Source organism: Haliotis rubra, unplaced genomic scaffold, assembly GCF_003918875.1.
Source record: "Haliotis rubra isolate DU_JTF1 unplaced genomic scaffold, ASM391887v1 Scf75, whole genome shotgun sequence".
NCBI classification, from domain to species: domain Eukaryota; kingdom Metazoa; phylum Mollusca; class Gastropoda; order Lepetellida; family Haliotidae; genus Haliotis; species Haliotis rubra.
This window is the reverse complement of record NW_025767468.1, coordinates 962,876-1,034,964: the sequence shown is the minus strand read 5'-3', so window position 1 is coordinate 1,034,964 and position 72,089 is coordinate 962,876. Positions and strand designations below refer to the sequence as shown.

At 39.8% G+C, this 72,089-nt stretch overlaps 2 protein-coding genes across 2 annotated transcripts; one reads left to right on the top strand and one right to left on the bottom strand.

Annotated features, from left to right (window-relative positions):
- Window positions 1-2,540: 2,540 nt before the first annotated feature.
- Window positions 2,541-11,257, bottom strand: LOC124260075. The gene is made up of 4 exons (XM_046694323.1): window positions 11,173-11,257; window positions 9,098-9,331; window positions 3,168-3,398; window positions 2,541-2,761 (listed from the first exon to the last, which is right to left on the bottom strand). Exons 1-4 carry the CDS (start codon window positions 11,240-11,242, stop codon window positions 2,541-2,543), a joined length of 756 nt encoding a protein of 251 aa, XP_046550279.1. The 5' UTR covers window positions 11,243-11,257.
- Window positions 11,258-20,406: 9,149 nt separating this feature from the next.
- On the top strand, window positions 20,407-44,505 carry LOC124260091 (fucolectin-1-like). The gene is made up of 4 exons (XM_046694340.1): window positions 20,407-20,530; window positions 40,196-40,429; window positions 41,200-41,457; window positions 43,908-44,505. The coding sequence occupies exons 1-4, from the start codon at window positions 20,464-20,466 to the stop codon at window positions 44,141-44,143; spliced, it is 795 nt and encodes a 264-aa protein (XP_046550296.1). The 5' UTR covers window positions 20,407-20,463; the 3' UTR covers window positions 44,144-44,505.
- The last annotated feature ends 27,584 nt before the right edge of the window (window positions 44,506-72,089 follow it).

The window sequence follows — 72,089 nt, the reverse complement described above, 5'->3', positions numbered from 1 at the left end:
CGCCGCCATGTATCTGGAATATTGCTGAGTGCGGCATTAACCAACAAACAAACAAACTAACAAACAAACCCAATACATGTCAAATCAGAAGACCTTCGGTAACTGACGAACAAAATACCTGACAAGAAGTCGACATTAGCCAGGAGGAAAGCTTATTTCTAGAATTAGCTTCAAACTGTTGACTTTCATTTCCAGAAAACTCACTTATGAATATAGATTCAATTTTAATGTGGTACTGAGTGTTACCAAATTCGGGATACACCGCAAAATCCTTTTCGTGGGTGCATGAGAGGAAAATATACCACAACTGTCGCTTTCGTGAAGAGGCTAGCGACACTCTGAATGGTTGCACGAACTCTCATTGGTTGTTTAACATGAACCGTAATGGAATGTCCTCAGGTCATCGGGTTAAGCGAGAGATTGACATCCATTTAAGTTTCAAAATTCCAAAATGTTCGTCTTATTTCATGAGCTCTGAAGGCGCAGTTAGGCAGAATGTTCCTTCTGTATCCCATGCTTTAGATTATACATAGGAAGAGTGCTTGCATTTGTTTGAAGAATCCGGCACAGGTTCAACAATCAGCTGAATCTTTGCATCTTCAGGGAACACATATAACACTGATTTACAACATGTGACAGCACCTGTTGGAAAGGTCAGGTGATGCTGTACAGCTTAACCAGTGAGTTACGGTGCTTTCAGTGAATAATTGTTCTTCTTTAACAGAAGCAGCTCGGTTGACAGACAGACAGATATTTTATTCAGTAATAGGCCACTGGCCCCAAATACATTTACTGATATATAGTTTGCATAAAGTTACATGCGTTTTGCAGAAACACTTTTTATTAAATTTCCCATCATTATATAAAAATAGGCATAAATTGTTTATAACATTTTTGTTTGTTGAAGACATTATGTTGACAAAACTGTGTTGTGATAGAAGATGTTTCAAATATTTATCCAGAAATTTATTCCTTATATCTAGGTAAGCTTTACAATAAAGTAAAACATGTATTTCATCTTGAATGAAATTAAGATTAACAGTTTTTTCCAAAAAGGAGAAAATCTAGAATCATAAGGGACATTGTTATATATCTACCGGTCTCAGAACTAAGTTTAAAATTACCACATGTAAATTCAGTCAAACAATTTCTTAAATATGGGGCAATATCTGAACTCAGATAAGTTTCAACGTTTAAGAGGGAATTGAAAAGTATATAATTAGAACACTTGGTGGTATTGTGTAGGGATGAGTACCAATCTTGTGAAAGATTATCAGACAATCTCTGCTTAAAGACAGAAATGAAACCATCAATATCTCCAATATCCTGAGAAATCCAAACAAAGCCAAATCTAAATACAATATTTTAGACATGACATGAGATGCCCATGTTGTGCGTCCAGATTCATCCGAAGACTTGAACATTAGATAAACCTTATGAGGGAATCAACAACTTGGAAGAGTCTCCAAAATTTAACTGCCGTTGACATATAAGTAAGTTGGAGAGGGGATCTGCCCCATTCACAAAGAACCATATTGTTACAAGTATTTTTGACAACTTTTAAGAAATATTTTCATGTTTGTATCTAGATTTGTTCAGTGATTTAACAAAGAATAGGCTTAACCATAGTATGAAATATTTTGAAAAGATCCACACATGACAAATAACCTACTCATTTTTTGTATCTATATAGATAGCCATAAGGGCTTTATTGGCTTGAGAAGCAAGAGTAGTCTTTTTTCCTTACTAGCCTTGGAGTGAGTGAGTTTAGTTTTACGCCGCTTTTAGCAATATTCCAGCAATATCGCGGCGGGGGACACCAGAAATGGGCTTCACACATTGTAGTATAAAACAACTTCCAGCCTTAAATAAAAAATAAACTACTTTTCATACTGTCTAAGGGGTCCACTATTCCTGAAAACAATAACTTTAGTGATATTGACCTTTATACCAGTAAGTTGACAAAAATTCTCAAGACCATGAGACTTCTTCTGAAGCTGGAAAACGAAATCCGTGGCTTACCAAACATCACCCGCAAACATTAGATGAAATACATATACAATGGTTACCAAATTGGTCCATACTTTCCATAAGTTGATTTATAAAGATAATAAACAATTGAGGACTGAGGATACAACCCTGCCTAGTACTTATGTACAATCAAAATAAGTTGAAAGACCATGAGATTTTCTGACACAAGCCGATAACCTTGATACAAGAATGTTATAGAATTTACCACCAAAACCACAATTTTTTTTAGACTTGATTGAAGAATTTTGTGATTAACTGTATCAAAGACCTTTCAAAAATCTACAAACAGACAATAAAACTTTCCTCATGTGGAAAGGTGTGGCTCGTCTAAATGGATATTGTTATTTGAAAAGGTTTCGAGCTTGTATCACACCGAACATTCTGAAGTCGAATCCCTGAATCACCATGATGCAAGTAAAGTGAGGACAAAACATCGGGGAACTCGAAAGGCAATACTCTATTATTTTGCAAGAGATATAAAATGCAGTTTCCGATCGTTCAAATAGACATTAGTTTCTAGAGAAGTAGTTCCATGCTGCATCAGCCACAAGTTCCCCATTATCATTAGACATGAACTTGCAGGAACCATCGATGCCGTGGAAGTTGAAACCAGTACAGCATGGCATGCGATGGCAGACCTCTCCACAGATCTGTGGGCTCCCCGTCTCCTCTCTGGTCGGGGTCCCTGACAGGCGCTTAGAGGGGTGTCCAGAGAACGTCGACCGTGTTCCTATGATGACAATACATTGGGTGTCATTCATAACAAAGACTGATTCAAAACTTACCCTGATCTATTTAAAGAGGGATCGCTCTGGAATCTGGACTATTCGTCTACTCATATACATATGAACACAGATCCAAAATTTGTTATTTGTAAGTTAACAACATATCGTATGGATTTACAGCTTCTTTATTATTTCTTCTGGGCCACTTCTTGCCACTTCATCAGGTGAATGCATACCAAACGTTGTTATGTTACCTTCCAATTCTAAATGCCCATCAACCATCTATTTGTAAGTAAACAAGAGGGATCGTTGTGGACTATTCGACTACCCATGTACGTTTGAACCAGAGAACAAATATTTGAACCTTGTAAGTTGTAAACGTGAGAGAGCGTGTTATTAAAATGAACTTACCCTTGTTACCATAGGCTTCTAGTTCACAGAACTGCATTGCGTCATCTGTTTTCAGGCTGTTCTTCTGGAACCTCAGGTAACGTCCCCTCACCCCCGGAGCACACGTGAGAGTTACCCTTGCCCCAGAAGCCACTGTGCCTGGGTATACGGCGCATACATTAGCAGCAGCGTTGGGGTGAACCGTCGGGTCTTCACAATAAAGCTCGATTGTGAAGTTGTGAAGACGCCATGCTGGAAATGGTACATGGTACACGGTACAGAAACGTATGTCACGCCTTACCAAAGGCAAGGTCTAGTATCACCAACTTACATTATAGTCTGTTTGCAGTGAAAACGTACCGATGAATTTCACTTTAAACAAAATAGTAAATCAAATAAAGTTAAATTAAAATTGCGAATCCTCATAATTTTACCATGCCAATTGAACATTTAAATCTCAGAATTTTATTCATCTTCGGTTAAAAGTTGTTTAACAAACGATCATACATTAAAATCGCTATAATTGGTTTGTATTACAAGGGGATAAGCGCCGTAATTGGAACAGTGAAACAAATGCACGTGCGGGTCGTGATGAGCGTTAACTTAGACCGACCTGTTCTCAGTGTTTCATTTAATGTGCGTACCTCCTTGTAATACAAACCAATAATAGCGATCTGAGTAAGTGAGTGAGTGAGAAATTAAGATTAAACGTCACAGCGGCAATATCTCAGCCATATCGTGACGAGGACAATGTAATTCATATCGATATAAAAAAAACAATAAGAAATTGAGAAAATAAAAACCTGTCATCGAAGGACAGTAAACCTACTAGAATATCACAGCTCTTAATTTAAAACTAGTACGCAATCATAAACATATATCACTATAGACAACAATACAATATAAAACCGGGCTATAGATCACAAACAACTGAAGGCTGATCACCATACTAGGGATCATGGGGACTTACAGTACCTTTGCTACCTGCATGGACCCTAGTTGGATTTACATCATCCTTTCAGCCGCTGGCAATTGTAGGAATAATTTTCCCTTAAAATTAAAAAAACCCCAAAATACTACGTTTTAAAAAGGTTGGTAAGTTTAATTGTACTTTGAAAGTTTTGGGACTTACGTACCCTCTCAGGAGGGCAATAATTTTACAGTACTTTAACGCCCCTTGAGGATATAGCCACTAACAATCTGAGTTACTAATTTAAACTTCCAATCATAAAATATTCATCTATTTACAAATCACTTAACAAATCTAATTCTTTTAAAAATGCAATAATTAAATGAAAACTTATATTATTAAAAAGATCCTTCTTAGATCGTGATTTGAAATAGTTATCCCTTGTGATGGAATATTCAACACAGTCAAGCAAGACATGCTTGACCGTGATTCTTTCATCACAAGGGATGCAAAACGGAGGATCCTCACCTTCCAATAAGTATTCATGAGTATATCTTGTGTGGCCAATACGACATCGTCGCATGATGACCTCTTCAAATCTGGACTGACAACCCAAGTAGGTGTAACCAATGTAGGGTTTTATTGCATGTAATTTTTTTTATACCTACCTGGGTGTCCCACTTCTACTGCATCAGATCACGGATGTAGGTTCCAATGTTAGCTTTGTAATCAGAGTATGGAATAAGAAGTGGTGTCACAGATTTATTGAGTGCTGAATTCCCAGAAATGCCAACGTGGCTGGGTAACCAACAAAAGACGATGTCGCATTGGCCACTAGCAAGATCATTTTACAATTCAATAATTTCTAATAAAAGTGGATGTTTACAAGAAAGATTTTTAATAGCCTGAAGACACGAAAAAGAATCGGACAAGATGATGTATTGTTTATATTTACGGTGTTTATTAATATATTTAAGAGCTGTTAATATGGCGTTAGCTTCTGCTGTGAAAATACAGCTGTTATTTGGTAGTCGTGAAGATATTGTTTTGGATCCAATGACCATCCTTGGACCCATCTATAAATAAGGATTTGTATGTATTATATTTACTTTTTAATTGATTATATTCTTGTTTATATTGTAATTCATTAGTTTCAGACTTCTTAAACTTTGTCTCACAAGTTGTCAAGGAGGAGAAGAAAGAAGACGGTAAGGAGATATATTTTCCAGCTCAATGCCAGCAGCAGAAATGAATGGTTTAATTCGTAGCCCAAGTGGCGGAACAAGAGAAGACTTTTTGTTGTATAAATCCTCATAAAGAAGATTGAAAACACAGTTAAATGCAGGAATAGACTCGTTAGAATAGAGTTTTGTTATATACTGTAATGATAATTTGATACCACGTTGGTTAAGAGATGGCTCATCAGCCTCAACATAGAGACTATCAATAGGAGAGGTTCTAAAGGACCCAAGACAATGTCTTAGGCCTTGGTGGTGGACAGAATCAAGTAGTTTTAGGTTGCTTTTGCAGGCTCCACCATATACGATGGAGCTGTAATCAAGTTTCGAGCGGATCAATGATCCATATAGGTGGAGGAGGGTAGCTTGATCCCCTCCCCAGTTTGAGTTGGAAACAACTTTCAACAAATCAAGGGCCTTCAGGCATTTAGCTTTAAGGGATTTAATATGTGGCAAAAAAGTTAAATGGGAGTCGAACATTAGACCCAAGAACTTGACCTCCTTAACAACTTTGATGGGAGTGCCATTTAAAGTTAGTTCTGGGTCTTTATGCGGCTTAAATTTTCTACAAAAGTGTAGAAAATTAGTTTTGGAAAATTAAAGCCGTTTTCAAGACACCATGTATTTATTTTATTTAAACACAACTGCAATTGCCGTTCAATAGTATGCATATTTTTACCACAACAAGAGAATTAAAATCATCCTCAAAAAGCGATCCATCGATTGAATCGTTTAAAACCTTGGATAAACTGTTGATCTTGATACTAAATAAATTGACAGACAAAATACTGCCTTGAGGGACACCCTGATCCTGATTGTAATGATCAGACAGGGTTGAACCCACTCGGACTTGAAATTGGCTGTCAGTTAAAAATTCGGATATAAATTGAGGTAAACGGCCTCGTAATAAAAAATCATGTAAATCTTTTAAAATGCCATGTTTCCATGTAGTGTTATATGCCTTTTCTAAATCGAAAAAGACTGACACTCGTACTTGAAATTGCTTGTTTCTTAAAAACTGTGATATAAAAAGAGGTAAACGACCCTTCAAACCAAAGTCATGTAAATCCTTCACAATGCCATGCTTCCAGGTCGTATCATAAGCTTCCTAAGATCAAAGAAAATTGATACAGCATGTTGTTTATTTACTATAGCATTTTTAACAAAGGATTCTAAACGTACTAAATGATCAATGGTACTACGATTTTTCCTTAATCCACATTGAATATTTGGAATTACAATGGCATTACGTCACGAGGGAGGAAAATTTCCAGACGTCCATATTTGGTCAAATATATCTAAAAGTGTGATCAGACATGGTTCAGGCAAGTGTTTCAGTAGCTGGTAATGTATATTGTCATCACCCGCTGCAGTGTCATGAGCTTGCTCAAGGGCTGTATGCAACTCATGCAATGAAAATACTTCATTGTAATCTTCACCGTTATTGGAATCAACATTAATTTGTGTCTTTTACTGTTGTTTCTGATATCTTTGAAACTCAGGGACATAAATTACTGAAGATGAATTTTTGGCAAGAGTTTCGCCAATATTTTTTGCAATTTTAGATTTGTCAGTTATCAAATTATCACCATCTTTAAAATGGTGAACAGCAGATTTTGAACCTTTGCCTTTTATTCTCTGAACCATGTTCCATACCTTGGACATGGGCGTGCGTGAATTAATTTTGGAGACATAGTTCCTCCAAGATTGCCGTTTGTTTTGTTTGAAGGTACGACAGGCTTTCGCATTGAGTATTTTAAATTTATTTAAGTTATGGACAGTTGGATGGTGGCGGAAATAATGTTCTGCTTTTCTTGCTTGTCTACAATCCGTATTAAACCATGGTTTTCGTATATGTGGAGTCGTAGAGGACTTTGGTATACATTCATCAGCTATTTCACTTAAAACGTCAGAAAAAGTCAGAATAGGATCAGCTTAACACTGAAACATTCAGGTCGTAGTTTCGATTTACAGAACAATGATAAGCTTTAAACTGATGTAAGGTAAGAAGAATGATTTCCTGAACAATTTGTACACTTTTGAAGGTCATTGGTACAGTCTTCTGTGACATGAGTAGTCTCACTACAGTGGGCACATGTTACGGGCTTTGTACAGGTGTTAACACCGTGTCCATACTTTTGACATCTAAAACATCTCAAAGAATTTGGGATGTAGATGTCAACTGAAATATTTCAGTAATCGTGGCCAATATTCCATTGAGTTGGAAGGACGTTCGTCGTCATCATCATTTTCAAGTTGACGTTTGTTTCGTTTTAGGGGGGTTTTGTAATCCATAGTTAGTGTATAATTTTCATCATCCGAGCTCCCCACCCATCACGGAGTATCACAAGGACAATGCTAAAAGCAAGTGGGTTTCCGACTTGCAGCACCAAGGATACTCGGATGATATACTCCAGCAGACAAACTATAAAATTAATTCTTCCACCAGATTGGCTTAGCGTTACCCAGCACCCACCACGAGGAGGTGGCTCTTCACGGGTGCCAATAGCGATCTGAAACTATGATCGTTTGAAATCAGAAATCTTGATGGTATATTATAGCACAAGCTAGTGGGAAGATTTGAACTAGATTTTTAGATATTCACGTGTTGTTATATTCATACTGTTGGTTCCAGTCGAGTTAATGAAGGTAAACTGCTTTCGGAAGATTAATTAGTATTTCATATCATGAGAATATTTGTGGTGATTCAAATCGCGTGTCTAGGGTGTGATTGACCTCATTGAAGGTGTTGATAGACTTCTCACCGGAGACATCACTGGCTTGAAGGAGACTTCCTAGTTTACTTCAGTCTAAGTATGCTAAATAGTCGCTTTAGGAAACAAGATTTCACGTCCAAGAATGATGGAGGATCTGGTGTAGATTACAAGTGGGCAGATTTCAACATATCAAGGCACTGAAGATAACAGATATAGATGATAGAACAGATACTCCAGAAAACCTGATTATTCTGTTGTTAAAGACATTTTAGCTCGTCTTGCATTTGATGATCTTAACCCTACACCATCCGTGACCAGTATCCCTGGTCAGTTTTGTTTATTTGTTTGTTGTTAAACGCCGCACTCAGCAATACTCTAGCTATAGGGCGGCTGTCAGTAAATAATAAAGTCTGAACCAGACAATCAGGTGATTGACATCACGAGCATGGCTCTACGCAGTTGGGATACGAAGACGTCAGCGACGCTGACCACCTGATCCCGTTAGCTCAGAAACGTAAAAGATGGGATGAAAACGGTGGCAACGTTTAATTTAACGAGGAGCCTATCATATTCCACTGATAAAAAAAAAAAAAAAAATATAAATGACATTCTCTTGAAATGTTTTTTGTTTGAACATCGTTGCGAGTAGTCCAAAAACAACATGAAATCTGAAAACTGTTTAACTGAGGTGACGATCTAAAAACTGACCACAAGTACCCTACCCCCACCAATGAAGATAAAGATCAGGCATTGAAATTTGGATTTAGAACTTACTTGAATTGCCTACAAGTATAAAACAAGCAGACGAAAATTAAATATACAACCCGAAATCTAAGCCATTTCGGAGAAAGATGTAAAACGGTACTTGTTGGTTTCCTGTTCAAGGCCACAATCATCACTATTCCAAATGCAAGATATCGATCTGTAAACAAATGAGTCTGAACCAGAGAATCCGGATCACCATCACTTAAGAAAATCATGGGTAGTTTGAGACCAATTCTAAACCTGGTTGTCTAACTCGGATATACCAGGATCCAACCAGGTGAGCTAAAGTGTACAAGTTGTTCATACAGATCAAATACGCACCATTGAGTGAATCCCTGTTGGTGATCACCACAGATGTTACGTAGTACAACCATAACAGATCCACCTGCCACCATGGAAGCGGATGGATCGGAGTTGACTGCGCATAAACACAGGAACCCAGGTCATAGTTCGTGCTTGTGTTGCCGTCATTGCCTCTTTCTGGACGATCGTAGTCATTCATGTGGGACTGTTTGGAGAACTTGTTCAACGCAATGTTGGCAGCATCGGATTTTACTGAAATATACATAAGGACCATTATTTGATTGGTAAAGCAAAGTGAAACCTTTTGCGAGGTCAGGACAAGCGCAAAGTTCGTAAAAATATCCTGCTCGCAAAATGTTCTCGTTTTACAGTATATATATATATATATATATATTCTTCATAAAAGGAGACTTGACATGGGAAAAAAAATTGAATTTAGGAAAGTATTTGACACAAACCATTTCATGCTGAATCCCAACATGTGGGGGAATGGTTGCCGACGACGAAACGTTTGCAAAAAGTAACGTTGAACAAAAACGTAACGTTACACTCATGTCTGTAGTGAATCGTTAAAACGCACCCTACATGAAATGCACGTGCATCAAGAAATTGTATATCACCCTGAGTTGACTGTACACATGAATGGTACTCCACATGCATTGCTTTAAGCCACTATAGACGACAAGAGAATGAAAAGACTCACAGAAGCTCAACGACACAACGTCATCGGCAGTTTACAAGGACGGGCATCGCAGCATGAGGTGGCAAGGCACTTCAGCGTGTCCAGACAGACCATCTAAATCTCATTGACCCGATACAACAATACTGGGTGTGTTACTGACAGACCCAGGTCAGGTCGACCTAGAGTTACCACCGCCGCCCTGGATTGCTACATCCGGTCGAGACATCTTCGTTCAAACACCATGGCCGCATCATCCACAACAATCCAAATCCTTGGTCTGCGTCGAATCTCCAACCAGACAGTGCGCAATTGGCTATGGGAAGCCAGACTTTTTGACAGAAGACCAGTTCAACGTCACGTCGTTCCCTTCATCAACGTCAACGGTTTATCTTTGGAGCATGACAATGTTTGACCTTACGTTGCACGTGTTTGACAGGACCAACAAAACAATGTTCAGGTGTTACCTTGGCCTTCTCGATCACCGGATTTGTCCAACACTGAACGTCTATGGGATACTCTTGATCGACGCTATCGCTAGCGTAATCCGCCACCTCAGACACTTCAAGAACTGTACACAGCACTTCAGCAAGAGTATCAAAACACTCCTCAAGACAGCATCTTTCTTTCTTCAACTCTGCCAAACTGTTATCAATGCTCATGATGGTCACACCAGATACTGACATTTTACTCTGACCAAGTGGCTTTAATAGCCCTCTGTGGTTTTACCAAACACCACTGGATAATCATGTTTTGGAAATTTGTAAAGTGATGATTTTACTATCATTGAGCAACGATGTCATGTTTGAATCAGGTATATGCACTCAGTAAATTAACTCCAAAACAGCATTTTTTCTTAGTATACACACAATAGTATATATATATATATATATATATATATATATATATATATGTGTTTGCACTTATCTGAGGGCTAATTTACTAATTTGTAAATAGAACGATTACAACATTTCTGCATATAATTCACCTGGCACCACTTGCACAAAGCGTTAAGACTATCTTATTTCAATGTTACGTGATGTTAAGATTGATTTGTGCAATGGGGCATTGAAAATCTCTGAATATGTTCCCGCCGTAAAATAATAAAAATGTTGTTTAACAAACCATCATTAAAATATTGACACAGTTCACTAGTTGTTACGAGGGAGGAGTGCACGGCGGGGAACAGCCAGGTGTGCTATTGATTCATTTACCTGTGCTGAGCCTTTCTCGCACACCTGGCTGTTCCCCTCTCTGCACTCCTCCTTCGTAACAAATAGTGAACGTCAATATTTTAATGATGGTTTAGTTAAACAACTTTTTTCTTATTAAATCATAATTCATGAAATTAAAAATTCACAATGGTAGAACAATTATAAACTATAATATGTCACATATAAAAAAGTATACTTACATAACTCTATCAGTGAAAATATCAATAGGGTTACACTAACAACAGAAGGTGATCCCGACCAGCAAGGCATGGTTAGAACACTATTCTCTCGCCGTCGTATGTCCCCTCCACTGTAGAGTGAGGGGTTATATCGAGGGACAGATCACGTGGTTTGCAGTTCCAAGCATTCTTGTGGTGGTTAGTCTTGCGTTAAGAATCTTTGCCAATTTCATTGTAATATGCTGTACGGATTTGCACATCTTATCACTTGGAATGAATGTGAAATGCACACTGCGGCAAGGATCCTCGTATACGAGATTAGCTTCATAAATAATATATGATGCATTATAATGGAATTTTTACATACTAACAACTATCTATTCTAGTCAGTCACAGTGATTACGCAAACAAACTGCCCCGATTGTCACTAAAATATAAATGAGACGAAACTATGGAGAGACTTGGGTACAACAACGGAACAGAACAGAAGTTTGTTGAATTTCAGGCCGTAAGACAACGGCATATGAAGATCACAGTGATTATACAAATGTAAACATTTTGGTGACAGGGCTGGTAGTCTGAGTATAAGGCATATAAGCTACAAATAATAAATAGAAGTACATAATACTGTCTTTTACACAGAGGACTTACATCTAGATTTTCACATAAATTTTACAGAAATAAATTCATTTACCCAGTGACTTGTACCTGGACATGACAGTGCTACAAAAGGTACAAAGTTTTCGTAATTGACCAACTTTTCATTTTGGAACAATTGACAGAATTTAACAGAGTTTGGTCTTTTGTAAAAGTTAGGTTTAATAAATTGGTTTCACGAATCAACAAAATAGGGACATTCTAAAATTGCATGGTATTCATCGCCGATAGAGGTATTACAGAGAGTACATATACGCTCGTGTAGAGGTACACCATTCCAACGGCCGACCTCAACTGGTAGACGGTGATTAGATGTACGAAAAATGAAGCAATTTAATCCAGCTGTTTTGTGGTAAAATGCTTAAATAATTTAAGGTAATAATGCTTTTAAATCCAAACTGTGTCTTAAGATCCGGTAATTTTTGGCCTTTGAAGAATTCAACATATCTCAGAACCAAGTCTGTATATACTGATCCTCTAGCCTTACTCTGATAATGTTTGTAAGGTATGACAATGAAACATGGTCCTGGTTATACCATATGTACAAAAAACCTGTCTCTGTGAAAATAGACTCAAGAAATTTTATCCATTTATGTGGATGATTTCCCAAGTAATGATCAGCATACAAGATAATTTGTTTTCTTTACCAGTCAGAAGACGTGCCCAAAACGTAACCATTCGTGTATATACAGATATGTACAGCGGTTTTCGTCCCAACTCACCATAGATCATGTATAATGGAGTGGATTTCTTTAAAGGTAAAAATTTTCTAAGAAAGAGTAAATGTACATTTTCTATCTTATTCAGGTTTTCATGACCCCATATTTCACAACCATACAATAGAACTGGTACTACCATAACATCGAAAAGATGTAATTGACATTTTTAAGATAAATTTTTTCTCGACCCTTTCTTAATACGAAGTTATTGCTTAACAAGAGATTTTCGTGCTGTTGAAAACCTATTTGTTTTATAAAATATTACTCCCAAATATTTATACTCATCTACAAATTCTAGACTTGACCCACTCAAAATAAATAATTGTTGAGTGTCTCGCTTAGTTCCACCAATAACCATCACTTTGGTTTTATCAATATTAACTTTAAGTTTCCATGTGGTACAATAATTAATAAAGCTATCTAACATAAGCTGCATATCTTTATGCGTTTTGCTAACTGAGATCGTATCATCAGTGTATAACATCAAAAATAGAACAATGGCAACGTCTGTATATAAGTCAAGTGACGATGAATCTAATGGGATACCAGTACAACTATTTTCTGCTAAGTGGTCTTCAAGGTTATTCAAGTATAAACTAAAAAGAATTGGTGACAAAGTTTCTCCTTGTCTGACACCTGAGTTACAAGAAAAGAAGTCTGACAGTTGACCACTAACTTTCACACATGACTTAATGTCTTTGTACATATTAAGAATTAAACGAAAACATTTTCCACCTACACCATATTTTGTTATCTTTTGCCATAACCCAATTCCCCATATGCAATCAAAGGCTTTTTCAAAGTCAATGAATGTACAAAATAATTTCTGCTTTCTTCATTTGAGAATACTCATCAAACAATGTAAAGAATAAATATGATCAGTTGTAGAGTATCCTGATCTAAAACCGGCGTGTGGTTCTGTTAAAGCCGCATTTATTTCACAGAAAGAAGATATTCTAGTACTCAAGATTGACGTAAATAATTTCCCAGCACAGCTCAGTAGACTAATACCACGATAGTTATGAGGATGCACGGGATAGCCTTTGCCATTATAATAGGAAATATGATTCCTTCTAACCAGATCCGTGGGACATATCCTGTATCTAAAATAGCCTGAAAAGGCTAACTAGCATGTATAATACATCATCAGTTGCATGTTTAAAATATTCATTAATAACATTGTCAATTTCACTTGCTTTGTGGTTTTTCAGTCTGGAAATCATTTTATCTATCTCGCATCTATCAATAGGTTTCTTAAGACTTTCGTCACTTTCAGTCGATTGTCCCATTTTCATAATGTCTTCTTCGTCATGAGTGTCATTAACAAAACCCTAAAATGTTCGCAAAAAACTTCAAGATCTGGAAATTTTTCATCCCTCCTATCACTTTTCCGTAATATTTTCCAGATGGACCGGGGATCTCGTATTGACAAGTTATCTTACCGTGTTTGCAAGGAGGCAGTGTGAATGTGTAAATACTTAAGAAGGTTTTTTTTGGTATTTCCGACTGCTATTTACCAAGTAATTTCTGTTTTGGACAGATCTAAATTTCTTATAAACAGTACGTGCATGTAAATATTTACCTCGGGCAACTTTACATTCTTTCCCAAACCAGGGTCGGGAGGCGTGCTTTTCACGCACTTTTCGGGTTTTCGTCGTGGCGAGGCCAAATGTGTCGACTGCTGTCTGGATAAACATAGTGTTTATTACATCAACAATAGTATCAATGTCCTCCCTACTGCATGTATCCACAGTAAGATTACATATATTTGTGTTTATTATGTAAATAGTTTCAGCATTAAATGTCTCTGTAAATTGTCAGCGTATCTCGAGTCCAATTTACGCACATTGGGCGTGTCATGAGTGGTCGTGTCGTCTGCTATGTTATGATTTACACAAGTCAAGTAAATAGATAGAGCATTGTGTACATCTGATGTCATCGGGTCAAAATCAAGTACATGGAAGTTGTCAATGCAATTAAACATACTTGCTGTACATAGTGCGTAGACTACAGTACTTGCATTTTTACAGGTATGTTTATCTTGATCTTTGTCTAGACCCATTCTTCCATTCAATATATACAATTCATTGTTCTTACAGATATTAATGAGTTTGTACCGATGGTTCTTAATATGTGAGTTATCTCTGTTAACTCTAAAGACAGACATATTATTCTCTCCATAAGTTGAATATCACCAGTAAAATCAGTAAAGTCCCTGGGCATATTATCATGGGGTATGAAATCATAAGATTCTTTACAAAGTCAGGCATGGTGCTGGTTCTTGCATTGAAGTCACCAACCAGTAGTACTGGGTACAATGATCTATAATGAGATACTTCATTATCAATCAAGTCAATGGTATCAGATCTATAACATGGAGAACCTTCAGGAGGTATGTACACTGCTCCAATGACAAACTCTCTGTCTAGAGCAGACAACTGACAAGCAACTCTGAACCAAAGAACATATTCCGATTTGATAGGCAGAACATGCACACATGTATCTAGGGTGCATTTTACTGCCACAGCTATACCCCTTGAGTTGGTGTTACTTGATTTCCTATTGTTATAGTACAGTTTATAGCCAGGGATGCTAACATCATCCAGTTGGTCAAGTTTTGTTTCAACAAAACATATGATGTCAAAATTTGATACAATATTTACAAAATCTGGTGACAATAGTTTTCCTTTAAGGCCACACACATTTACAAAATATACACTTAAAGGTGTTGGTTGAGTCCAGAGGACTATGTGTGAGTCCTCTGTGACACCCCTAGTACACAGGGGATGTGTAAGGTTTGTTCCTCTTACTTGGGGGCTTCTCAGCTGATGGCGGTGTTTGTTTCTGGATGTCATTTGTTTGTTGTTTCTGTTTGTTTTCTTTGCTGGTAGAGTGTTTGTACTTAGATTGTACTGACTTATCATAATAAGTCTCAATGTCATCATCCATGTTCACCAGCTTTCCATTTATATACAGTCTGTCCACACTTATATTTGTCCTTTGCCCTTTCCTCCTTGCTTCCTTCATATAAGGGTAGTTCTTTCCTTCTTTCCATGGTTTCCTATGGGTACTGGTCATTTATCCCAAAATGGGTACCCTTTAGCTCCCTAGCAGATGGTCTCACCACTTCCTTTTGTTTCAGATAATGAAATCTTGCCACAATTGGGCGTGGTCTGCTGTCATGACTTCTTACTTTTCCTAGCCTATGGGCCACATCTATCTCAATGCTGTCAGTGATTCCTAAGTTGTCTCTGATGAGTGACTTGACCTATTTCCTCACAATTTTCAGGCTCACTCTCTTCTATGCCTGGGAAAATTAAGTTATTTTTCATACTTCTCATCTGTGTATCAATAGCAGTTTGTTTCAGTTTTTGGCACTGTCTGTCAATGAACTCCATGTAGTCTTGACAACCATACAGATCTTTCTGACACTGATCAATATCGTGTTTCTCTCTCTCTCCATGACTTGTAACGTTTCTCTTGTTTGTTTTCTGTCACGCATAGCATTGTCAAATTCATTGCTCGTGTGTTGTGTAGATGCTTCTAAGTCAATCACTCGTTTATCAATGTTATTAAGTTTATTATCTATCAAACTGACTTTAAGTTCGATACAGTTAATGCGTTTAGTTCTTTCATCGATTTGTGAAATGATTGAATTGAGTTATTGAAATAGGTCATCATGCGTGCCTCTCACTCTCGCCTATCTTATTCAACAACATATTGAACCAGTCACTTGGTAGTACACTTGTTGGTTCTGGTAGTTGTATTTCGTATCTGTGACATAGGGCTATACAAGAGAATCCTTTGAAGACATGAATTACATGATAACAACACATTCCCTTGTCATGGATAAAAAAGTGCTGACACAATACATTATCCTATTTTTATTTAACCCTACTTTAAGTTATCAATATGTGTGAAGGTTATATGAGGCGAAGGTAATTAAGAGTCGTTTTCCTTTGGAAAAATAGTATGGGTTTGGTGAACTCCATATTCGACGCGGGTTGTAGGTTGAGTTCCACATGGTACCCTATTCAAGTTAACTTGATGATGATGGTTTGGGGTTTAACGTCGGCTTCTGACTGTAGCCAATGTCGCCGACGGGGTAGGTGGGATATAGGATAATAATTAATAAGTTTATAATAAGGATTAACCACCGTACCCAAAACAATGTAAATGATAGGGCGTTAACCTAAGTGGAATTTTGAATAAAAACGTTTAAAAACAGATAAACGAAATAAAATAGTAAAAGCCGAGTTTATGACGGGAAAAGAGAAATCAAAAGGGGTAATGATCAAGTTAACTTAGTGAAGCGTGGTGGTTATGTACTAAATCGGATTCGATCCTTTAGAACAAATTCAACTGTCATCAATGGTGAGAACAAACGTAACGCGGAGGACAATGGTATCTGAAAGCATCTAAACTATAAATTATTTATTTTACTTGGCTTAGAATTCCAAAGTCCAATGTCACAAGACAATGACTTTCGTTAAGGTTTCCTGCTTACAGAATTGTTCATGAACACGTAGACAATAGTGCTCAGGAATACAAACGTCTAAGGATGTGTCCCACTTACATAGGTAGTTGTTGTTGAAGATCGCGTCGCCATCTTGCTCTGTTCAGTTCTCGAGTCGGGTGTGTTGACACGTCACCCACAGTTTTGAGTACTGTTTTCCATAAAATCCCTTCCAATCTTAACGGCAGAGATCTCGATACCAATATATTACTGTATGTAAGTTTTCATAAACTTAGGTATCTTGAAGTTAATATATTTTGAATATTTTCTGTCCGGCGTGTGACAGTCCTGTCACCACACAAACCGGGAATCAAATTGTTAAGTGAGTGCACGCACGCACACACACACGCGCACACGCACACACACACACACACACACACACACACATATGTATTTATATATAAACATGCACTCACTTTAAAAGTTTGTTGTTGTTAAACATCTTCACACACATCTATGATGGCATTGTTTAGTACCACATTTCAGGTAATGAAAAACAGTTTGAAAGGGTTCGCCTAAACGCAGCACATGCTACCCACACATACCATGAAAAGCAGTATCTCTGTCTGGCCGTCCAAAGGTATAAAACTTGTTAAGATTACTTTTAACCCTGGATACTCAGCCAGGGCCTATTTTGGAAGCTTGATTACTGTTGTAACGATATCTCCTATTTATGAAGAGTTTAATTTTATGAACCTGACGTTGAACTATGAGCGTCAAGGGGTATACTATTTACTGGTCACGAATACAAGTGTACTGACTTTCAAACCTTATTTTGTGAAACTTCACTTTATCATATATTTTTGTTTGCTCGTTTTTTAACGCCACAATTTTACAGATATGTGACAGTGGTCTGTGAATGATCAAGTCCGGAGCTAGACAATCCAGTGATTAATATCATGAGTTAACAGAACATGTAATATTTTAGACTATTTGCCCGTACCATTTCCCCAACAGCCTGATCACGACCAGTCTAAAGAGCGCGTCAATGGAGAGGATGATTCCAGATGGAATTCTTACGTGACGTATCTTAACTATAAATTATTCACTTGGCACAGAATTTTAAAGTCTAATGTCACAAGACAATTTCTTTCTTTTTACAACTGGGATCACTTCAACAAACACTCTCTGACAAAGTGTGATCTAAAAACTGTTCAGTAACGGTTAGTGCTTTGAAGTTAGCCTCAGTAATTTTCGTTCCATAATTTGTATACATACATCCTTATGACACTTTTATATTGTGTTGTTTTCTGAAGTAATACATTATATTATAACATGCTGGTTTTAAACCAAATCTGTGACACTCTGGTGTTTCTACTGTCCACAACAGGTGCGTATGGCCTAGATTTATTTAGGAGTAATGAATAGTTTGTTCTTGTCACGGCATGGCTGAAATATTGCTGATATCACTCATAATTACCTTCCATAATTTTGCCTCATATAACCTATTGATAACTTAAAGTTATAGCTATTGCCATAGCTGCGCTCAACAAGTATGTTTCGTTTACCGTTATGTATACATGAAAAGAAGACGAAGTCGCCGGTAGTTCGTGTAAGCTTACTGACATTCACGTTTCAAGTAAAGGCATTTAAGCAACATTAGCGAGGCAAGGCACACTCACACTGTCAAAATCACGGACAGCACGTGATTACATAAAAAATTACACACACACGAGAGACAACGAAATCGGGTGCTTCTGCCGGGTGTATGTAATTGTTGAACTGGCAAAAAAAGCGAAAAAGGCTTAATTTCCTTCTCATTATTGAAATTCAAAAATGACATAATTCATTACTGTCTGACAATACGATTTTAACTCTGTTTGACCATGGCTGAGATTCGGCTGTGGGATTTGGGTTTGTAAAAATAGCATGTATGGCGTCAGCCATTTTTTATTGATGACAAGTGAATGCGTTGTTATCATGTCATACATGTCTTTAAAGGATTATCTTGTAAGACCTTTCAGATGTGATTTTATAAAAATCAATTTTGTTTTAATTGTAGTGGTAAAACCCATCTGAGATTTCTGCTCATGATATTAATCACTGGATTGTCTGGTGACATATAACTGGAAAATTGTGGCGTTAAAAAACGAACCAAAAAGATACGATAGAGTGAAGTTTCACAAGATAAGGTGTAGAAATCAAAACGCTTGTATTCGTGACCTGTGAATAGTTAGTTAAGAGTCTAGTTCATAGAATTAAACCTAGACTAACAACTAGTCTCTGAAATGAACATATTTTACAGAACAAATAGTTCATAGTAAAAAATGTATAATGAAAAGGAGCCCTGAGACTTTCTTCATTTTCAGAGACTAAACAAATCTGCAAAGGGATAATTTCTTTGAATTTCACAATATGTACAAAGGTTAACCCATTACTGCTGAAATTATGTGTGACAGGAATATTTATTCCCCCCAACACTTCCCCGTCCTACTGTCAGCGGTGTGGACCGTCGCCAAATCTATTTTGAGTTTAGGCAGGGATACCAGCTAAGGGACATTCCTATGGCTGGACAACTAGATCTCACACAAAAATCCAAAGTTACTTATCTTCTCCAGGCTCCCATGAGTTAACTAGCACACCGCTGCTCTTTACTGAATCGTAACGGAAACAATGCAATACAATATAAACACTGTACCACATCGAACAACACTGCATCATTAATCTGAAGTGAAGTAAAACGGTCTGTACGTGTATAACAAAGGTACTTTGTCACTTTTAACTGGATTGTGATTCTCTGTTTGGGTTAATCTTTCTCAATGTGGGAACAAAAATAGGCTCCTGCCTAAATCTGTCTTTTCACTTGGGAAACGGAAGAAATGGTGTCTCTTTCCACTGTTCGATGATGCCGTGCGTCCGCAGACAAGGCATTACACCTTCGTACTTTTCACAAAAACAAAGGAATCAACACCATTTTTATTACTGTAACGCTTAGTCTTTGGCAATATGGCGGACTCTAAGTTTTATATGACGTCAAGAGCGGCAAATCGCGTGAGTTCCCCCGGAATATGCACAATGATAACACAAACTATTTTTAAGAGTAAAACATAAATAAACATATTTTTGAATTAAAAAATTAGGTACATGTTTCTGATGACTTTATCGTTCACCCAGCAAATAATTGCAATTTTCTAGTATTCTTTTAATACATTAAAAGCGTCGCCACTACACAAACACTCTGATAAAGGCTCTGAGGCTTGTCCGTTTTTTCTTCAGACTCACAAGCTGTAGCATCATCACCTACGAATAAATCATGAACCAATACAGACACCAAGCAACAATTCCCAAGAGAACATCAAGTCTTCACATTGTCCTTGAAAGACGTTCTTGTCTTCACCTGCAAGGCACGGGAGGCAACGGGCTTGTTTGTGCATTGCATCAAGTTGCGTATGTGTTACAACACGCATAATCATTCGTGTCATGGCTGATAACGTAAAACATGACCTGTGGATATATTTGCTGACTTTGGAATGCCTGGTTTCTGCAGGTAAGTTTCCATTAGACAAAAACATGTTTACGATCAGGTAGAACTATCTGACATATAGACAGCAAAATCTGTTGAAAACTGGCAAGGGACTTTGTTAAAAGTTTTTATTATCAGGAATCAAGACACTTTTCTGCTTTGAATTCGGGGATATTCCCATGGAAGAATTAATGGTTATGAGTCTTAACCATCCATCGGGTTTTCAGAAGTATGTTTCATTCAAAACGCAATGACGCAAAGAATGTTGGTTCTTAACCATCCACCGTGTTTTCAGAAGTATATTTCATTAATAACACAATGACGCATGGAATGTTGGTTCTTAATCATCCATCGGGTTTTCAGAAGTATCTTTCATTAAAGACACAATGATGCAAAGAATGTTGGTTCTTAACCAACCATCGGGTTTTCAGAAGTGTTTTCATTAAAAACGCAATGACGCAAAGAATGTTGGTTCTTAACCATCCACCGGGTTTTCAGAAGTGTTTTCATTAATAACACAATGACACAAAGAATGTTGGTTCTTAACCATCCACCGGGTTTTCAGAAGTATGTTTCATTAAAAACACAATGACGCAAAGAATGTTGGTTCTTAACCATCCATCGGGTTTTCAGAAGTATGTTTCATTAAAAACACAATGACGCAAAGAATGTTGGTTCTTTACCATCCATCGGGTTTTCAGAAGTATGTTTCATTAAAAACGCAATGACGCAAAGAATTTTGGTTCTCTGTCGAATGAGGACCATTGGCCTAATTGAGAAATCAAGTTATATTTCCTGTATGAAGGAAAGAATTTTCTTTATCGTCATTATTAGATTTTGTAACGTTCACATGGGGTGTTGATGTAAAAGGTTGAGGGAAGATGTTAGGTCAGATTATTGGAACGTCTCACAAGAACGTCCTAATACGTGTTAAACATGATTTTTTTATGCATGACCCAAAGCCACCTTAATATCTTAATTAGAGCACATAAATAAATAAATATATACCTCAGGCGTACGGGTTACCCAGTGGAACACGATGTCTTAATTCCCTGTGCTGTCTTGAGTTCTGTATGCATGTCAGAAAGTCAGTATCATACCCTTACTCGTGGGGTGTTAGGTAAAGGGTGGGGAAGAAGTTAGAACAGATTATGTAACGTCTCCCAAGACTGAACTAATGCGTATTAAACAGGATTGCTTTATGCATGACATAGGGGGTATCTTCCCAAAAGACAGACCTCCCAAAAGACAACCAATTTTATGGTTGGTTGCATAAGGCTTAATTAAGCTGAACCCTTGACAATAATGGTATGTGCCCGGATAAAAAGACAACATTAGGTATTAACTATAGTTTTATCAATTCATAAAAAACAATAATTTATATACATATACCTGTATCAAACATATGAGACCAAGCACCATATTATTTTACATCATATGTTTGTCAGTGCACAGATAACACTTATTAGAAAGTAACTTGAAGATCATAATTTTCTCCTTTCACCTTGTTCTAGGCATACAGGTAGCCATCTAGAAGGGTGATCGGAAAAAAAGTCATAGGAAAAAAGTCATTGATAAAAAGTCATCGGAAAAATAACTATTATAAAACATCCTGTTCTCCAGTTATATACTTTGTTTATACTCAGTTTCATAAATAATATTTCACCTTCATCTTCAGTAAAAAAAACCATCCTGTTCTCCAGTTATTTGCATAAACTAATTCAAAAACAACAAAAAAGTCATGGGAAAAGTAACTATTATTAGTCTGAATCAACAAAATGCCCAATTAGTGATATTAGTGAAATTTGGATATATTGATATGGTATTATTTGAATTTCTTTACTTTTTTCATATATGTGTGTTGAGACATAGTCTGTATCAACAAAATGGTCATGATTAGGAAATGCTCAATTAGTGAAATTTGCTTTAAAGTGAGATACATTGATAAAACCGTACCAATTAGAACCAACGATCTGGCATGGATCAATAACGAAATCCTATCGTTTATAAGAAAACAGAATCGTGTACATAATTGCTGGTAAGACTGAGAATATAACGTTCACTTGAAAAACGATTATCTGAACGATAACTCTAATAGTAACATTCTCAACTCATTACACCAGTTCATTTCTAAAAGTAACCGCTCCCAGTGATTATCACCACTACATATATATTCAATGTACCTCAAGTTAATACCTATACTGATTAGACGCCAAGTGAATAGGGGATCTTGTGATCATTAGGTCTTCAGACGACAGTCTGGAAGACCTACTGTTCTTATCATGGTGTCCACAGTGCTGAAGTTGTTTCTGCAAAAATCCCAAGGTTCTATGCCCAATGGCAAAGGGCAGATAATTCAAGATTAATTACAAAAATTCAATTTCAACAGCAAATATCTGCAAAACTACTCATCCAATGACTACCAAATGTCTTGAGCAGATGCGCAATCAAAATGTCTACAATTTCGCCTGGACCGGTCGAGTCGCTAAAATGCACCGTTTGGCCGCTATTTTGGATTGAAGTTTTTGCTGGTGTTTTTCAGCAAAATCCCTACTACTTTACTCCCAAAATGTGCTGCACTGAAACTACAAGAGCTACGGCATTCAAACTTTGCATACTTGGTGTCTATGCACCTTCCTACACAGGGGCGTCGTCAAATGTGGCTATGTGGATATGATGGCCGCGATATTGGACGCTACTTCTTGGCAAAAGTTGTCTTCAAAAACTACCACGGGCTTCTTTGCGATTTTGTGACAAACCAAACTTAGCACATACAACATTTGAAACGTTTTGAGAACTTAACTTATTCATTTATTGATGTCACTTCTAAAGAGCGCCATCAAAGTTGCTGATCAAAACATCTGTGCAACATTATCCATGTGAACACAGCGTATGGTAGCTTAAAGGGAAAAAAACTATTTGAGACGAGCCCCAAATGAAAGAAAAAGAGTACCAAACAAACTCACCCACAACTCGAGGCACACCACACCAGAAATCACGCAAAAAGGCTTCCAACAACGTACCAGTCATCATAAATAATACTTACACTCAAAACCCCAAAGTTTGGACAGATTGAATAAAATAGGAACTTCTTTATATCGCCGACGGCCCAGGGATACATTGGCGAATGTTTCAAAGTTTCTCACACATTTACGACACGGCAGATTACCCGTGCGAAGCATGCGACAGTCTGAAGGAAAGTGCGAGGACGATTATGGCCGCTTGCAAAGCATGCGACAGTCTGAAGGATGGCCGCTCCTTCAAACACACACTCGCGCTGTTTCGTATCGAATCCCCACAAACGCAGACGAGTTGTACACGTTTATTCACCGTGACAGCATGGGTAGCACTGGACAAATCATAGGTAAGTATGCAATCACATGTTCATAACTAATACCCAAGGCATGTTGGATCTATACCAAGCGCATGCTGTATCTACATCTCAACATGTGCATGGGGGATGCCTTGGCGTCACTTTGCCTGCTTTATTTCCCCCTCATGATATCTCCTATAAGTTGAGTTGAGTTGGGCTTTTCGTCATATCGGCATTATTCCAGCCATATAGTGACGAGAACAAGTCTGCATTAGTAGACATTGTAAGTACATTCAAAATGAGTTTTATTTCAAAAACATCTATTCAGTACATTGTCATTTACAAACAGAAAATGTCATAGCACTATATTTAAAAGCTGGCAATTTGTTAGTCACATTACACAGTTACAATTTATGATACAGATCAACTTCCCTCAGGTAGTTCATTACAGATGTGCGCTCACGCGGGAGAACAGACATCTCCTAAAAAGAGACTACCACTGCAAAGCGTGGTCCACGTGCAGGTATGGGAGACGGTGTGAATTTCAACGCTAGATGTAATTGACAATGACGAGGAGCTGTCAAGTTCTGAGCTGGAACGTCAGCGGGTTAAAACACAAGCTGGACGATATTGAAGTAACAAATAATTTGTCTAAGCACCAAATCTTCCGCTTATTGGAGATATGGAATAATTGTCCGAAAGGCAATATCGAATCATTCTTCCCTGATCATTTAGTTTATACGAATTATAAAGTCTTTAACTACAGAGGGGGCGTGGCTGTTTGTGTCCACTCCTCTTTGATATGCGGCTAACGTTGTGTTATTGTCGATTACAGAGATGTGATCTTTCTTGTGTTTGACAAGAGGATATTTAATTCTCAACGTGATATCTTACTTGGTTTTGTCTATATCCATCTTATGAATATATGCCTTGTGACTACATAAAGGAATTGAGTATTTAGATAGTTTGGTATTACGTCACATCGGCATTATTTCAGCCATATATTGACGAAATCAAGTTTCCATTCATTACCATTTTATGTCCAAGGACCAAAACATATATATTCATTACATTTCTATTTCAAAGCAGAAAATGTATTTAGAGAGAACACTATATGCTATCATATATGACCACCCTGATTGTGACACAAGAGTTGTGTTTACTGACAGTTAAATGTGAATCACGACTTGTCACCTACATGTAACGGCATCTAATGCAGATCAATAGTATAACAATGTAATGTTTGGCACAGAGCTAATACTAATGTTAATAATAATACAGTAGACCTGTTATGTGCCAGCAACCCCATAGCGCTACGCAAAATTAAAATACACTGCAGTAGAGGTGTTAGGCAACTTTTAAAGATTGTCAATGAATGAACGTTCCGGGTCATGGTAAAAGTTGTAGTTGTGGTCTAAGGGAGGTAACTCTGGTCTAGCTGAAGGAAGCGCTAGTAAAATATTTCAACAACTACCACTCGCCGGCTTTGCAATGCCTGACTGACTGAGTTTGGTTTTACGCCGCTTTTAGCAATATTCCAGCAACATCACGGCGGTGCAATGCCTGAAGAGTAATGCGCTTGCAACAGTCCGAGCGTGACAGTGTAATGGATATTGAAACTACTAACTGCTGTGAAATCACAAGTTCACTTGCGTCAGCGTGAGAGTGAGGGGGAGGGGGCGATGGGGTAGCCTAATGGTTTAAGCGTTGGCTCGTCACGCCGAAGACCCGGGTTCGAATCCCCACATGGGTACAATGTGTGAAGCCCATTTCTGGTGTCCCCCGCCGTGATGTTGCTGGAATATTGCTAAAAGCGGCGTAAAACCAAACTCAGTCAGTCAGTCAGTCAGTCTTCTCTTCAGGATTCTGTATGTGTGTCCATTCACGCAGAAATATCTTCCACCTCGAAAGGGGCCGTTCAAAATTACATTTAGCTAAACAACTACGTAACAAAACTAAACAAATTATCAAGGCAGCAAAAATCACCCATTGGAGGAAATTCTGTTCTACCCTCAGGCAATCTCATCGAAATCCCAGGACTATGTGGAATAAATTTAAAGCCATAAAGGGCATTTCTAAAAGAACCATTTCACCCAACTTTCCAGACCTAACCACAAACAAAGATAAAGCAAATGCATTTGCTGCCCACTTCTCGGCTACAAGCAGCTCCACCAACTACCCACCCACCTTCCAAAACACTATTAAAAACCACCACCCCCTACACCCCACAACCTCCTCACACAGACCAACCCATAAATAAAATTATCAACATACATGAACTCAAATCCGCCCTAAAAAACAAACAATCAGCCTCAGCCCCAGGTCCAGATACCATTACATACACAATACTAAACAAACTACCCCCCAACATGCATAACCTCACACTCACCCTCTTTAACCATATCTGGACCACAGGAACTATCCCCAACACTTGGAAAACAGCCAGAGTGGTACCAATCCTCAAACCAGGAAAACCCAACAGCGAGCCTGACTCATACCGGCCCATCTCTCTTACCTCCCACCTCTGTAAAACCCTAGAAACAATTGTTAACAACAGGCTCAAACACCTTATTCTAACCAACAACTTACTTAAGGAGGACCAGAGCGGCTTTACTCCAAATCGACAAACTTTAGACCACATTTTACATTTAGAACAAGATATCAAAGTAGCACAAGCTCAGAAAGAATATACTATGGCCATTTTTATTGGTTTCAGCGAGGCATTCGACATGGTTTGGCACAACGGCCTACTACAAAAACTTCAAAAACATGCCATTCACGGTCGAATTTTAAATTTCATTCACTCTTTCCTAAACGACAGACAAATAACAATCAAATCTCACAACACCATCTCGGACCCATACCCCCTAGAAAATGGAACCCCCCAGGGGAGCATATTATCCCCAACTTTATTCAACTTCATGATTAATGACATTTTTCCAGATAAATGGCCAGAAATCACAACTGCCAAATTTGCAGACGATATTTCATTTTGGACCTCCTCCACCTCAGTTAAACAGGCATCATTCAAAATTCAAAAAATGCTAAATTCCATTCAAAACTGGGCCCAAAATTGGGGGTTTCACATCAACGTTAAAAAAACCGTGGGCATATTATTCAAAACACAGTATATGCAAAATTATACCCCAAACTTCACCTAAATAACCAAGAAATTGAATTAAAAAGAAGCCAGATTTCTAGGAGTAACTTTCGACCGCCATCTGACATGGACACCCCACATTAATAACTTGGTCAATTCATGTCAAAAAGATCTAAACTTAATGCGAGCCATCAGCGGCACAAACTGGGGTGCCGACAAACATACCCTCATCAACATATATAAAACTCTCATATTATCGAGAGTGGACTACGCTGCCCTGATTCTCCACAACCTCTCCTCCCATAATCTTCAAAACTTAATTCCATTCAATTTAAAGCCCTCAAATTAGCTCTCGGCGCGAGGAGTGGTACCTCTCTTAACACATTACTTCTACTCACAGGCACCTCTTCAATCACACAAAGAATAAAACCAAACCACACTTCACTTACTGGGCTGGGGCCCAACACAATCCCATATTTAAACTAATCACAAACAAATATAAAAACATTAAGAAATCTACACTTAAAAAGTTCAAATCAAACCCATTTAAAGCATCATGCCTTACTCACTTATACAGTCTGCTACATGCACAACAGCTAAACACCATTCAACACACACCTCCCATTACAAGCTACATTCACGACAAACCCCCACCCACCACAGACATGTCTCTTGACACAATCCTCAAACAACTACCTAAAGACACCCATCAAACCACCATAACTAATATCACAAACAACTACATAAATACAAACTACCCCACCCACACTCACATATATACAGATGCATCAATCAACGCAAACAAAACCACAGGCCTAGGCATACATGTTCAACAAACCCCTCCCATCACAACTAATTTCCACTATACCAACTACACCACAATAAACACTGCTGAACTCACTGCCATCCTCACTGCACTTCACCTAATACCCACCCTTCCCCAAACAAACTTCCTCATCTTAACTGATTCACTCAATTCTATCAAACAACTTCACAACATGCACTCTAAATCTCGTCCAGACCTCATACACAATATAGTAATCCAAACAGACTCACTCGCACGCTCAAACAAAAATATCACATTCACATGGATACCCAGCCACTCAAACATCACAGGAAACGACACCGCAGACACCGCAGCCAAACTCGCCACATCCCATATATCACCAAATCTCAATTTCCACACATCCAAATCAGAAATAAAAAAACTGATTAAAATTAACATATCAAATACAAGCTTCCAACACAACATCAACACAAACAAATCAACCTGGGTCACCTCCATTATTAAATCTCCAATAAAAAAAATCCCCACATATTCAAATATCAAAAATATAGACACAGCAATAACCAGACTAATCACAGGCATCACAAACTTAAATTACACACTCTATAAACAAAACAGACACCCTGATGGACTATGCACACATTGCAACACCCAGGAAGACATAAACCACATATTCACACATTGCCAGCTGCAACAAACAAACATTAAGGAATTACACAGCAACATTCCCACGAAATACCACAATAACATACACCTCCTTCTCAACCCCCACAATCCGCCCAATATCTTCCATGCCATAGCCACTTTCCTACAAAACTCTAACCTACTCCATAAAATTTAGAACCTCCCAAACAGCCAGCTTACCTGCAATCTTCACCAAGCAGCCACGGACCCCTACCCACAGCCTTCTCCGCTCCCACCTCACCCCCCATCCCCACCCCCCACCAACTTAACCCATTTTTCTTTATTAAATCCCCTTATACTAATTATGCAGCTTACCTGCATTCACCTTCATGCCCCACTATGCTATACTTCCTTATAATCTCCTCCCCCACCGTAGGCCCAACATTTTCATCATTACTATTTAGTTATAACTCTATCTCCTATCACTAATAAACTCAAGTGTAACGGTTTTTCTTTTCTTTCCCTTTCCCTTCATAATATCGGCTTTTTATTTATTTTTTCTCATGTTTTTAAAGTTTTTTACTTCAAAATTCCACTTAGGTTAATGCCGCAGCATTTATATTATTTTTCCTTATCCTGACTCATGCTCTTTTGCTTGTCTTCTTCTTCTTGCGAACATAGTGGAACACTTGTATCTCCTTAATTGAAGCTCCCTTCAATGTAAAATCACTAATTGGTACTCACCAAGAGTTGCCTCCCTTGCCCTTTGCGCGGGAACAGGTGTCGCCACCCTCTGGCCTCATGCTTCACTCTCTCCTTCTTCGCCCAGTGAGCATGATGTGAGAGCGCCTGTGTCTCCTTACACACTATATCCTTTGGTTTTTCTTAGTTAGTTACCTCTTATAGGTTACTATAGAGGTATAGCTAGTATCCTTCATTAATTTGGATTGATAATTAATCGTATTTCTACTGTTTATTCACGTGAGTTCGTGATTGTTCAGCTAGTATTACGTTGATGAAAATCTGTACTATTTGCAGTTTACGTTTTTCTGTTGCTGACCCGCATGTATTATGCCCTAGTTGTGCTACGCCTTGTGCGTTTGATTCACGTTGCAGTTACTGCATTAATCTATCTAATTCTGCTTTTCATAAATATCTTTGCGTCTTGAGACGTACCGCAGATAGGTCACGCAAACAAGGGTTAGACATGGCCGATACATCGGATTCCCCATCCAGTCAGCTGCTGTCGATCGACCCCCTCCCGTCTGGTGTTCCGCTAGAGACCCCGTCGGAAGAGGGGCGTGGGATGCAGTCCGCCACCTCTAAGAAGCGTCCTGCCTCCCCAGACGTCCCGTCATCGCAGCCAAAGTCCAAGAGGGCCTCGACGTCTTCTCAACGCAGACTTCGGACCCCCAGGGCAGCGTCTACCTCCAAGGGAAAGTCTACGAAGTCGTCAAGAACTTTCTCAGCCGAGATCGTTCCAGCCGCCGAACTGGGCCTCTACGATGATCAGCCGATCATCATCCCTGACGTACGCCACAAGAAGCGGCCGGTGACAGCTACAGTGACATCAGCAGAGATCGCCATGCAGCCTGATGTCTCTACACTGATGTCAGACGACTTCCCTGAGGGCCCAGCCGCTATCATCGCAGAGAGGGCACCGACTACTTCGTCGCAGACCATCCCAGACGAGCTGTTGCGGCAGATCATGATGGAGGGCCACTACAGACGGGAGAAGCAGCCAGCCCAGGGCCTGAGCAACGCAGACGACACCCTAGAGGCACCCCCAGTCAGCGTAGCAGCCACGACGAAGCAGCCTTCGAGAAGGAAGTCACAGACCACCTCGACAAAGGACCCAGATGTACAGCCTTCGCGAAGGCCTTCGCAAAGGCGGGAGAGATCGTCACCGTCCTCGGCCTCATCCTCAGATGCGGACTCAGACCACCAGACCTCACGGAAGCCGTCACGGAGGTCAAGGCGCCGCTCCCCAGGTCCGGACGCAGAGGAAGCTTCACGAAGGCCGTCACGCAGATCGTCATCGTCCAGAAGGACATCGAGGGACTACTCAAGAGCTTCGCGAAGCTATCAACATTCTCCTCGCAGATCTCTGAGAAGGTCATCCCATAGACGCAGATCACCTAGACGATCTCCACACCGTTCACCACGCCGATCTCCGCGTACATCACCACGTCGATCACCTCGCAGGTCACCACACAAGTCTGCACACAAGTCTACAGTCAGGTCTCCCCAAGCGTCACCCGACATAGAGATAGCAGCACACAGTTCACCATCAGAAGAGCATCAACCTCTCATCACCGATGCTGGAACAGAAGATGATGGAGGCATCATTTTCTCAGACGCTGAGATAAGATATTGGATGGTAAACAACCTAGATCTATCTTCACCGTCCAAGAGTGGCAACTCAGCGCAGACATACCTGATGAAGGAAGACGATGCAGACGTCGTCACCCTACCTCCGATCGACCCGATTGCTGCGGTGCCACAGAATCTAGATACAGCCTTCCATAAAGCCACGAAAGTGCAGACACCACATCTGCCGAACTTTCACGCCAAGAAGTTCTCCACGCACAATATGGACCCCTTCCTCAAGGCACAAGACATCGATGACAACTACAAGCTGATCAGCGATGTTAAGAACAAGAACTACAAGATTGACGATCGCAAGCTGGTGCAGATAGAAACCATGACGAGACGCATGTTTTTTGGCCTAAATAGATCTAGAACGATCAATGAGACACTTATCACCAGATTTCGTAATACGACCTCTGAAGATGATAGGATGATCTACTCGGCCCTACTGATGCAAAAGAAGGACCAGCAGTTCCTAACAGATCATCTCACATCTGTCTCAGCAGCGCTGACCTTAGCTCGTCGTCAAGGCCTCCTCGCTTCCTGCAGCTGGGGTGAGAACTTTACAGCTCCACTCTATACAGCCCCGTGGTCTTCCCCATCCATCTTTGACGGAGGAATAGACAAAGTCTCCAAGGAAGTCACTAAGGACTCCAGAGAAGTCCTTATGATCAAGTCGATGGACACGCTAGCCAGCGTCATCAGGCAGACTTCACAAAGATACTCAGGGAGATCTAAGTTCTCGGGACTACAGAAAGCACGGGATAGGAAGATAGCCAGCGCCAGGGGAAAAGATTCTTTTCGTCGCCCATATGGCAACTATAGAGGAGGGTCAGGAAGAGGCAGGACACCCAGAGGTTCTCGCAACTATAAACGCTGAAAGACAGGTTCGGAACGACTGGAGTCTTCCACCCCCAGCCGTTCCAGTACAACCGTCACAAGTGGGTGGACGCCTCCAACTACACTGGGAGAACTGGGGAATGTTACAAGACCCATATGTCTCCAACATTCTTCAACACGGATTTCGTATCCCACTACAGGCCACGCCTCCGCTGACAGTCAACTCTCACAAGTTCGACTTACAGGCACAACAACTACCAAAGTTAAGAGAGGCTGTTACATCACTCCTAACCAAGCAGGCCATAGAAGTACTAGATCAAGTAAACATCGAACCAGGCTTCTACTCCCCAGTTTTCCTAGTACCCAAGAAAAACTCCAAGGAGAAATACAGACTCATTTACAACATGAGCTTTTTCAACAGGAATTATCTACGCAAACCGCCAAAGTTTCCCATGATACACCTACCTCAGTTACGGCAGTTGATTCGCCCCATGGATTACATGGCCAGTATAGATCTGCAAAACGCATATCTACACATTCCGATACATCCCGAATCCAGGAAATACCTACGATTTACACTAGACGGGCTACATTACCAATGGAAAGTACTCCCATTCGGGAATATCATCAGCCCCCTGGCTATTCACGAGGATAACGAAACCTATTGTCACCTATCTACATCGTCTAGGGCTACGCAGTGCGTTCTACCTCGACGACGGGATACAAGTAGATCAAGATCCACAGCGTCTCAAACTACAGTTAAACTACATCATAAAGCTACTAACACAGCTAGGATGGTTAGTAAACTTACTCAAGTTGGACCTAGTACCATCGCAAGATCTGCAGTTCCTAGGCATTCGATTTATCACGACATGACAGTCAGAGGCAGATTACAGTTACGCCCGTTACAGGTCTTCATCAATGCACATCTCGACGACCTACAACCATTCAGTCTACCGAAACATCTCAGACCTCATCTACTATGGTGGACCAGGAGGTCGAATGTCTGCGAAGGTATTTGTTTAGCAGAGCAGGAATTCAAAACCCATCTATATGTAGACGCGTCGCTCCAAGGTTGGGGAGCTCATCTCGCCAACCGGACGGCATCAGGGTTATGGAATCAGCAAGAAAGCAAGCTCCATATAAACATGTTAGAGATGAAAGCTGTAATCAACGCCATACTTCATTGGAGCACCATTCTACAGAATGCGCACCTAATGATTCATACCGACAACTCGACAGTGGCGTTCTATGTGAACAAACAAGGCTCAACGAGATCACTGAACCTATTGACTTTAAGCTTTCAACTGTTCGATCTAATCCACGATCTAAACCTACATGTCAGAGCATGTCACATTCCCGGAGCCAAGAATGTACTAGCAGACGCACTCTCTCGGCCACATCAACCGTCACCGACAGAATGGATGCTCAATACAGAAATATTTGCACAGATAATCAAGCAAATAGGAGCTCCGCTAGTAGATCTATTCGCCACACGCTTCAACAATCAGCTACCGACATTCGTGTCACCAGTCCCAGACCCACAAGCATGGGCAACGGACGCTCTAAGCATATCCTGGGAAGGCCTCAATGCGTACGCGTTTCCGCCGCCAGCAATAATACCTCAAGTGTTACAGAAAATCAGACAAGCAAATAAGGGATTTACAGCGAGAGATGCTACTCATCCACAAGTGGCAGATTATTTGTGTTACTTACGGCAAAACAAACATTTAAAAGGCTCGACATTGTCAACATATCTTGCCGCGCTTAGTTCGGTGATTACTATGAGAACGGGTGTCAAATTGACTAAAACTCCAGAGTTACTGGCCTTACTACGTGCTTTCCGATTGGAGGACCAAAAGCGGAAGTTCCACGCCCCAGCTTGGGATCTGAATAAAGTGCTACAACACCTCACAAGTGAGGCTTATGAACCGTTGGAATCGACAGTTTTGAATTTCTCTCACAGAAAACGCTTTTCCTGTTATCTCTAGCCACAGCAGCCAGGATGTCAGAAATTCACGCACTAGATTATGAGAGGATACAGTTTGATGACAATCAAAACACAGCACACCTGGGACTAAGATGGGATTTCATCGCCAAAAATCAACTACCAGGTCAACCAGACAGGTTATTCGGTATCCCTGCACTATCCTCGATTCTCGGATCTCAAGATACACTGGACTTATCTCTATGCCCAGTCAGAGCTCTCAAAATCTATTTACGACGTTCCAAAACAAGGCGAAGATTTCTCAAACGATTATTCATCCCCTTGTCGGCAACAACTCAGACAGAAGTCTCTCGTACCACCATATCTATATGGATAAGAACTGTCATACTTCGCGCCTACAAGGCAGCAGGAGTGGACCCTCCAACAGCATCAAATCCCCATGAGATCAGGGCATTGGCTTCCACTCTCGCCCAACACGGTAACTGTTCATTGAATACAATTATGGAAGGATGCTTTTGGAAATCTAACATGGTGTTTGCTAATCACTATCTGAGAGATATCACCACCGAGGACGTCTCAGGTATTCACCATTTCGGTCCCTTGGTCCTCGCACAGCAGTTGACAGTCCCTCGTAAACGTTAACACATAGTCTTACGAGATTAATATGCATAATTGATACATGCATTATCTAGCTTATAACTCTACGGAGTTCTAGCACTATGTATATACTTAGCTTAGGTCTACTCACCCTTAAGCTTTTACTGATGATTATGTTCAGTTGTATAGCTTCTCTATCAGAGTCGCTTTGATATTGTTATTTGATAATATCACAGTATATTATTATTGTAAATACCCCAGTATGGCAAAATATAACCTATGGCTTATAATAGAGGAAATATCCTAAGTCTATGCCTTTATGAAGTTCCCGTAAGGGGTTATTACAGTTATATCTATATAAATCACTAATTCTATAAATCCAAAGTATTCTGTTTTTCCCACCTCCGTTTCCGTAGGATTCTACAAGCAAAAGAGCATGAGTCAGGATAAGGAAAAATATGTAATTTTTAGAGTAAAATTGATATTTTATACTTATCCTGACTCATGAGGTAAGCCCTCCCATCCTCCCCACATAACACTTTGGATTTCCCTGTAAATTCAAGTGTTGGGCTCGCAAAATCAGGAGAGAGTGAAGCATGAGGCCAGAGGGTGGCGACACCTGTTCCCGCGCAAAGGGCAAGGGAGGCAACTCTTGGTGAGTACCAATTAGTGATTTTACATTGAAGGGAGCTTCAATTAAGGAGATACAAGTGTTCCACTATGTTCGCAAGAAGAAGAAGACAAGCAAAAGAGCATGAGTCAGGATAAGTATAAAATATCAATTTTACTCTAAAAATTACATTTTTTTGTTTTGGGTACGGTGGTTTACTCCTTATTTTAAACCTATTTATTACTATCTTATCTCCCACCTACCCCGTCGGCGACATTGGGCACAGCTAAAAGCCGACGTTAAACCCTAAATCATCATCATCATCAGATTTTGGGTTAGCTATTGCTGGTGTTCAGAGAGCAGAGTTCGTTGTATCACAGAGAGAAGCCCGACAAGTGCTGCATGCAGGATTTCGGTATTAGCTGAACAAGTCTGGTAGCGTGGCTGACTACTGGAAGTGTGTGATTCCTAGATGTAGAGGCAACTTGTCAACAACTGGAGATTTCATCAGAACAGTTACCGGAGAGCACAATCACGGGCTCGACAATCCAGCCACAGTTCGACTCATGAGCACATTGAGAAAAAGAGCCAGGGATGAGTCAACTCCAATGCCCCAAATGTACAATGAAGAGCTCGGCCAACTGCCCGTTGATGATGCTGCTGTTACACAACCTCGGTCCAGTGTAAAGTCATCATTGTATAGACACAGAAGGAAGACCACTCCTGCATTGCCTGAACATCGTAGAGATGTCACCCGGACTACTACATCTGATGGACGTCACTTTCTTGCTGTTGAAGACGGAGACGGTGACAAGTTGCTACTAGAGTTTTCCACGGATGAATCACTCTCAACGTTACAGCAGGCTGATGTCCTCTTCATGGATGGAACTTTCTATTCGTGTCCAAGACTTTGGCTTCAGTTGTACGTGATTCACTCTCTGATTGGCAATACTATGATACCCTTAGCTTTCTGCCTTATGCCTTATCGTCAGCGAGCAACTTACTGTAGACTGTTTTGTGTGCTGAAGGATGCTGTTCAACAAAACACTGGCAGACCTCTTCAACCATTGACTATCCAGGTGGACTTTGAGTACCCTGTTCGCAAGGCTAAAACATCTGTGAGAGGGTGTTACTTTCATTACACGCAGTGCTTGTGGCGCTAGACCCAGGACCTAGGGCTTGTGATAGCGTACAAAGAGAATGATGACTTTTCTGACCTGTTTAGATCTGCTGTAGCCCTTCCCTTTTTACCTCTTGAATTTGTCCAAGACACCTGGTTGGAGCCCATGAACCATGCACTAGACATCCGAAGCTGTGACGCATTCAAGGACTATGTTGTGAGTGTGGGGGTTGACGATGACTCACTCAACCAGAGCATCAGGCACAGTCACCCTAACACCTTTGAAGTCATCGATGCCATCAAGAGCATCGAGGCAACGAACAGGAGACGGATTGCCCAGCGGGATCATGGAGCTCCTGCACCACCCACGAAGAGGATGTACAGAGAGATGGATGCTCGCCCCCGCTGTTTGCAGGATCAGCTCCAGAAACAACAGACGTCCCCCTTTGAATGTGTTCGTGCAGCAGGCTGTGTGGCGAAACAATTTGTGTAAAGATAATGAAGATGGAATGCTGACTCCAGATATTAAAGTACCAGAGTTTCATTGAGTTGTCAATTATACTTCTTAATTCAGTTACTATGTAGTGTATATGATATATCTATCTATCTATGTAATTAGCTGAATATATATTGTATGAACCTGGTACAGTTATAATTGTGTATATATATATATATTCCGTTATATGTTTATGTAATTATTCTCATGAGTAGTCATACTGGGAATGGGAAGGACTATAGCCCTAGAACAAAGGCTCACGCTTCAGTGGCTCTTGCTAATAACCTGGCTCGAATGTCTCACCTAGCGTTGGGACAATGTTCTCATAAGTTAGACATCCCATTTGTCAGACATGCCAATTATCTGACAAATCAATCAGGCGTGACTGTGATTACAACTTAGTGTTACCCACTGACACGATTCACTCCGATTAGTTAGACGTGTACCGTTGTGAAATGTGGGAATATGTTCATGAAAACAGATTGAAAATGTACGTATATGTTTTATGAGAAATTTATTACCTGTAAAGAAATGTACCCCACTGTATATGCTTTATGGTGAATTAGGTAGATAACAAAGTTATCCCCTTTCTCCAATTTCGTACTTCATCCCACCATTTACCAGTTGAAAAGGACGATGGAATACCATTCCAATAAATGAAAGAAAATGTAAGGTATGTTGTATGAATGATGTGGGTGATGAGTTTTATTATATTATTAAATGAAAATATTTTAGAAAAAGAGGATCAATGTATATACAGGCTTCCTTTATAATCAGACCAAATATGTTATAATTTAAATCACTCTTTACATGTAAAAAGAAATATCTGTTATGAAAAATCATCTCAGTAAATGCTGTAAAATCCTATGGCTAATTACTACTTGTGATTGGAAGTACCAGTGAGTTAATTCATACACTGGGTATAAATGCTGTACAATGTTAGTGGACAGTACAACCATGGCAAATCAGCAGATATGTCACATGTACATACCAACATCGAGGGGTGGTAGATACCTTTGTATGGATGGTTTTATGTACCGAGTGGGCAAGAGGAAACAGGACGACTGGATATCATGGAAGTGCGTGGATAAGAACTGTAAGTCCACAGTTTCTACCGTGAATGGTATCATCACCAAACACCCAGATCCTCACAACCATGACGAGATGAAACAATTGTTCAAGTGAGTTGAAACTACAGCTATAAACTTTATTGAACCTTGATGAAGCATTATATAAATCATTTCTACACTCAAACCTTTGTCCTGATAATTTCAATTTTTACACCCTGTTTTTTTTCATGTAAGCAGAGGCATTCACATAAGCTATATACTTATTTGCCGTCTCTTTTTCTGCAAAGGTTCGATCGACCGTTGAGGATTTGAAGATGAATGCCAAGACGTCCCTTGCTCCTGTGCCGTCCCTGTACAACGCGGGAGTGAGTGCCCTGAGGGATGGTGCGTGGACCGACCATAATAGAACTTTGGTGGAGAAGATGCCAGCGTTCCATACCATCAAGAACCAGCTGTACAGAAACCGTACAAACCGACAACCACCAAAAAGGAGGACATATGTCGACATAGACCGCAAGTTGATGGCTATACAACACCAACTCCAGACGGATGCCATTGACCTCTCCCACTACGCTGATGCCGCCTCGCATCTGTTGAAGCTGTCCTGAATTTTACATATTATATTTGTAATTTAACTAAATTTCTTGATAGGCATGTATCGTATATGTTTTTATGTTATTTATGTATTTTTGTAATTTATGAACTGAAATGTGACATGTAAATTTATATTTTAAATATTTTTTAAAAGTATTTTATACAATTATAGAAAAACATGTATGTATTGTATAATGGCAGTGACGAACATGGAATAAACTTCTGGAATATTGCGTTTCGTGTACTTTTCCATTTACATATTTGCACTTGCCCCGATGCTTGTAATCACAAGAAACACCTTTTGTTCTCCAACTTTGACCACAGCGATAATCCCTGCACGCATCACTTGCTGTGTTTATACGAGTCGCCTTCCCGGGAATAAACCTAGTGGTAAGGGGTATATTTTAACAATAATTATGATTTTGTTACTTTTTGCACAGAAATAATTTGATCAGAATACTAACGTTAATTGACTTACTCACACACCGAATCACTTGGGCTTTCCACCCACAGTAAGCTGACCGACTGAAAGCAGCGTTAAACCAAACTCACTCACGTGGAATAGGCAAAAATCTCCACTATACCCTGAATGCATCTACGGTTCGGCCCGATAATGTTATCAAAATTACTGTCACTGATGCTTAAAACGCCACACAACATAACTACGCTGTCTTGCCGCTTTTAACTCCTGTTTATGGTACACAACACTCGGCGGCCTCTGATTCAACAGCAGAACTACGATGCAATGTCAAATAATCACAAAAACGAACACTCTGTTGTGTTCGAAAGGTCATTATTAGGTCCAGAACACGTGCAATGCTAACACAGGGCTTGGGTTCACCAAAACTTATCAGTTTATCCACCTATTGTCATAGAAATAACATAATTGTTGCAAATTGCCACTGCTGACATTTCACACAAAAATGCTTAGGAACGGCATTGTATTTCGATCACCCAACATTTTCCACAACACTGTTCCATACCCTCTCATTATATGTAAACGTTTTTCATGACCCCCTGTGACTGGATAATCTTCAGTGAATACCGATAGCCAGAATTTCCGTTTGGTGTAAAAATAGCTTTGAAATCATATTGAAGCATTAACCTAAATCAGCAGAACGGTTCTTGTGTATATGGCGTTGGAATAGATTGGTATGTTTCGGCCCAAGTCCTGTTTTAAACAACAATAACAGTGAAATAGTTCAGTTTTTTGTTGTTATTTTTTTAATTGGTTCCCAAGATTAAAAGATCACAGATATACAAAGCCGTGATGTATACGACTTAGTCACACAGCTACATGGTGTAAAGGTATGATATCAATATATTGATATATTCACAAACATGCATAAATCATTAAACGTATAGAAACGCCTGAACTAAAATCAATAAATAAATTATTCTAAGGAACAAAGTGATTAATATTTTGTGAGAAATAGAACGAGTATACTGTATTAATATACATGTTAAATCTTAATGAATTATGTTTTTATCTCTTAATAAATTAATATTGATATTTTTGACTTTATCCTTCGTGGAATGCCCGATTTTGTTTTACAAAACACATCATTGTTTTTGACTGAGATCTCTTGTCTAAATTATACATTCACGAATTATTGAGAGAGTGAACATATCTGGACTGAAGTGATTGAGTAAAGTGTACATATATATTATTTAAATACATAAATATCCTACAACACATATTGTGTAGGACCCTCGGTAGTCCAAGGAGGGACATATGCTGATTGACGTCCATCACCTCCGGGGTGCGATGACACGCAGTCAAGCAACTCACCAAGAGTGTCTACTTGATCCAAATCGCTTCAAACGACAAGCAGTGAAGACCTAGAGTCCAGTTCTATCCCGGATTTCCCATGGCTGTGCATTGTACTACATACAACCTATAAACAGCCATGGAATATCTGATGTAGATGGGGTCGGTGAAGATTCGGGTTAGAATAATTGGTGTTCAGCTTGTCGTAAAAAGCGATTAAAGGGATCGGGTGGTCAGGCTCGCTGACTCTGCTGATGCATGCCTTCGTATCCCAATAACGTAGAGCGAGACTCATGATGTTAATCACTGGGTTGTCTGGTCTAGAATCATCTATTTACAGACCGCCGTCATGAAGCTGGAAAATTGCTGAGTGTGGCGTTAAACAACAAACATTCAAACTGATGTAAATGTGGCCCATTATATTATCTATCATTTTATTTAATTTCAAGTGACAGCAGCGAGTGAAAACATTGCCCTGTCGAAGCCAGTTTCATCAAGTCACAACGACTATGGCGGTGTACCTGAACGAGGCAACGACGGCAACGACAATCCAGTATACAGTGGCAACTCATGCGTGTATGGAGAGCGCACTCGAACAGACCCTCTTCCGTGGTGGCAAATTAACCTCCAATCACAATATTGTGTAGAGGTTATCGCAGTTACTAATCGAGCGGATGCTTTTCGTAAGTAAGGGGCGGAGGGGTAGCCTAGTGGTTAAAGCGTTCGCTCTTAACGCCGAAGACCCGGGTTCGATTCCCAACATGGGTACAATGTGTGAAGCCCATTTCTGGTATTCCCCGCCTTGATATTGCTGGAATATTGCTAAAAGCGGCATAGAAACCAGACTCACTACTGACTCACTATCGTAAGTAACTTATATCAGTGAGTGAGTATGGTCACGGCGGGGACACCAGAAATGGGCTTCACACATTGTACCCGTGTGGAGAATCGTCGTGACGAGCGAACGCTTTAACCACTAGGCTACCTCACCGTCTCAGCTATTATCATGCTAAAATGTCCATCAGTTAAATTCTGCAGTTATTGTTTTCGTCAATGAAAAATATTTTAAATGAAAAATAATTCCCCGCCTCTTATAATGCATTCTGCATACGTAACGTCTGACACTGAATCCTAGTCTTCCTGAGTCCCGACGTCTTAAATATCTGTGCCCGAGAAGACAATTATGCAGACTAAATTGTTTAATTCATATTTGTCATGTTCAGCGTTGATATATAATCCCGTCCCACATTTGTGTCTTGCAGCAAAAAGACAAAAACAGGGCGAACCTGGGATTTGAACCCGATATCACAGTTGCCTGACACGCTTAAGGGACGTAACTCCACACAGCGACCATATATAACCATAATCAGAACAGGGACGTGTTGTGGCCATGTTATGACGTAATATCAATATGGTTCTCGTGACGTGTGTCTTTCTTCTTAATTCGTTTCAGAATGGAGACTTCATAATTTCACAATCAGTGTTTACACTGAGGACCCAAGTACCACCCCAACAGCCGTGGCCAAGGTGTGCGCTGTGTACCCCGGGACAGTCGGGTCGGGGGTCCGGGAGGTCCTGCCCTGTGGGTCGCGAGTCAGAGGGCAGTACCTCAGGCTGCACAAGAATGAGCTGCTCCATAAAGATGCTCTGCAGTTCTGTGAACTCGAGATCTATGCAACTGAGTCGTCGCTTGATTTCGACACAAGTCTGAGTAAGTCTCAATTGAGCCGACGTTCATAAATATTCATTATCATCACTTCTTAATACAGTCAAATACTACTGTGTCGAACTTATATGTGTCGAATTTCCGGTTCTCTCGAAGTGAAAGCTTGGCCCCGTCGTATTTCTTTCTTTTGTCATCATTTTGCGGATGTTTCGAACCTCGGATAAAACGAAGTAATACGTACGTCACCTCTACTTCGACACAACAGTGTTTGACTGTATATGAATAGCGTATGTCCCTCAAGCATCACGAAATGTACAAGTGGTATCTATACAACCGATCTTTGCCACTGAGTCGTCGCATGATTTCGACACACGCCACAGTAAGTCTCAGCTGGGTTGATGTTCTAAACGTACCTACCAGTTACGTTTAATTGAAGGAGAATACGAACGAAAACAAAACTTTTGATATATTGTAACTGATATTCTAAAAGTCACATTCCGTGATTAAAATTGACCAAAACGTTTGTAAAATAGCAATAAATACACAAAAAACGTACTCGTATTTCCGTCTATTACGGAAACACCCGACAGTTAATGAGCAGAGGGGGTTTCACGTAACATGACGTCATATGTGTTTGTTGCTGATGTCTTCCTCTTTGATTTTACCTCACAACTTAACAGTGTCCATGGATTCTGAAGCAGTAAAAGATGTTCCTAGTGTCATTTCTGAAATGGATTTTAGACCGTATCAATACGATCCGATTTTACATCGTAAGACAATCTTTCAGTGCAGATGACGAAGAAGAATCAAGCGAAACGGAGGCACCGCTTGAGGTCAAAATATATTTTAAAACAGACCACATCATTTAACAGAATACTATTTGTCAGCAAAATGTGACACAGTTCCAACCAGCAAACCGACCCCTATAAATATATGACCAGTCCCAAGGAATTTTTTTAAAAGTGATTGCAGTTCCTTTTGTGTCAAATGGGTGACTGAGATTTAAAAACAAAATAATTATGCTTCAGACGGGGAAAATAGAATATTATCTGCTACAAACATTACACTGGAATTATTTAGATGAAATAAATTATGATCCTAGTTCTCATTAATAATGTATCAAGTCTCCATACAAGTTCCCAGCCTGGTCGAGCAGAGATAATATAGTGAAGTGAAGTCTGTTTGTCTGTTAGAGAGAATGGTGATGTCAGACCACTCTATTTGATGATTGGGGCTTGCTTTGATGTGGTTGGAAATGGCTAATTTGCTGTCGGAATTGGTAACAGCGGTCTGATGTGAAAGAACAGCAAATCAGCCATTTCCGACCACATCAAAGCAAGCCCCAATCATCAAATAGAGTGGTCTGACATCACCATTCTCTCTAACAAACAAACAGACTTCACTAAACGCAAGCTCACCGAAGCCATCCACATCAAACGCCAAAAGCCCACCATCAACCGAGACCAAGGATACTTCATTCCATCCGCTTATGATGCACTCATCCACCAAGCCCAATCCACTGTATAAACTCTGCTGTATAAACATCTCATTATTATTTGTACATCATTGGCTTCCACGCCTGTCCTTTGTCTACTCTCTGGCTTCATCAGCTTTCTGCCTAGCCAATTACTTTAATTATGTTGTTTTCTTTGTTACATTGTTACATCCAGTATATATAAACTTCCCCCTTCTTCATGTCCCATTATGCTTGACAACGGTACAAGAATCTGTATCGAAACGTCGCACTCACGAATAAAAAGAAGTTGTTATCCATAAAGTTTGTTCTATATTGTACTTCCCAACTTCTAAAATGCCACTCAAAGAAGTTTCCTTCATGCAGTTAAACACTGTTGTGTCGAAGTTCTGGTTGTCACTCAGTGAAAGCTTGGTCCCGGTACATTCCTTCTTTCGTCATCATTTTGCGGTTGTTTCGAACCTAGGATAACTCGAAGAACTATTCAAAGTACGTGTATGGACCGATGTGTAATACAAAGCGCAAACGACAATATGAGATCGAATAGTGAAATTCCGTTACGATTAATATATACATGCAAATAACCGAATTACGTGAATTTTGCCCAACTATAAAGAATATTTGAGTAAAATCACGGCTAGCATAATGTGCGAGGAGATCCAGAGGTGATGGCAACCTGATATGTCTACGAGTGCGAGTGCGACTGCGAGTACGACTGCGACTGCGACTACGACTACGACTACGACTACGACTGCGACTACGACTACGACTACGACTACGACTACGACCACGGCCACGACCACGGTATACCACGAATACAAAAAAACATAATCAGCACGAATCAGGGTTTGGGTTATTATATATTAATAATTACGGTTTTTTGTCTTCAGCGGCACTTATTATCAGCCAACTAATATACTTTGGGTAATTATATGAGTAAATCAATAATTATGTCTTTTTGTTCCCGTGGCACTTATTATCCGCCAACTAATAAACAATGGTATATCTTCTGTTTTCGCAGGCACCGTATCTTTCTTTTCAAAGAACCCCTCTCTCCGTCTTGAAGGGACGCCGCTCAGAGAACATGTTGAAACACCGACGCAATGCGGCAGTCTGTGTCACCAGATTCCCCGCTGCTTTGGATTCAACTTCCAAGCAGGAAAAGATAGTTCCATGGGACATTGTCAACTTATGTCAAATCTAGGCTCGGATCCAGTTGACGATCCCACCTGGGCCTGGTACGACAAGAGATGCTGAATGTCAGCCTTTTTTCTTTTCAGCGTGTCCTGATCTTTGCTAAAGACACAAACAACAGTTTTCGCCAGGATGTTGGTTTTTACAGTACTGTCTGTTCTGAAATAATATACGAGGTGGTATTGATAAGCTGATACAGGAAGCAAAAGTGACCAGGTTTCCCAGTCGTGACCAACTCGTGTTATTCCGGGACAAGCTGAATAGCGACTCGTGCCTCTCTGGAAGGAGTTCATATTGGCGCATGAACATCAGAACTACTTTTATCAAGAACGATAACTCCATTCTTGTTTGATTCAAATGGCTCTTAATATCATCGAAGCTCTCGTACATTGTATTGCTGTTCTGGCTTTTATTTATTTATTTTAAAGAATTAAATCGCTTTGATACAACTAAATGAATTAGAAAAAAAATATTTGTTAAAGACATATTCTCATGTAATTATAACCAGCTGTTCACCTTATATTTCCAAATAGAGTATAGAATAACATTTTCAGCCACATTTTACCGGAAGCGTCCTAGTGCCACAGTCAGAATTTTTTTATCTCCTAATTAGGACTTAGCTATCTCCTAAGTAGGTGATAATATCTCCTAATTAGGACTTAATATCTCTTAATTAGGACATAGCTATCTCCTAATTAGGACTTAATATCTCTTAATTAGGACATAGCTATCTCCTAATTAGGACATAGCTATCTCCTTATTAGGACTTAAGGATCTTATAAATATGTTTGAAAAAGTCAACCAGTAGTCATTCACTTCTTCTGTTTGGGTTAAGCATCTTGGATGAAGTCATGGATGAAAGCATATGCATTTGTTTAATGTTGGGCTTGCAGTATTCAGAAATTTTGTCTTGGCCCATATAAATGGCATCATTATCAGCATGAAGACTTTGAAAAGGAAATCAAAATGACTGAATCTGTTTAGGCGAAGACATGATAGTGATATTGTAGAAGTTGCTATGCTCGTAGGGAAAGAGGTAGTCTTGTATGCATCTGAAATGCATACAAGAGGGATTCATTATCAGTCAGGACATAGTGCTTCATTTGCTGCATTTAGTAGTGGTAGAAATGACAGTACAAGAACACCCAACTACATGTACTACTTCCACAGAGATCGGGTAGCCTCCCTGAGTGTGAGACTACCACGCCAATGACGTCACGAGGGGGAATCCCAATCGCTTCCTCTATAGCGTGGGCCAACGCCATTTTGAAAAAAACTCAAGTCGTCCGATTTTGTAATGACACATGCCTCCACAAATGCAAATTTATAGAGCGAAATAAACAATGACAACACACAACTTCTATGCACAATATTTAATATCCCCGTGTATGCAGAATGGACATGGGTCGGAGAGCCTCCCCAAGCCACCCTTACAATCTATGTACAGATGTCTCTTAAAATATACAAATACACTTTACACACCTCTCTACCATGTAGTGGTGGGTGGTGGTGGTGATGGTGGTGTCGGTATGTGTTTGTGTGCGTGGTGGTGCCGGTGCTGTGTCTGCTGCTCCTGTGGCTGCGTCTGCGTCGTCGTCAGCATCAGTGGAACCACATTTTGGCATTCATCAGAATGTTTGACTCTCATGTGTCTCTTCCAATCATAGGGGCGTTGGGGTAGCCTAGTGGTTAAAGCATTGGCTCGTCATGCCAAAGACCCAGGTTGGAATCCCCACATGGGTACAATGTCTTGATGTTTTTCCTCCAAAGGTCAGTGACAGACCAACAAAGTTCTGGGCTATTTAAAACTCCATCCATTGGCTCTTCAGCCCATTAAATGGGGTTCTATGACCAACAAAGTTCTATGGGAAATGCTAATGGAACTACTGTTGTTGTGATTGCACGTGTAAAAATGACTGTAAAACTTAGTGATTACGTTTAGTTTTTTTATAAGCATGGTTTACACTAAAGTTGTGCAAAACGATTTGAAAGGTAGGCCTACTAAACCACTAACCTAGTTATACAGGTCACGTCTGTTGTACATAGCCAGGCGTGTGTGCATAGGTTAAGACTCGAAATATATTTTGAATACAAGTGGACAGACATTACACTATATGTAAAACTAAACCTGGGACAGCCTTCTGTTTAGTTGGGAAGACTTATGTATGTAGCCTGTTACAGATCCGTAGGACAGTAAGGACTGTGGTTATATGACAAGGCATGCTTACATGACGATGTGAAAAAATGTGACTGCTGATCTCATAGATTATATGGATTATATTGTTTTGTCGTAATTTCGCACATAACAAGCATCAATAGGGTCTTCTGGAGGTTACGGAAAGACTCGAGTGGTGACGAATGTTCTTCAACCAGACATACCGCAACCAACCATATCACAAGGGTACCCACTCATGACTGCACTTATTACATCTGACATTCACTTTATATAGTCACATTTCCCTTACGGGTAGATGCATAGGTAGGGAGACTGACGAGTAGATTTGTAGGCATTGAGATTGGTGGGTCGGTGTGTAGGTAGGAAGACTGACGGGTCGATGCATGGGTAGTAAGACTGACGGGTAGATGTGTAGGTAGGAGACTGACGGGCAGATGTGTAGGTAAGGAGACTGGCGGGTAGGTGTGTAGGTAGGGAGACTGACGGGCAGAAATGCTAATGGAACTACTATTAAATTAATTGTTGTGATTGCACGTGTAAAAATGACTGTAAAACTTAGTGATTACGTTTAGTGTTTTTATAAGCATGGTTTACACTAAAGTTGTGCAAAACGATTTGAAAGGTAGGCCTACTAAACCACTAACCTAGTTATACAGGTCACGTCTGTTGTACATAGCCAGGCGTGTGTGCACAGGTTAAGACTCGAAATATATTTTGAATACAAGTGGACAGACATTACACTATATGTAAAACTAAACCTGGGACAGCCTTCTGTTTAGTTGGGAAGACTTATGTATGTAGCCTGTTACAGATCCGTAGGACAGTAAGGACTGTGTTTATATGACAAGGCATGCTTACATGACGATGTGAAAAAATGTGACTGTTGATCTCATAGATTATATGGATTATGCGATACTGTGGATAAATAATAATGAGCAGGTGACGTCAATAGCGTTGGGTGTTCTGGTACTCTCATTTCTACCACTACTAGATGCAGCAAATGACGCACCGTGTCTTGACTGACAGCGAATCCCTCTTGTATTCATTTCAGATGCATAAGTTTGTAACCACACATTTGTCCTGATTCTTCTATAACATATGTTATATTTGGGATTACACTTTCTTACTAAAGTACAAATTCTAGTACTTTTGTTGGGTTGAGTCCCATCAGGGATTCGAACCCAGAGTCAGGCACCCAATCGCCAGCACACAAAGTCAGCCGGGTCAGCCACCGCGACTTCCAGCCACCGCTGGCGATAAGGTGCCTGACTCTGAGGGTGTGGTTCGAATCCCAGACGGCACTCAACCCAACAAAAGTACTAGAATTTGTACTTTACCAAAAGAGTGTAATCCCAAATATAACATAGGTTACATCTGACCACTTTCTAAATGGCACTGTGTAATCACTGATTCTTCTACCTCTTTCACCACGAACGTAACAACTTCTGCAATATCACTAGTATGTCTTCGCCTACACAGTTTCAGTCATTTTGATTTCCTTTTCAAAGTCTTCATGCTGATAATGATGCCATTTAAATGGGCCAAACAAGACAAAATTTCTGCATACTGCAAGCCCAACATGAAACAAATGCATATGCTTTCATCCATGACTTCATCCAAGATGCTAAACCCAAACAGAAGAAGTGAATGACTACTGGTTGACTTTTACAAACATATTTATAAGATCCTTAAGTCCTAGTTAGGAGATATTAAGTCCTAATAAGGAGATAGTATCACCTAATAAGGAGATAGCTAAGTTAAACATTAGACTTAATTAGTAATATATAGACATAATATTATTGCTTTAAAACTCGTAGCGATTTATAACTATATTTCCTAAAACTGTTGGGAAGCGCACGTACAATCTCCAAAACAAGCCCGCAAGTTCGTTAGAAATGCGCTCGATTTGACACCCATGAGAGCCGTGATGTAAACAAACGCACGTGCGTATTTTCATCTCTCACCCTCCATGGCATTATACTTACTAAAAGCTACACATGAGGCAACACAGTTCTGTTCCGCTAGTTGACAACAGGTTTTCAGTGTATCAGCTCGTTTCTACTGGGGACATGGAGGAGGATATCGTCATTTTTCGCCGCTCACCTGAGCACATGTGGTTTTCCATTCGTAACAGCTCGTGTCATTCCAGCAAGCCGGATGGCGTCTCGTACCCCTCTTGTGACCATGTTTACGACTGGGCCCTGTCTACGCGCAAACGGGCATGGAGATGAAAATAGTCTAGTACTATTACAAAGGAAAGATAACTCTGAATTTCCAAACATGGCTCGTAGAATATCCTATATCCCGTGGGCAAAACAGCAATACAGTCATTCCCTTTGTAAATATGTTTCAGTGTTAAAAGTTTCTGATCATTTAGCTCAAAGTTTATGTTTAAATTATGCTTTGTATAGTTTAGCGAAGTTTCAAAGTTCAACGCTGCCGCCATTTTCATGCCTCGAAATGCGTTTTACTACTCGCGATTTGATTGGTTTGCCACGATTCTTGGCAATAATGGCGTACGATAGGGGTACGAGTCTTCTTGTAGGACACGGAAAGAGGCGAGTAGTTACGAATGGTGGTTTTCCACATCCATTGAGAGTCTCCACCCTCCATCCTGTTGAGGATGCTCGCAGCAACAGGACAAGATTCAGGAGAAGTAATTTTTTGTATTCATTGCATCAATTGTTTCTTTGGTGTTATGAGGGGCTATATGGATTGGTCAGGATAGTTATCTTAATGGGATGTCATTCATATAAGATTCATATCTGTAACCACTGAAATATTTGTGAGGATTTTTTCTTAAATGGTGAAATATACTTAGCGTCAGTTGAATGTATGGTTACGATAAACTGACAATGCTTTGTTGATTTTGCAACGTTTAGTTTCCTTTCATTTAATTAATGAAGAAATGGTTCAAGTGAAATAATTTGTGATGAAATGTATCAATTACTTTGAAATTTAAATGGATTTTTGACGTTTGAAACATGCATCTTCTGTTTTAGGGCTCTATCAAACGTTGGAGGTTATCAAATATTGATCTGCTTATCTTAAGTTTCATGGCATAAACGCCTTTACAATGATTTTCAAACATAATTCCATGACATGGCTGTTATTGCTTGGATTTCCATTGAACTTTGTATGAAATAAGAAGTCTGTAAGCATGGCAACCAGTAGCTTTATCTGGCTGTGGGGATTGAGATGATAAATGTATGTTTTACATACATGTAGGAATAGGAAATCAATGCGTGAACAAGTCCATCGACAAATTCATTCATGTGCCTATTTTCTTACTTGTTTAAAGTGTTTTGATGTGAACATCATGGTTTCCATTTCTGACGTGCATCGCAGGTGTTAAAATACAGCGAGCTGGCGCCCAACACTCTTGAGCTTTACTGCTGTGTAGAGGCAGTGAGTGGGTTTAGGTTTATGCCCCCTACACTAATCATAATAATGGATTGTATTTTGGAGGTCTTAACCCGATATCTGCAGCACGTATCTGGGAGAGGGTAATCTTATCATGTGGCCTCTATGGATGTAACGTATGGGGTAAACTTCCTCTTAAAGAGTATGAAATGCTTGAAGTTGTACAACGACAATTTTGTTAAAAAGTTCAGGGACTACACAAGCGCACTCCCAGTATTGTTGTATTGGATTGTATCGGTATCATGCCACTACAGTATTACATAGATAAAAGAGCCCTCTACCTATTAGGAAAGTTATGTAATGCAAATTATAACTGTGTTTTTAAAGTATTGTTTCTAGTTCGCCTTGGTCAATTTATGTGTACAGATAGCTCTACATGCAATGTATATAGTAGAAAATCCCCGATATACAATATGCTGCAACTTAAGTACATAAGTATAACCTAAACGATATACTAGCTAACTATGTCAATAATGGTCAATTTATCAGTAAGAAATGCTGGTCCAATGCCGTAAATGATGCTACTAAATCTCATCGAGAAAATCTATTTTATGTTCATCTTAATTCAAGACTTAGTCTGTCAAGATATATCAATATAAGATCCAGTAATGAACACTATCTCTGGATGCTAGCTGCAGAGAAGAACGACCAGTTAACTGATATTGCAAGACTTGTATTCTATGGATCAGCTGAAATTGTTTCAAGAGAATGTTTATGTAAAACTGTCGCCAATGATATTGTAAAGCACGTGTTTATGTCATGTACGATAAATATGAATGACAGAAATGAACTTTTTAACTCCATATGTGATATTCTGGATGTAGAAACTTTTGTTAAGATCTGGGATCAAGATGATGATGTTATTCTTGCATTTTTACTTGGTGGATGTCCAATAGCGTGCATAATGGAACTAGAAAGAGATGTATGGGCAAAAGTAATAATTAATGTAAGCCATTTTATAAGGAAATGGCGATACTTGCTAAAACACTTGTATGTATATGAACATTTGTGACTCTATCAATAATCTATCTTAATCATTTCACGTAAAATATATTATTACTACACATTGTAATCTTCATTCAGTTGGAGGAAATAAAGAATATCCATTGTACCCATGTGGGGAATCGAACCCAGGTATTTGGTGTGACGAGCAAACGCTTGAACCCCTAGGCTACCCCACCGCCCCTACTGCTGTGTAGATGGCAAGCTATAGCATATAGTTTATTAAACTTTGTTCTTAAAATATGACGATATATATTTTTCATGACTTTTTAAACAATGACATAATTCCATACTCGGGATTATTGTTATCAAAGCACCGCACCACAATCATTACGCGTGCCTATTGTTTTGTCGTAATTTCGCACATAACAAGCATCAATAGGGTCTTCTTGGAGGTTACGGAAAGACTCGAGTGGTGACGAATGTTCTTCAACCAGACATACCGCAACCAACCATATCACAAGGGTACCCACTCATGACTGCACTTATTACATCTGACATTCACTTTATATAGTCACATTTCCCTTACGGGTAGATGCATAGGTAGGGAGACTGACGGTAGATTTGTAGGCATTGAGATTGGCGGGTCGGTGTGTAGGTAGGAAGACTGACGGGTCGATGTATGGGTAGTAAGACTGACGGGTAGATGTGTAGGTAGGAGACTGACGGGTAGATGTGTAGGTAGGGAGACTGACGGGTAGGTGTGTAGGTAGGGAGACTGACGGGTAGATGTGTAGGTAGGGAGACTGACGGGTAGATGTGTAGGTAGGGAGACTGACGGGTCGATGTGTAGGTAGGGAGACTGACGGGTAGATGTGTAGGTAGGGAGACTGACGGGTAGATGTGTAGGTAGGGAGACTGACGGGTAGATGTGTAGGTAGGAGACTGACGGGTAGATGTGTAGGTAGGGAGACTGACGGGTAGATGTGTAGGTAGGGAGACTGACGGGTAGATGTGTAGGTAGGTAGGAGACTGGCGGTAGACTGGTAGATGTGTAGACTAGGTAGAGACTGACGGGTAGATGTGTAGGTAGGGAGACTGACGGGTAGATGTGTAGGGAGACTGACGGGTAGATGTGTAGGTAGGGAGACTGACGGGTAGATGTGTAGGTAGGGAGACTGACGGGTAGATGTGTAGGTAGGGAGACTGACGGGTAGATGTGTGTAGAGACTGACGGGTAGATGTGTAGGTAGGGAGACTGACGGGTAGATGTGTAGGTAGGGAGACTGACGGGTAGATGTGTAGGTAGGGAGACTGACGGGTAGATGTGTACGGGTAGATGTGTAGGTAGGGAGACTGACGGGTAGATGTGTAGGTAGACTGACGGACGTAGATGTGTAGGTAGGGAGACTGACGGGTAGATGTGTGTAGGTAGGGAGACTGACGGGTAGATGTGTAGGTAGGGAGACTGGCGGGTAGATGTGTAGGTAGGAGGAGACCGACTGACGGGTAGATGTGTAGGTAGGGAGACTGACGGGTAGATGTGTAGGTAGGGAGACTGACGGGTAGATGTGTAGGTAGGGAGACTGGACGGGTAGATGTGTAGGTAGGGGAGACTGACGGGTAGATGTGTACTGACGTAGGGGTAGACTGACGGGTAGATGTGTAGATGTGTAGGTAGGGAGACTGACAGGTAGATGTGTAGGTAGGAGACTGACGGGTAGATGTGTAGGTAGGGAGACTGACGTGTAGATGTGTGTAGGGAGACTGACGGGTAGATGTGTAGGTAGGAAGACTGACGGGTAGATGTGTAGGTAGGGAGACTGACGGGTGTGTAGGTATGGAGAGACTGAAGGAGACTGTAGGTACGTGACAGGTAGATGTGTAGGTAGGGAGACTGACGGGTAGATGTGTAGGTAGGGAGACTGGCGGGTAGATGTGTAGGTAGGGAGACTGACGGGTAGATGTGTGGTAGGAGACAGGAGACTGGGTAGGGAGACTGAAGACGTGACGAATGTAGATGACTGACGGGTAGATGTGTAGTAGGGGAGACTGACGGGTAGATGTGTAGGTAGGGAGACTGACGGGTAGATGTGTAGGTAGGGAGACTGACGGTAGATGTGTAGGTAGGGAGACTGACGGGTAGATGTGTAGGTAGGGAGACTGACAGGGTAGATGTGTAGGTAGGAGACTGACGGGTAGATGTGTAGGTAGGGGAGACTGACGTAGATGTGTAGGTAGGGAGACTGACGGGTAGATGTGTAGGTAAAGACTGACAGGTAGATGTGTAGAGTAGGGAGACTGACGGGTAGATGTGTAGAGTAGGGTGTGAGATAGGGAGACTGACGAGGTAGATGTGTAGGTAGGGAGACTGACGGGTAGATGTAGGTAGGAGGGAGACTGACGGGTAGATGTGTAGGTAGGGACTGACGGGTAGATGTGTAGGTAGGGAGACTGACGGGTAGATGTGTAGGTAGGGAGACTGTAGATGTGTAGGCAGGGAGACTGACAGGTAGATGTGTAGGTAGGGGGAGACTGACGATGGTAGATGTGTAGGTAGGGAGACTGACGGGTGTGTGGTGATGACTGTATGGTAGGGAGACTGACTGATGTGTAGATGGGAAACTGACGGGTAGATGTGTTGGTAGGGAGACTGACGGGTAGATGTGTAGGTGGGGAAACTGACGGTGTAGATGTGTTGGTAGGGAGACTGACGGGTAGATGTGTTGGTGGGGAAACTGACGGGTAGATGTGTAGTTAAGGAGACTGACGTGTAGATGTGTAGGTAGGGAGACTGACGGGTAGATGTTTAGGTGGGGAAACTGACGGGTAGATGTGTAGGTGGGGAAACTGACGGGTAGGTAGCGAGACGGACATTATTTCGTCGCGTGTATAATACCTGTAGTAAAACAATGCCTACTTTCTCTTCTGTTAAAGTACCTCGTCATGATCTAGATTACAATTCCAGTTGCATAAAGGATTGGGCAAATGGAGAAATGCAGCGATTTTTCTCACCGATATCGAGGCCCCGTAGTATTTCAGTCCCGTGGCTAGCATTGGGCGCATTTTGTTGTAGTCTCGGGGAGTGTGCATCGATATGCGAAAATTTTCATGTGACTGTGTATGTTTCAATTTTATTCATCACACCACACCAAAAATGTCCATAACGAGAACAAATGCACTCAATTTTGATACACATTAACAAATGATCGGCACTATGAATGAATACGTTGCATAGTCCGAAAGAATTACTTAATCCAACTCGAATATGTGTTGGTCTGCAATATGAAAGAGAACAAAAATTGAATATAAAACATTAAATTTGCGCAGGTAAACGTGATACACATACGCTGTCCCATGTTTCCTTTCCACAAACATTGAAACATTGAATTATTGAAAGTTTTGGCTTCACGACAGATCACTTCATTACGACAGGTGAGGGACGGTGGGGTAGCCTGGTGGTTAAAGCGTTCGCTCGTCACGCCGAATTGTTTTGTGTCCAAGATGTTCGAGACCATTCCAGGTCCCTTCATCAGGTGACCCTCAAACCCGACTTCTATCACATGACCATGTTGTTATCACAATGTTCTAGAGACCAGGCCCGCGTTTCACAAAAGCCTCCTAAATTTAGGAGGTCGTAGCCCATACGACCTTGTTTACGACCCTCTTCCGACCTCCTTTACGACCGTTTCACAAAGACGTCTAAATCCATGTCGTACCTTGTATAAGAGGTACTTTGTTGCATAGCAACGCATAAAGCGAGACCGAACGGGCACCTGCTTATCTTGTTATTCCCAAAGTATTTCGAAATAGAAATACAGTTTGAATAACAATACAAATGTTATGTTTTTAATTCAATGTACAGATTATCTTATCGTACAAAAAAATATCAATAAATGAATTATTTTGGATTTTCCATTGAAAATTACAAGATAAAATGTATAAATCATTTCCATTAATAATATCAGTTTTACTTATAAGGTTTGAATTAAATCGCTGTCCATTAACTTCTTCATATGAAACTGCAATATTAGTCCCAATGTATTGAATATTGCACACTATAGAATAGCCGGCTGCTACGCAGTATTAATCGGAATTTTTCTTTGTTTACATTTCAAACTACAGTAGCGCGGTCTTCCGAGCACAGCGTTTGTTTTCACACCCAATATCCAGTTGGTATTGGTAACAAAGACCAACTGTGATTTGATTTTAAAATGTATGGGGAATTCAGTGATGCATTTGTCGCAGCTGACTATGAAATATACGTGATGTAATAGGCGTCTCAATACCGGCCTTTGCGAGACGTGATTTTGTAAACACTATCCAATATGGTCTCGAAACGTCGTGAGGGAAATTATAAAGAAGTTTAATCCATAAAAATATCTTGGACATCAATGTACAACTTCTAAATGCCACTGAAAGACATCAATTTATTTTGTGGGCTAGTAACTTTCAGGCATAACTAGCCCGATTGGCTAGCAAAATTTGGAAACTATTTCGCACACTGCTCCTACGGCATGTTGTTGTTGTTATAATGTTGCGCTCATAAATATTCCAGCTATATGGCGGCGGTCTGTAAATAATCGAGTCTGGGAGAGATAGTCCAGTGATCAACACCATGAGCATCGATCTACGCAACTGGGAGACGATGACATGTGTGAACCAAGTCAGCGAGCCTGACCACCCGATCCCGTTAGTCGCCTCTTACGACCAGCATTGTTCACTGAAGACAATTCTAACCCGGATCTCCATGGCTCCCTTAGAGCCCGTTCCGCCACACAGGACAAAGATGTCCTCCTGACTGATGAAAACTTGATCACTTAGTGACTGCCACCACACTCAGAAACGACCTGCGGACCTACTCAGTGCGTAATCGTCCCATAAGGCTGGCGGGTTATAGCCTGATGCTTAAACCGGTCGCTCGTCACTGTCTACATTAAACAGATTCATCAAGACACCGTCTACATTTCACAGAATATTCAAAACACTGTCTACATTTCACAGATTCATCAAGACACTGTCGATATTTCACAGATTCATCAAGACACTGTCTACATTTCACAGATTCATCAAGACACTGTCTACATTTCACAGATTAATCAAGACACTGTCTACATTTCACAGATTCATCAAGACACTCTACATTTGACATTCATCAAGACACTGTCTACATTTCACAGATTAATCAAGACACTGTCTACATTTCACAGATTAATCAAGACACTGTCTACATTTCACAGATTAATCAAGACACTGTCTACATTTCACAGATTAATCAAGACACTGTCTACATTTCACAGATTAATCAATTCACTGTTGACATTAAACATATTTGTCAAGACACTGAGTGTCTACATTTCACAGAATATTCAAAACACTGTCTACATTTCACAGATTCATCAAGACACTGGCTACATTTCACAGATTAAGCAAAACACTCTTCATTTCACAGATTAATCAAGACACTGTCTACATTAAACAGATTTTTCAAGCCACAGTCTACATTTTACAGATCTGGAAGAAGCTGGAAGAACCAGTCTCCGTATCCCACAGCGGGGTACACGAACGAGTGTACAAGTCTACGTCAGCTCTGACATCACTGAGAGTTAAAGCCAGAAGATCTCCAGTGTTTCCAGTCACAATATAAAACACCCCTCAGAGTTATACCTCGAGCTCCGCCCACTGAATATTGTATTACTGCGTTCCAAGGTTCTACAGTTTAGTAGTACTGAACTAAGGCTAAGCTACTATGGCGTTTCGTTTACTGTTTGAATCAAATTGGGTTCGCTTTGCAATAATTCTTTCTGCCAGTGTAATCATGAACGTTCTCTATTTCTTCCATGAAGACATCGAAATTTCGAACTTCGTCTCGAATTATCTCCGTTTGGCACGTGACAACAAAACCACATTTGAAACATGTCCAAATATAACTTCTCCACGAATACAGCCGGTTACTCAAAACTGGCAGCAAGTTGGAAATAGGAGTGATGTCTTCGTTTTTTCAGCATATTTCAACAAAGAAAAGAAGGCCGTTCAGATAATTGGGATAGCCCTTCTTAAAATAAAGGTGGAGTGTATTTGCACCTTCACAACGTCTGCAGCAGCAGCAACAGCAAATGAAGACAGAAAACCAGTGCGAGGGGTGCTGGAAATAATACCTGAACACCACAATAGAAGGTAAACAAGTATTGGTATTTTGTATCTCTGCATACATTCTAGCTCATTTACCCCTAGTTGCTAGAATATGTCGTTTGTCAGTCGTCGCTTTGATGCAGAAAAGGAAAAGGCTAAACGTGATGGGGACAATTTGATTTGTATAATTAAAATAAGCTGTTGTATATTGGGATTGAAAGTGTGTTTCTGAAAACACTAGATGTCGCCCTCCTGTTTCATGAGAAAACGATTGTTCAAAAGATAATATGTGCACCGTTTCACAAATCGACCCCAGTGATACGACTGTGCTAGCCTATGTTAAAACATGGACGTTAGGACCACATCACCGCTAACATGGCTTTGGGCAAAGGGACCTGGATGTTGTTATTATTCATTATGATGTGGTAGTCTTCACATGGAAATGGTTGTTTTTATCTTGTATTTTCTTGAAAACAATTCTGGGGCCATAATCCCGTCTGAGATGATTGGTATAGCTTACGTCATCTTTTCCTTTGCCTTTCCGATCTCTGTTGCTAGAAAATTACTATATCACATGTTATAGAGTCTTATGTCTTCATATATACTGCAATGGTGATCGGGATTCTACTAACACTAATCTACCCCTTTGATGACTGTTAGATGAGAGATTTAAAAAAATCCTGTAATTTTGTTTTAGTTTTGTTAAACAGGTTAATAAAATGTGTTAATGCTACACAACAGTTAAGGTGCATACTTCGTAATTGACCCCTCATGTTGACTGGTGGAGTGAGTGAGTGATTTGAAATTTAACATTGCATTGGCACTATCTCAGCCATATAGCGACGAGACCAAGTTGTAACTACAAAGTCATAGGAAAAATAATAATATTATTTCTTTACATATGTATTTCAACGTTACAATATCACGTACAATTTAAAACTCCATCACACCAAATGTAATAACTAGCAATTAGTTTTACTTATACATATTTACAATATATGATAAACACCTATTTCCTTTAAGTATTGAATAATGAGATGCCTATGGAATCCTAAAAGGGACATTGTCGCGTTGTCGCTCTGAAAAGATTTTTATTGACTATCATGAAGTTTGAAAGTCATTTTGGTTTAAACATATTTTATTAACATTTATGAAAATGAATTGTGTTTGGTGAACAAGCATTACTGCTTATGTTAACACCGCTCCCATGCAACATAAAATACAAACTGAAATGGAGGATGTGACGTCATCGATATTGACTGTTGCATAAATATATTTTAACTTCATATAAATATATACAGATTACATCAAATACAACTATTCTCTAAGTAGTCATAATTAGAGAGTTACAGTTGTGTGTGTCTAACAAGCTATTGTAGGAATATAAATTAATCATGAGAAGGTTAACGTTGTTGAGTTAATTTAAGTATTTTCCTGAGAAAATTTGAAGCGTTGTGTCTTGATGATGTAATCGTGGACGAATTCAACTATTTTCTGCTGGTTTACACAAGAAGTAAATTCATGTTTCCGTTCAAAATGGTACCCAGGTTATAACGGGTAGTGTAACATACATATTAATTCTTATCAAGTGAGAAAATAGTGTAGGGCGTTTTCACTCTGATATCGACAAGAGCAACATGGACCGTCTGTTAAATGTCTGTTATACTTATCGGCGTTTAGGTCGCTACATCCGAGCCTGAGGCGGCAGTGGACGATTTGACTAAAACAAGATCCATAATTAAGGTCAATATAAATTTGTAATTAGGTTTTTAAATTTTGTGAGACTACATGGCTCTTGGTAGGGCATTCCATAAATTTATTGTGTCGGGTAAAAGGATTTGGGTGTCCTCTCACTTAGCCAGATTCTGTCAAAACAGGTCTCTCACATAGCCAGAGTGGGATTTGGATGACTGGGGTTAGTGTTTTGATAACGCTTAGTCCAGATGAGCCATAGTTTGTTTCAACAAAATGCTCAATTAGTGAGATTAGTGAAATTTGTATTTCATTTGTATAAATTATATCATTTTGGAGTAAGCTACAGAATTTGGACCAATCCAGATTCACACAGTAGGAGCGGTGAACGGCAGGAAATATTTCATAGCAGGAAGTGAACGATTTATCGCGCGAGAGGAGAGAAGGTTATATTTTTAAGTGTAGGAAAATTGTCAATATCTATGTTTCTACAGGCCACACTGTCCCCAAAATTGATGCTGCAAAATAGAAGACACATGTGCGTAGTTCCACCCAACATCTTTCCATTCCGTCATCATACAAGCCCATGAGCCTGTAAAACATTGTCTAGCTTCGGCTACGTTTCCGTAAAGATGCATAAATATATCAAAGTTTAAGGTATCATTGTTGTATAAACGAAAACAAAATACACCAACATTTAGAATAATTGTTGAACTATCTTTGTGACAAATTTGAATGCTTAGTGTTGTGCCGTTTTCGAGCCTTCGAAAGACCAACACCATGAAACTGTTAGCGAACGATTTAAGAACCAAGACAATTGGTCATGGTGAACGATTTCATTTTCTCTTGGTGAACGATTTACGGTCAACCTAAACTCCTCGTCTAATTTACTATACTGCATTACCACTATCAAGTATTCTATTCTTCAGATATGATGTTTAAACGACGGAAATGTCACCATATCGGTGCTTCTACTGTTCTGAACATTTTCAAGACTTCAGTGGAGTGATATCTCACTGACATTCACAGGGAGAAGAAAAATTATTATATCAAAATACGTTTAAGTGACATAGCAGGTAACCTTAAATACCTAGAAAAGAAGATTTCAAATATGTGCCAAATGAAACTGCTAAAGAAATTGTTGTCTCTAAGGAACCTGGAAACCTCAGTTTACTATCAAAGGATGACGAATCACCATGTTCACAAAAAGAAAGAAAGATATACTCTTAAAAAAAGAAACGCACAAGCCATTTTTAGAAGAATTTATAGTGTTAGTTTAAGAGCAATTATTTCATGTAATTTCAATGGCAAAAAGGTGAAAATTCACAAGTCTATAGACAAAGAGTTCATTAACACAACATCAGCCTTTATTGTTGATGGTGTCAAAGTCAGTACTTTGTATGGAAACCATTGGCAGCAAGTACTGCTAGGCGTAGTGTTTCCTAGGAACATAAATCTGTCGTATTTCCAGTATCATGCAGTATCATATACACATTCACCGCCACAGCCGGTAACGCTGAACTGTACCATCTGGTTGCACTGTTCAATCAAAACACTCAAACAAGCTGGTCGAACATCGGTCGTCTCGATTAATGGTGGAAAACTTTACTGTTATGTCTACTCCCACCGACGAAGTACTACCCCCACTTCCCTCTCCCTCCCCAAACTCGCCCACAAAACCCTTATTACAGATGAACCCTAGGAAATCCGGGTTAGAATTAATCTTCAGTAACCCATACTTGTCAATTTTCTTGATTTCGCTGCAGTGGTGTGGGCCATCAGCCCTATGTACAACATGGTCCATACATTATAAGGGAACTTGTGCAGGTACAGCAAGGCTATGTGACGATACAGTCGATTTTGCAAGGTACTTATACAGGTGTATCAAGGCATGGAAGATATAACAGTCCATGTACAGTGATGCATAATTTTACAGGTCACTATACAAGTGCCTCAAGGCTTGGAAGATATTACAATCCATATACAGTGCTATATAGTTTTACAAGGTAATTATACAAGAGCTTTAAGGCAAAGACTTGAGGCCTATAGGATATAACAGTCCATATCCAATGCTACATGTTACAATGATACCTATACAAAAACATCAAGACATGGAAAAAGGAACGGGGCCTATCCAGTAATGCCTGGATTTAACAAAGTACAACTGTAGCAAGGTATGAAGACAATAGTTTTACACGTATATAAACAGGTACTTGAAGGCGGAGATTTGCAGCATGGAAAATATAACAGACCACATACAAGTGTATCAAGGCATGGTAGATATAACAGTCCATATACAGTGATGCATAATTTGTCGTAAGAGGCGACTAACGGGATCGGAGGGTCTGGCTCGCTGACTTGGTTGACACATGTCATCGTGTCCTAAGTGCGTAGATTGATAATCATGTTGTTGATCACTGGATTGTCTGGTCCAGACTCGATTATTTATCACCGCCATATAGGTGTTATATTGCTGAGTGTGGCGTAAAACTAAACTCACTTACTTATTACAGATAACCTGGCGCGTTTGCTGATATTGATAGTTCAGATACTATGTTGTTTATGTGTAGTCACTGAATCACATGCGTTTATTCGGTTCGCGTATTCCAATAAATTATTTTGCCTGCGGTGTGTAGATATTCTGTTTCTCCATTATTAACACACAAACTAGTTAAACCTAAGTTAGAGTCTGTCTGAGTATGGTATCAATGTTACACTTGTCAGCTAGGAGTTAGTATACTGTGTCTGAGTGAGGTATCCATGTTACACTGGTCAGCTCGGTGTCAGTATAGTATGGTATCCATGTTACACTCGGTCAGCTAGGAGTTGGTCAGCTCGGTGTCAGTAGTGTCTGAGTGGGGTATCTGTTACACTGTCAGCTCGAGTGTGGAGTATCCATGTTACACTGGTCAGCTCGGTGTCAGTATACTGTGTCTGAGTGGGGTATCCATGTTACACTGGTCAGCTCGGTGTCAGTCAGCTCTGGTGGGGTATCAGTATACTGTCATCTCTCAGTATACTGGTCTGAGTGGGGTATCCATGTTACACTTGTCAGCTCGGTGTCAGTATACTGTGTCTGAGTGGGGTATCCATGTTACACTGGTCCAGCTCGGTGTCAGTATACTGTGTCAGTTGTTCGTGGAGTGAAGTATCCATGTTACTTGTCTTCGGTGTCAGCTAGGGTCCATGTTACATGTGTCTGAGTGGGGTATCCATGTTATGATGTGTCTGACGAAGTATCGTGTAAAAATAAGAGTACTAACCTATTTATGATGTACGAAGAATAATCAGAGGTCTGCATGGATGTGCATCTCCCACAGATGTGATCATATTCAGTTTCACCGACATACGATCATGATCCGACAGCAACGATGGGAGGAAACTCTAAATGTGCTTTCTGAGGTCATGTGTGTGATATTTTTCTTGGAATCCTTGTGATACAGACAGCAACTTGCCTTTGCAAACTGAACACTATGAAAGGGTATGTGACAATACTAGTAGTACTAACAGCACTAACCTAACTTTGTTGATGCTCCAGTTTTTCTTTCCGCTTCAACTTTTCCTCCGGCACTGTTCAAACTTTTGTCTCCTTATGACTGTGTATTAATATTTTGCTTCAAATGTTTCTAATGCAGTTTAATACAAACACGTAAAGAAATAATTTTTGGCATCTCTATCACACCCAAAAGACATACTTTGGATTACCCTCGGGTCTCGAGTGTTATGTTTATGCACACCTGGTGTTATTAAAGTAACTATTACAGTCCTGTAGTAACTTTTTTGTTGGTTCTCTTTCAAACACGTTTTTCCACTCCTAAATAACCTGAATGACCCGAGTTTTGTTGCTTTGATCCAGGTACGCAGCTTCTATGATAACCTGTTCAGTGGGCAATGCATCTCGTCCACAGACAGTAACATTGCGATTTAAAAACAATCTTGGAAGGAATACAACATTGGCCATTATCTACCCTTCCAGAGAGAAGGTCCAGTTCACCATGTGTTTCCCTGCAGTTCACTCAAATTATAAGAACACAGAGGAGCTTGTGCAGGCAATATCCTTGAACAGAATCCTGGGAGCCGAACAGTTTGTCCTATACAATCACTCTATGTCACCCACCTTACAGAAGGCCATCAACTTCTTTGTCCAGAACCAACTCCTCGAGCTGATCCAATGGAAAGTCCCAGTATCCCAAATCCACTACATGGCACAGCTCGCCGCTATCCACGACTGTTTCTTCAGGAACCGATACACATCTAAATACATCATCTTCCAGGACCTTGATGAGTATATTATCCCAAAGCAGTCCATGGGGTGGGACTCGATGATGAGGACATTGGTTAGGGACAATCCTTTGACAGGCACGTTCATATTCAGACACACCTTTTTCCCCCGGGTTTGGCCGGACAATTTCTCGAATACTTCTGATGATAAAAGTGCCAAAAAACTGTACGTATTGACAAAGATCGTGCGACATGCGCAAATCATGGGATGGAACGAAAGGTCCAAGTTTATTGTTCTTCCAAGCAGGGTGAAGATTATTGGGATACACCACGTTCCGGGCCATGAACCTGGGTTTCACGAAACGCTAGTTAATCAGTCCGTTGCACTTCTACATCATTATCGGACAATAGCACCAGACACTGATACACGAGTTAAAGACACGTCCGTGAGAAGGTTCACTGGTCAGTTAGTGACTATGGCAACCTCTGTGTGGAATTGTATAGGGATGACATAGTTTCTTACAAGTAGCGAGTGTGAGTGAGTTGGTTGGGTTTTAAGCTTCTTTATATATATATTCCAGCAAGATCACGGCGTAGGACACAAGAAATAGACTTCACACATTGTACCCACGTGGCGAATCGAGCGGTGGGCTGGGCTGCCCCACCGCCCCAGTAACGAGTGTGTGCCTAAAATATTGTAAAATTTAAAATGTCACCTTACATTTCATAAGTTTGCCACTGGTTTACGATTATCAACTTACTTATCCTAACTTAATGGTTATGGCGAATTGGGTGGTTTTCCAGTGAACATTACAATAGCTAAAAGGATAATCACATTTTGGTATAATTTAGAAACTGCATCCTCCCCGTATAAGTTATCATCGCGTGTTCTTCAACTCTTCCAATTAGACAACACCCTCATTATCTGTAATAATAATGAATGGATATCTCACATAAAAAGTATTTTAAAAATTTGTGGCTTAAGTAATGTATTGGATAATCCTACCTATGTTTGTAATCAGTGGCTAGTCACTATGGTCAAATCAACTCTTAAAGATCATTTTATACAGAAATGGAGGAAAGGTATTAATAAAGTTCAAAGGGTAATTATTATACACTGTTCAAAGATCTGACGTCGTTTGAACAATACCTCCTATTACCTGAATACGTTTCGGCCCATTATGTCATTTCGGACATCGAATCATCATTTAACACTAGAGACTAGTACTGTCCACTGGAAAAATATACCATGAATGCATAGAAATTGTTATCATTGTAGTTCACTGGCGATAGCCGACGAGGTCCAATATCTACTTAAATGTTCTTTGTTTTGATAACATAAAATCACAACATATCCCGAATAAATGGCCGAATGTCGCAAAATTTAAACTATTTGTTTACCTTACATGATTATCCAATTGTTAAGAATATTTCAAGATTCATACGAATTATCAATAAGACTATAAAAAGACGAACACACTAATATATTCACTGTTACCAAGTGATCTTAATTAGGGAATACCCGTTAAATCGTGACATTAATGTTCAAGCGAACATTAATTTCACTCGGGGCATATTTGCCGTACCTCGTGGCTTATTCTGTTTATCACCCATTCTGTATTTATACCGAGAAGCCAGTATTTGTGAACTCAAAGCCGCACATCGTCTTATGTAAGAGTTTACAACTAAATCTGTTGATCTGTATTAACGCTCAAGCGTATGAAATCGCATATGAACCACAATATAGTACTGTAGAAAACGGTATATCGTTTCCGGCAACACTTTCAGTCTGTACCTTGCGACTTCCATTTCACCATGTTCAGTGTTTATCACATACACGTGAAAGGACTTTTTTGGTTGTATTATTCTCGTTTCACATCCAGTAATGTCTCCGTCCACCTTGACCAGGTCACTGACCTTGATTTGCGCTAACCGGGAAGCCATGTTTGTATGCCAAAAAAATATATCAATTTTAGACATATTCGAAAACAAATCAGGTTGTTAAGTAAACGACGCCATATTGTTAATGAAGTATATAAAGCATTTAATCAGCATCAAAATCGAAATCCTGTATGTTTTTGTTAATCTATTTTAAAATCTCGAATCAGTGCGATCACAGCACGGTCAATTCATCAGTGAATAGATGAAATATTATGAATGTACGGAGGGTGTGAAGGTAGATCAAACATCCAATTAAAATGTACAAATATACGATCGACCAATCAACGTCGAGAATCACTAAATTGCGCAAAAAGATATTACACGGGATCTCCTCGCCTGTGTGGGTAATACCAATTGATCATTTATGTCATGACTTTATTTGTATTGTTCCTGTACCACCAATGGTGGTTTGTCGGAATAAAATACTGAACTGAATTGAATTGACAACTCGGGGCTGTTTCAATTTTTTAAGGAGCCCTGGCATTTCGGTGAACCTATACTAAATGACTAGGGTATGTTTACCGAGATATCGTTATTTCACTATGTTCCATTTTACTTGTGAAAATTATATTCTGCGTTGTAAAAATTGATTTAAGTAAATTTTACTTGTATTTGTGTACTTGTATAAAAACGTGTCAAGAAAGGGGGTACATCAGACCTCTGTGCAGCATCCTTCTGTAACAAGTTGTGTCCCTTAGATATGACAGGAACTGATGATTGCCGATTCCAAGATATTGCCTTTTGAGTGATATTGTATAAATATTGTTTAAATGTTATTATTGATTACCTGTTCCACCTTATATACATGTGCTTGATTTGGTTTTTATTTCTAGTGCACAGTCCCTGTCTATGAGGCCTCACGCCATTGAGTAGTTGCGTGTAGTGTTTGGATTTTTCTTGTATTGAAGTATTTTTATGTTTTGTTAGTATTCCTCTTTTTCTCAATTTCTAATTCTTTATGTGTTAGTTTACTACTTTACTACGTAAGGTTTCACTTAAGATATCATTTGTTTTCAAACGTAGATATTCCAGTCAACTTTCTACAATATAAAGGAGTGTAGATTTAAAATGTTTTAAAATGTCAATAACAACGCATGTTGTTACAATGAGGCGTATTTGGAGCGGCTGTAAAAAACACATAAGTTCTAACGATCAGGTCCCCACCTAGATGGGCAATAAAGCTTAAGAACAGTATCTTGTTTTTATCACTATTTTATACATCGTAAGGTATGTGCACGATTTCATTTAGTATATTTGATGCCATAGAACATTTATACATGAAACAGTTAAGGAAATGGAGATCACTGCTGTTGAGTGTCACTGTCAGTCAAGACACGGATCAAGTTGTCAGTGTTTACATGAATCTGGCCGATCACTGCTGTTGATTGTCACTGTCAGTCTAGACACGGATCAAGTTGTCAGTGTTAACATCATCTGGCCGATGACTGCTGTTGATTGTCACTGTCAGTCTAGACGCGGATCGAGTTGAAAGTCTTTACATCAACTGGCCGATGGCTGCTGTTGATTGACACTGTCAGTCTAGACGCGGATCGAGTTGTCAGTGTTTACATCAACTGGCCGATGGCTGCTGTTGATTGACACTGTCAGTGTAGCCACGGATCGAGCTGTCAGTGTTTACATCAACTGGCCGATGACTGCTGTTGATTGTCACTGTCAGTCTAGACACGGATCGAGCTGTCAGTGTTACATCAGCTGGCCGATCACTGCTGTTGATTGTCACTGTCAGTCTAGACGCGGATCGAGTTGTCAGTGTTTACATCAACTGGCCGATCACTGCTGTTGATTGTCACTGTCAGTCTAGACGCGGATCGAGTTGAAAGTCTTTACATCAACTGGCCGATGGCTGCTGTTGATTGACACCGTCAGTCTAGACACGGATCGAGTTGTCAGTGTTAACATCATCTGGCCGATGACTGCTGTTGATTGTCACTGTCAGTGTAGCCACGGATCGAGTTGAAAGTCTTTACATCAACTGGCCGATGGCTGCTGTTGATTGACACTGTCAGTCTAGACGCGGATCGAGTTGTCAGTGTTTACATCAACTGGCCGATGGCTGCTGTTGATTGACACTGTCAGTCTAGACACGGATCGAGCTGTCAGTGTTTACATCAACTGGCCGATGACTGCTGTTGATTGTCACCGTCAGTCTAGACACGGATCGAGTTGAAAGTCTTTACATCATCTGGCCGATGACTGCTGTTGATTGTCACTGTCAGTCTAGACGCGGATCGAGTTGTCAGTGTTTACATCATCTGGCCGATGACTGCTGTTGATTGTCACTGCCAGTCTAGACGCGGATCGAGTTGAAAGTCTTTACATCAACTGGCCGATGGCTGCTGTTGATTGACACTGTCAGTCTAGACACGGATCGAGCTGTCAGTGTTTACATCAACTGGCCGATGGTTGCTGTTGATTGACACTGTCAGTCTAGACGCGGATCGAGTTGTCAGTGTTTACATCAACTGGCCGATGGCTGCTGTTGATTGACACTGTCAGTCTAGACGCGGATCGAGTTGTCAGTGTTTACATCAACTGGCCGATCACTGCTGTTGATTGTCACTGTCAGTCTAGTGAGTGAGTTAATATTTATCCTCACATCGGCACTATGTCAGCCATATCGTGAAGAGAACATATTTGACATTGAAGTGGAATATGTGCATATTATCAAACCCTGTCGTCAAAGGACAGTAAATCAACTAGAAAATCCCAAGTAGCATTAAAATTAGAGTGGATTGTTAAAACTAATAGCACTATTTGGACAATACAATATAAAAACAGGCTATACATCGCCAACAACTGAAGGTAGATCACCATACTAGGGACCATTGGGACTTACAGTACTTTTGCTACCTGCATGGACCCTAGCTGGATTTACACCATCCCTTCAGCCGCTGGCGACTGTAGGAAAATTTAGCCAACAGTTAAATTAACAAAAATACTACGTTTAAAAAGTGGTAAATTTATATTTTACTTTGAAAGTTTGGGGACTTTCGTACCCTCTCAGATGGAAAATAATTTTATAATATTTTTAACCCCCTTTGAGGGTACAGCCACTAACATTCTAAGTTACTCATCTAACCTACCAATCTTTAAAATATAGCAATTGACAAAGCACATTAATCAGAATTCATCAAATAAATCAATCTCTTTTTTTTTAAAAATAATTAAATGAATAAATAACATTTGTAATAAGATCCTTGACTAGATTTTACATTGAAATATTTATCCCTTATGATGGAGAATTCAACACAGTCAAGCAGGACATGCTTGACCGTGGTTCTCTCATCACAAGGGATACAGAAATGCCAACGTGGCTGGGCAACCAAAAGAAGACGATGTCGCATTGGCCAGTAGCAAGATCGTTATATAATTCGATTATTTCAATTAAAAGTGGATGTTTGCAAGATAGATTTTTTATAGCCTGAAGGCAAGAAAGAGAGTCAGAAAAGATTATACATTGTTTATGTTTAGGGTGTCATTGAATATATTTAAGAGCCGTTAATATGGCGTTTGCTTCTGGTGTAAAAATAGAGCTGTTATCCGGTATTCTAGAAGATATTGTTCTGGATCCAATGACAGTGGCACATGCCACCGCGCACTACCCTTGGACCCATCTGTAAATAAGGATTTGTATGTATTATATTTAATTTTTAATTGATTATATTCTTGTTTATATTGTAATTCATTAGTTTCTGATTTCTTAAACTTTGTCAGAGTTAGGTCAACTTCAGGCCTCACCAGTTGCCAAGGAGGAGAAGAAAGAAGATGGGAAGAAGATATATTTTGCAGCTCAATGCCGGCAGCAGAAATAAATGGTTTAAGTCTGTGCCCAAGTGGCGGAACAAGAGAAGACTTTTTGTTTTACAGATCCTCATAAAGAGGATTGAAAACACAGTCAAATGTAGGATTAGACCCGTTAGAATAGAGTTTTGTTATATACTGTAATGATCATTTTATACGACGTTGGTTAAGGGATGGCTCATCTACCTCAACATAGAGACTGTCAACCGGAGAAGTTCTAAAAGACCCAAGACAAAGTCTTCGGCCTTGGTGGTGGACAGAATCAAGTAGTTTTAGGTTGCTTTTGCAGGCTCCACCATATACGATGGAGCCATAATCAAGTTTAGATCGCACCAATGATCTATATAAGTGAAGGAGGGTATTAGAAACAACTTTTAACAGATCAAGAGCCTTCTGGCATTTGGCTTTAAGGGATTTAATATGCGGCAGAAACGTTAAATGTCAGTCGAAAATAAGTCCCAAGATTTTGGCCTCCTTAACGACTTTGATGGGTGTACCATTTAGGAATAGTTCTGGGTCTTTATGCTGGTTGTATTTACGGCAGAAATGTAGAAAATTAGTTTTGGATTTAGAAAGTTTAAAGCCGTTTTGAAGACACCATTTATCTATTTTGTTTAAACACACCTGCAGTTGCCGTTCAATTGCATGCATATTTCTACCACTACAAGAAATATTTAAATCATCCACAAAACGTGATCCATCAATTGAATCATTTAAGACCTTGGCTAAACTGTTGATCTTGATACTAAATAAAGTCACGGACAAAATACTGCCTTGTAGGACACCCTGATCCTGATTGTAATGATCAGACAGGGTAGAACCTACTCGGACTTGAAATTGCCTGGCAGTTAAAAATTCGGATGTAAATTGAGGTAAACGGCCTCGTAATAAAAAATCATGTAAATCTTTTAAAATGCCATGTTTCCATGTAGTGTCATATGCCTTTTCTAAATCGAAAAAGATTGACACCACATGTTGTTTGTTTACAATGGCATTCTTAACGAATGATTCCAGTCGAACTAAATGGTCAATAGTACTGCTATTTTTACGGAAAAAAACATTGAATATTTTTGATTAAATTATTGGGTTCTAAGTACCAATTAAATCTGTTATTGACCACGCGTTCCATGGTTTCGCAAACGCAGCTAGTGAGAGAAATAGGTCTATAATGTGAGGGATCGGTATGCACACGTCCCGGTTTGGGAATGGGTACAATTATGGCATCACGCCAGGATGAAGGGAATGCACCAGAGGCCCAAATGTCATCAAAGATACTTAATAAAGTTTCTAAACATGGTTCTGGTAAATGTTTCAGGAGTTGATAATGGATGTTGTCACTTCCTGAAGCAGTATCATGAGCTTGTTCAAGTGCAGTGTGGAGCTCATAAATAGAAAAGATTTAATTGTGATCTTCCCCGTTATCCGAATAAATATTAATAGTCTTCCTTTCCTGTTGTTTTTGGTATTTTTGAAATTTGGGTGTATAGTTTGACGAGGAAGAATCTTTTGCAAGTGTTTCACCCAGTTTATTAGCAATATCTAATTTATCAGTTAACAATTGATCACCATTTCTGAGATGGTGTAAGCTTGATTTTGTACCCTTACCTTTAATTTTCTGTATCATGTTCCATACTTTAGAGATTGATGTACGTGAATTTATCTTTGAAACATAATTTCGCCAAGATTGGCGTTTATTTTGTTTAAATGTACGCCGAGATTTAGCATTTAAAAGTTTAAATTTATTTAAATTATGGACCATTGAATGGCGACTGTTCTGCCTTTTTACGCGCCTTCCTAGCTTGTTTGCAAGCATTGTTGAACCATAGTTTACGTATGTGAGGATCTGCAGAGGACTTAGGGATTCATTCATCAGCTATTTTATGAAGTTCTTCAGAGAAAAGTTTTATGGCATAGGGGACATCTAAAAATTAAGCAGGTTTCAGATTGTTAGTGCAAAGAGTTTCAAACAATGTACAGTTAGCTTTAGTAAAATTCCATCGTGACAAAGGTGGAACATCGGATGGTGTCACAGATTTTAGAATGGTAGGAACATGATCACTTCCACAGAGGTCTTCATGGATTGACCAGTCGAATTCTGTAAGTAAATTAGAATCAACAAGTGATAAATCAAGGCACGAGTATGTGCCAGTGGCAGGATGTAAATACGTGTGAGAACCATCATTAAAAATGCACAAATCATTATTCAAGAAAATATCTTTAAGTAGTTTACCATTAGTATTTTATCATTAGAACCCCAGAGTGGGTTATGGCCATTCAAATTCCCCATGATGACACATGGCTTAGAGAGCTGGTCATAGAGGGCCTTAAGTTCAGATTGTTGAAGGGAATGGGACGGTGGTATATACAAAGAACAAAAGGTATAAACTATTTTTCATTTAACCCGTACTGCAACAGCTTGAAGGGGCGTAGTTAGAGGAACAGGACTGTGAATAACGCCCTGTTTCACCAGTACTGAAGATCCACCAGTAGCTTTATCTTACGGAGGAGAAGTATGATGATATGAGCTGTAATGTCGTAAATCAAATTTATCTGTTGTTTTAAGGAAAGTTTCTTGTAAACAAAATACTGATGGTTTGTAATCTTGAATTAATAATTGCAGATCATTGAAATTGTTCTGAAATCCCCTACAGTTCCACTGTATGATGTGACTGGCACTCATGGTGGGTTAACGGGTGATCGTGAAGGTGAAGGAAGATGGCTCCTTTTGTTTTGAAATGGAATAGTAACCTCCATTTCCAGTGGTTCAAAAGAATTTTGAACATCCACAGGTGGTTGCGAAGAAGGTGGTACCTCCAAATGTTGACGTGTCTTCGTCTTTTTTCCCTGTTTTTCTTTCTTTTCTTGTTTGATGAGTAACACCTTTTTCAGTTTCAGAAAGTTCTTGAGATTCTGGTTCTGATATCTTCGAGTGTGGATTTTCTGTTTGAGAGGCTGAAGTAATTGTCGTGTGAGTTGTTGGGATACTTTTTCTTATTGATATTTGTTTTTCATGAACCCAAGAAATTTCACTCTGGCACAATGTAGACACTGTAGTGACCTTCTTTACAGGAATAGGAGAAGATGCTACAGCAGAAAAGGTTAAAGTAGTGGGTTTTGAAAAAGGATCTGGAACCAACTTTTTCGCTTCAAAATAAGAAAGATTGTTTGTGCATTTCACTTTAAAAATTTGCGACTGATAAACAAAGAAGGGACCCGACCTTGACGATGCCAAATGCTCACCATCACAGTTTGCACACTTTATTAAAATTGTTGCAGTCAGAACTGTCGTGAGCACCACTACAGCGAGATCTATCATAGTGTGCGTAGAAGTCCTGGCACCATGACCAAACTTTGGGCAATTCCAACACCGGAGAGGATCTGGCACATAAACATCAACTCCAATGTTAAAATATCCGGCTTTTATAGATTTTGGAATAGTTGGCAGGGCAAACGTGTCATTTTGTTTCCTTGTAAATTGCGTAACAGCAACTACTCCTTGGTTTTGTAATTCAGCAAGAAGTTCTTCCTCGCTCATATGTGAGAGACAACGAGCACGATCTCGAATTATTCCACGGCAGGAGTTCAGTGTACTGTGTTCTGAGACAACAACTGGGACATTTACAAACTGCTTTAATCCAAGCAGATTGACGGACTGCTGTC

Coding starts and splice junctions, on each gene's coding strand:
- LOC124260091 (XM_046694340.1), top strand. CDS start 20,464: ATGGCTGATAACGTAAAACATGACCTGTGGATATATTTGCTGACTTTG. Junction 40,430..41,199: donor TAATCGAGCGGATGCTTTTC/GTAAGTAAGGGG, acceptor AATTCGTTTCAG/AATGGAGACTTCATAATTTC. Junction 41,458..43,907: donor TGATTTCGACACAAGTCTGA/GTAAGTCTCAAT, acceptor CTGTTTTCGCAG/GCACCGTATCTTTCTTTTCA.
- LOC124260075 (XM_046694323.1), bottom strand. CDS start 11,242: ATGCCTTGCTGGTCGGGATCACCTTCTGTTGTTAGTGTAACCCTATTG. Junction 3,399..9,097: donor CAACAGGGATTCACTCAATG/GTGCGTATTTGA, acceptor TACCATTTCCAG/CATGGCGTCTTCACAACTTC. Junction 2,762..3,167: donor AGAAGCCTATGGTAACAAGG/GTAAGTTCATTT, acceptor TTGTCATCATAG/GAACACGGTCGACGTTCTCT.